This window comes from Manihot esculenta, chromosome 8, assembly GCF_001659605.2.
Source record: "Manihot esculenta cultivar AM560-2 chromosome 8, M.esculenta_v8, whole genome shotgun sequence".
In the NCBI taxonomy this organism is placed as follows: Eukaryota; Viridiplantae; Streptophyta; class Magnoliopsida; order Malpighiales; family Euphorbiaceae; genus Manihot; species Manihot esculenta.
Genome location: NC_035168.2, coordinates 41,461,632 through 41,533,720, shown reverse-complemented (window position 1 = coordinate 41,533,720; position 72,089 = coordinate 41,461,632). Strand labels below are relative to the sequence as shown.

Genomic DNA, 72,089 nt, shown 5'->3' with positions numbered 1-72,089 from the left:
GAAATCGGGCACCAGGATCTAACATGGGCGATTAGACTTGGCAGTTTTTGGATGGAAGCTGATAGTTCGAAATCGGGCACCGGATGTAAATGGTGATAGACTTGGTCGTTTTTGGATGAAGCTGATAGTCTGAAATCGGGCGCCGGATGTAACAAGGTGATTAGTCTTGGCAGTTTTTGGGATGGAAGCTGATATCAGAAATCGGGCACCGAATGTCAACGGTGATAGACTGGCAGTTTTTAGGATGGACTGTTAGTCGAAATCGGGCATCGGATGGTCATGGTGATAGGACTTGCAATTTTGGATAGGAAGCTGTTTTGCAGAAATGGGCACCGGATGTAACTGGTGATTAGGACTTAGTCGTTTAGGATGGAAGCTGATATCCGAAATCAGGCACCGGATGTAACATGGGTGATAGACTTGGAAGTTTTTGGAATGGAAGCTTTTAATCCAAAATCGGTACACCGAGATGTAACATGGGTTGATAGACTTGCGTTTTAGGATGGAAGCTTTAGTCAGAAATCGGGCCACGGATTTAACATGGGTGATACACTTGGCAGTTTTTGGGAATGAAGTTGATAGTCCGAAATCGGGCACCGGATGTAACATAGGTGATAAGACTTGGTCTTTTTGCGATGAGAAGTCTGTATCCTGAAATCGGGCACCGATGCAAAATCGGTGATAGACTTGAGTTTTAGGATGGAAGCTTTTTCTGAAATCGGGCATCGGATGTAACATGGGTGATAGACTCTGCATTTTGCGATAGAAGCTGTTTTGCGAAATCGGGCACGGATGTAATTAGGTGATATAGACTTAAGTCTTTTCGGATGGAACTGTGTCCTGAAATCCGGCACCGGATGTAACCATGGGTGATAGACTTGGTCAGTTTTTGGGATGGAAGCTGTAGTCCGAAATCGGGGGCACGGATGTAACATAGGTGATAGACTTAGGCAGTTTTGGATAGAAGCTGTTTTGCCGAATATCAGGCACCGGATGTAAATAGGTGATAGACTAGGCAGTTTTTGGGATGAAGCTGATAGTCCGAAATCGGGCACGGATATAAGCATGGGTGATAGACTTGCAGTTTAGGATGGAAGCTGTTAGTCCGAAATGGGCACAGGATGTAACATCGGTGATAACTTGGCATTTTTCGGATGAAGCTGTTATCTCGAATCGGGCACCGGATGTAACAATGGATGATAACTTTGGCAGTTTTTTGCGATAGAAGTGTTTTGCCGAAATCGGGCACCGGAGTATAACATGGGTGATAGACTTGGCAGTTTTTGGGATGGAAGCTGATAGTCTGAAATCGGGCACCGATTGTAACATGGGGATAGACTTGGCAGTTGGGGATGCGAAGCTGTAGTTCGAAAATCGGAGCACCGATGTAACATAGGTGATAGACTGGTCGTTTTGGGATGAAGCTGATAGTCTGAAATCGGCGCCGGATGTAACATAGGTGATAAGACTTGCAGTTTTTGGGATGGAAGCTGATAGTCCGAATCGGCACCGATGCATCATGGTGATTAGACTTGGCAGTTTTTAGGATGGGAAGCTGTTAGTCTGAGAAATCGGGCCATCGGATGATAACATGGGTGATAGACTTTTGCAATTTTCCGGATAGAAGCTGTTTTGCATGAAAATGGGCACCGATGTAACTTGGGTGATAGACTTGGCAAGTTTTTGGAATGGAAGCTGTAGTCCGAGAATCGGCACGGATGTAACCATGGGTGATAGACTTGGTCGTTGGATGGAAGCTGTATGTTGCCGAAATCGGGACGATGTAAACTACGGGTGATAGACTTGGCAGTTTTGGAAGAAGCTGTTCCTGAAATCGGGCACCAGATCTAACAATGGGTGATAGACTTGTCAGTTTTTGGGATGGAAGCTGATAGTCGCGAAATGCAGCACGGGATGTAATATGGGTGATAGACTTGCATTTTGCGATGGAAGCTGATATTCGAAATCGGCACCGTATGTAACATCGGTGATTAGACTTGGCAGTTTTTCGGATGGAAGCTGTTAGTCCGAAATGGGCACCGATGTAACATGGGTGATAGACTTGGCAGCTTTTGCGATAGAAAGCTGTTTTTGCCCGAAATCGGCACCGGGATGTAATAGGTGATGAATAGGCAGCTTTTTGCGATGAAGCTGTAGTGCCGAAATCGGGCACCGAATAGATGGGTATAGACTTTGCAGTTTTTGGATGGAGCTGTTGTCCGAAATGGGCACAGATGATAAATCGTAGTAGAACTTGCAGTTTTTCGAATGGAAGCTGCTAGTCCGAAATGGGCACCGGATGTAACATGGGTGATAGACTTGGCCAGCTTTTGCGATAAGAAGCTGTTTTCCGAAATCGGACACCGGATGTAAAAATGGTGATAGACTTGGGCATATTTTATGCGATAGAAGCTGGTTTTGCTTGAAAATCGGGCACCGGAATCATAAGATGGGTGATAGACTTGGCAGTTTTGAGGATGGAGACTGATAGTCGAAAATCGGCACCGATGTAACATAGGGTGATAGACTTGGTCGTTTTTGGCGATGGAAAGCTGTTAGTTGCGAAATCGTGGCACCCGAATATAAGATGGGTGATAGACTTGGTAGTTTTAGGATGGAAGCTGTTAGTCTTGAAATCGGGCATCGGATGTAACATGGTGTGATGGACTGGCAGTTATTGCTGATAGAAGACTGTTTTGCCGAAATCGGCACCGGATGTAATATGGGTGATAGGCTTGGCAATTTTTGCCGATAGAAAGCTGGTTATTTGCTGAAATCGGGCGCACCGGGATATTAAGATGGGTGATAGACTTTAGGCAAGTTTTCGGATGGAAGCTATTAGTCTGAAATTCGGGCACTGGATGTAACATGGGTGATAGACTTGGCAGTTTTTGGGATGGAAGCTGATAGTCCGAAAATCAGGCCAACCGAATGCATACATCGGGTGATAGACTTGGCAGTTTTAGGATGGAAAGCTGTTAGTCGTCTGAAAATCGGGCATCGGATGGAACATGAGGTGATAGACTTGGCAGTTTTGCCGATAGAAGCTGTTTTTGCAGAAATTGGGCAACCGGATGTAACATGGGTGATAGACTTGGAAGTTTTTTGGAATGGAAGCTTTTTAATCCAAAATCGGTACCGGAATGTAACATGGGTGATAGACTTGGCAGTTTTTGGATGGAAGCTATTAGTCAGGAAATCGACTCTCTTCCCGAAATCGGGCACCGGATGTAACATGGGTGATAGACTTGGCAATTTTTGCGATGGAAGCTGTTTGTCCGAAATCGGGCACCGGATATAAGATGGGTGATAGACTTGGCAGTTTTTAGGATGGAAGCTGTTAGTCTGAAATCGGGCATCGGATGTAACATGGGTGATGGACTTGGCAGTTTTTGCGATAGAAGCTGTTTTGCCGAAATCGGGCACCGGATGTAATATGGGTGATAGACTTGGCAATTTTTGCGATAGAAGCTATTTTGCTGAAATCGGGCACCGGATATAAGATGGGTGATAGACTTGGCAGTTTTTAGGATGGAAGCTGTTCGTCTGAAATCCGGCATCGGATGTAACATGGGTGATAGACTTGGCAGTTTTTGCGATAGAAGCTGTTTTGCCGAAATCGGGCACCGGATGTAACATGGGTGATAGACTTGGCAGTTTTTGGGATGGAAGCTGATAGTCCGAAATCGGGCACCGGATATAAGATGGGTGATAGACTTGGCAGTTTTTAGGATGGAAGCTGTTAGTCTGAAATCGGCATCGGATGTAACATGGGTGATGGACTTGGCAGTTTTTGCGATAGAAGCTGTTTTGCCGAAATCGGGCACCGGATGTAATATGGGTGATAGACTTGGCAATTTTTGCGATAGAAGCTATTTTGCTGAAATCGGGCACCGGATATAAGATGGGTGATAGACTTGGCAGTTTTTAGGATGGAAGCTGTTCGTCTGAAATCCGGCATCGGATGTAACATGGGTGATGGACTTGGCAGTTTTTGCGATAGAAGCTGTTTTGCCGAAATCGGGCACCGGATGTAACATGGGTGATAGACTTGGCAATTTTTGCGATAGAAGCTGTTTTGCTGAAATCGGGCACCAGATATAAGATGGGTGATAAACTTGGCAGTTTTTAGGATGGAAGCTGTTCGTCTGAAATCCGGCATCGGATGTAACATGGGTGATAGACTTGGCAGTTTTTGCGGTAGAAGCTGTTTTACCGAAATCGGGCACCGGATGTAACACGGGTGATAGACTTGGCAGTTTTTGGGATGGAAGCTGATAGTCCGAAATCGGGCACCGGATATAACATGGGTGATAGACTTGGCAGTTTTTAGGATGGAAGCTGTTAGTCTGAAATCGGACATCGGATGTAACATGGGTGATGGACTTGGCAGTTTTTGCGATAGAAGCTGTTTTGCCGAAATCGGGCACCGGATGTAACATGGGTGATACACTTGGCAATTTTTGCGATAGAAAGCTGTTTTGCTGAAATCGGACACCAAATATAAGATGGGTGATAGACTTGGCAGTTTTTAGGATGGAAGCTGTTCGTCTGAAATCCGGCATCGGATGTAACATGGGAGATAGACTTGGCAGTTTTTGCGATAAAAGCTGTTTTGCCGAAATCGGGCACCGGATGTAACATGGGTGATAGACTTGGCAGTTTTTAGGAGGGAAGCTGATAGTCCGAAATCGGGCACCGGATATAAGATGGGTGATAGACTTGGCAGTTTTTAGGATGGAAGCTGTTAGTCTGAAATCGGGCATCGGATGTAACATGGGTGATGGACTTGGCAGTTTTTGCGATAGAAGCTGTTTTGCCGAAATCGGGCACCGGATGTAATATGGGTGATAGGCTTGGCAATTTTTGCGATAGAAGCTGTTTTGCTGAAATCGGCACCGGATATAAGATGGGTTATAGACTTGGCAGTTTTAGGATGGAACTGTTCGTCTGAAATCCCGCATCGGATGTAACATGGGTGATAGACTTGACAGTTTTTGCAATAGAAGCTGTTTTGCCGAAATCGGGCACCGGATGTAACATGGGTTATAGACTTGGCAGTTTTTGGGATGGAAGCTGATAGTCCGAAATCGGGCACCGGATATAAGATTGGTGATAGACTTGGCAGTTTTTAGGTTGGAAGCTGTTAGTCTGAAATCCGGCATCGGATTAACATGGGTGATAGGACTTGGCAGTTTTTGCGATAGAAGCTGTTTTTGCCGAAATCGGGCACCGGATGTAATATGGGTGATAGTCTTGGCAGTTTTTAGGATGGAAGTTGATTAGTCCGAAATCGGGCACCGGATATAAGATGGGTGATAGACTTGGCAGTTTTTAGGATGGAAGCTGTTCGTCTGAAATCCGGCATCGGATGTAACATGGGTGATGGACTTGGCAGTTTTTGCGATAGAAGCTGTTTTGCCGAAATCGGGCACCGGATGTAACATGGGTGATAGACTTGGCAATTTTTGCGATAGAAGCTGTTTTGCTGAAATCGGGCACCAGATATAAGATGGGTGATAAACTTGGCAGTTTTTAGGATGGAAGCTGTTCGTCTGAAATCCGGCATCGGATGTAACATGGGTGATAGACTTGGCAGTTTTTGCGATAGAAGCTGTTTTGCCGAAATCGGGCACCGGATGTAACATGGGTGATAGACTTGGCAGTTTTTGGGATGGAAGCTGATAGTCCGAAATCGGGCACCGGATATAAGATGGGTGATAGACTTGGCAGTTTTTAGGATGGAAGCTGTTAGTCTGAAATCGGCATCGGATGTAACATGGGTGATGGACTTGGCAGTTTTTGCGATAGAAGCTGTTTTGCCGAAATCGGGCACCGGATGTAACATGGGTGATAGACTTGGCAATTTTTGGATAGAAGCTGTTTTGCTGAAATCGGGCACCGGATATAAGATGGGTGATAGACTTGGCAGTTTTTAGGATGGAAGCTGTTCGTCTGAAATCCGGCATCGGATGTAACATGGGTGATAGACTTGACAGTTTTTGCGATAGAAGCTGTTTTGCCGAAATCGGGCACCGGATGTAACATGGGTGATAGACTTGGCAATTTTTGCGATAGAAGCTGTTTTGCTGAAATCGGGCACCGAATATAAGATGGGTGATAGACTTGGCAGTTTTTAGGATGGAAGCTGTTCGTCTGAAATCGGCATCGGATGTAACATGGGTGATGGACTTGGCAGTTTTTGCGATAGAAGCTGTTTTGCCGAAATCGGGCACCGGATGTAATATGGGTGATAGACTTGGCAATTTTTGCGATAGAAGCTGTTTTGCTGAAATCGGGCACCGGATATAAGATGGCTGATAGACTTGGCAGTTTTTAGGATGGAAGCTGTTCGTCTGAAATCCCGCATCGGATGTAACATGGGTGATAGACTTGACAGTTTTTGCAATAGAAGCTGTTTTGCCGAAATCGGGCACCGGATGTAACATGGGTTATAGACTTGGCAGTTTTTGGGATGGAAGCTGATAGTTCGAAATCGGGCACCGGATATAAGATTGGTGATAGACTTGGCAGTTTTAGGTTGGAAGCTGTTAGTCAAAAATCCGGCATCGGATAAACATGGGTGATAGACTTGGCAGTTTTTGCGATAGAAGCTGTTTTGCCGAAATCGGGCACCGGATGTAATATGGGTGATAGTCTTGGCAGTTTTTAGGATGGAAGCTGATAGTCCGAAATCGGGCACCGGATATAAGATGGGTGATAGACTTGGCAGTTTTTAGGATGGAAGCTGTTAGTCTGAAATCGGGCATCGGATGTAACATGGGTGATAGAGTTGGCAATTTTTGCGATAGAAGCTGTTTTGCTGAAATAGGGCACCGGATGTAGCATGGGTGATAGATTGGCAGTTTTTTGGATGGAAGCTGTTAGTTCAAATCCAGCACCAGGATGTAACATGGGTGATAGACTTGGCAGTTTTTGGGATGGAAGCTGATAGTCCGAAATCGGGCACCGGATGTAACATGGGTGATAGACTTGGCAGTTTTTGGCATGGAAGCTGTTAGTCCGAAATCGGGCCGAAGGATGTAACATGCGTGATAAACTTTACAGTTTTTTGGATTTAAGCTGATAGTCTGAAATCGGGTACCGGATCTAACATGGGTGATAGACTTGAGAATTTTTGGGGTGGAAGCTGATAGTTCAAAATCAGCACCGGATGTAACATGGGTGATTGACTTGGCAGTTTTTAGGATGGAAGCTGTTAGTCCGAAATCGGGCATCGGATGTAACATGGGTGATAGACTGGCAATTTTTGGAATAGAAGCTGTTTTGCCGAAATCGGGCACCGGATGTAACATGGGTGATAGACTTGGCAATTTTTGCGATAGAAGCTGTTCGTCTGAAATCCGGCATCGGATGTAACATGGGTGATAGACTTGAAAGTTTTTGCAATAGAAGCTCTTTTGCCGAAATCGGGCACCGGATGTAACATGGGTGATAGACTTGGCAATTTTTGCGATAGAAGCTGTTTTTCTGAATCGGGCACCGAATTTAAGATGGGTGATAGACTTGGCAATTTTTAGGATGGAAGCTGTTCGTCTGAAATCTGGCATCGGATGTAACATGGGTGATGGACTTGGCAGTTATTGCGATAGAAGCTGTTTTGCCGAAATCGGGCACCGGATGTAATATGGGTGATAGGCTTGGCAATTTTTGCGATAGAAGCTGTTTTGCTGAAATCGGGCACCGGATATAAGATGGCTTATAGACTTGGCAGTTTTTAGGATGGAAACTGTTCGTCTGAGATCCGGCATCGGATGTAACATGGGTGATACACTTGACAGTTTTTGCAATAGAAGCTGTTTTGCCGAAATCGGGCACCGGATGTAACATGGGTTATAGACTTGGCAGTTTTTGGGATGGAAGCTGATAGTTCGAAATCGGGCACCGGATATAAGATTGGTGATAGACTTGGCAGTTTTAGGTTGGAAGCTGTTAGTCTAAAATCCGGCATCGGATAAACATGGGTGATAGACTTGGCAGTTTTTGCGATAGAAGCTGTTTTGCCGAAATCGGGCACCGGATGTAATATGGGTGATAGTCTTGGCAGTTTTTAGGATGGAAGCTGATAGTCCGAAATCGGGCACCGGATATAAGATGGGTGATAGACTTGGCAGTTTTTAGGATGGAAGCTGTTAGTCTGAAATCGGGCATCGGATGTAACATGGGTGATAGAGTTGGCAATTTTTGCGATAGAAGCTGTTTTGCTGAAATAGGGCACCGGATGTAGCATGGGTGATAGATTTGGCAGTTTTTTGGATGGAAGCTGTTAGTTCAAATCCAGCACCAGATGTAACATGGGTGATAGACTTGGCAGTTTTTGGGATGGAAGCTGATAGTCCGAAATCGGGCACCGGATGTAACATGGGTGATAGACTTGGCAGTTTTTGGCATGGAAGCTGTTAGTCCGAAATCGGGCGAAGGATGTAACATGCGTGATAAACTTTACAGTTTTTTGGATGTAAGCTGATAGTCTGAAATCGGGTACCGGATCTAACATGGGTGATAGACTTGAGAATTTTTGGGGTGGAAGCTGATAGTTCAAAATCAGGCACCGGATGTAACATGGGTGATTGACTTGGCAGTTTTTAGGATGGAAGCTGTTAGTCCGAAATCGGGCATCGGATGTAACATGGGTGATAGACTTGGCAATTTTTGGAATAGAAGCTGTTTTGCCGAAATCGGGCACCGGATGTAACATGGGTGATAGACTTGGCAATTTTTGCGATAGAAGCTGTTCGTCTGAAATCCGGCATCGGATGTAACATGGGTGATAGACTTGACAGTTTTTGCAATAGAAGCTCTTTTGCCGAAATCGGGCACCGGATGTAACATGGGTGATAGACTTGGCAATTTTTGCGATAGAAGCTGTTTTGCTGAAATCGGGCACCGAATATAAGATGGGTGATAGACTTGGCAATTTTTAGGATGGAAGCTGTTCGTCTGAAATCTGGCATCGGATGTAACATGGGTGATGGACTTGGCAGTTATTGCGATAGAAGCTGTTTTGCCGAAATCGGGCACCGGATGTAATATGGGTGATAGGCTTGGCAATTTTTGCGATAGAAGCTGTTTTGCTGAAATCAGGCACCGGATATAAGATGGCTTATAGACTTGGCAGTTTTTAGGATGGAAACTGTTCGTCTGAGATCCGGCATCGGATGTAACATGGGTGATACACTTGACAGTTTTTGCAATAGAAGCTGTTTTGCCGAAATCGGGCACCGGATGTAACATGGGTTATAGACTTGGCAGTTTTTGGGATGGAAGCTGATAGTTCGAAATCGGGCACCGGATATAAGATTGGTGATAGACTTGGCAGTTTTAGGTTGGAAGCTGTTAGTCTAAAATCCGGCATCGGATAAACATGGGTGATAGACTTGGCAGTTTTTGCGATAGAAGCTGTTTTGCCGAAATCGGGCACCGGATGTAATATGGGTGATAGTCTTGGCAGTTTTTAGGATGGAAGCTGATAGTCCGAAATCGGGCACCGGATATAAGATGGGTGATAGACTTGGCAGTTTTTAGGATGGAAGCTGTTAGTCTGAAATCGGGCATCGGATGTAACATGGGTGATAGAGTTGGCAATTTTTGCGATAGAAGCTGTTTTGCTGAAATAGGACACCGGATGTAGCATGGGTGATAGATTTGGCAGTTTTTTGGATGGAAGCTGTTAGTTCAAATCCAGCACCAGATGTAACATGGGTGATAGACTTGGCAGTTTTTGGGATGGAAGCTGATAGTCCGAAATCGGGCACCGGATGTAACATGGGTGATAGACTTGGCAGTTTTTGGCATGGAAGCTGTTAGTCCGAAATCGGGCGAAGGATGTAACATGCGTGATAAACTTTACAGTTTTTTGGATGTAAGCTGATAGTCTGAAATCGGGTACCGGATCTAACATGGGTGATAGACTTGACAGTTTTTGGGGTGGAAGCTGATAGTTCAAAATCAGGCACCGGATGTAACATGGGTGATTGACTTGGCAGTTTTTAGGATGGAAGCTGTTATTCCGAAATCGTGCATCGGATGTAACATGGGTGATAGACTTGGCAATTTTTGCAATAGAAGCTGTTTTACCGAAATCGGGCACCGGATGTAACATGGGTGATAGACTTCGCAATTTTTGCGATAGAAGCTGTTTTGCTGAAATCGGGCACCGAATATAAGATGGGTGATAGACTTGGCAGTTTTTAGGATGGAAGCTGTTCGTCTGAAATCTGGCATCGGACGTAACATGGGTGATAGTCTTGGCAGTTTTTGGGATGGAAGCTGATAGTCCGAAATCAGGCACCGGATGTAACATGGGTGATAGACTTAGCAGTTTTTGAGATGGAAGCTGTTAGTCCAAAATCGGGCACCAGATGTAACATGGGTGATAGACTTGGCAGTTTTTGGATGGAAGCTGATAGTCCGAAATCGGGCACCAGATCTAACATGGGTGATAGACTTTGTAGTTTTTGGGATGGAAGCTGATAGTCTGAAATCGGGCACCGGATATAAGATGGGTGATAGACTTGGCAGTTTTTCGGATGGAAGCTATTAGGTTGAAATCGGGCACCGGATGTAACATGGGTGATAGACTTGGCAGTTTTTGGGATGGAAGCTGATTGTCCGAAATCGGGCACCGGATGTAACATGGATGATAGACTTGGCAGTTTTTGCGATAGAAGCTGTTTTGCCGAAATCGGGCACCGGATGTAACATGGGTGATAGACTTGGCAGTTTTTGGGATGGAAGCTGATAGTCTGAAATCGGGCACCAGATCTAACATGGGCGATAGACTTGGCAGTTTTTGGGATGCAAGCTGATAGTTCGAAATCGGGCACCGGATGTAACATAGGTGATAGACTTGGTCGTTTTTGGGATGGAAGCTGATAGTCTGAAATCGGGCGCCGGATGTAACATAGGTGATAGTCTTGGCAGTTTTTGGGATGGAAGCTGATAGTCCGAAATCGGGCACCGAATGCATCATCGGTGATAGACTTGGCAGTTTTTAGGATGGAAGCTGTTAGTCTGAAATCGGGCATCGGATGGATCATGGGTGATAGACTTTGCAATTTTGCCGATAGAAGCTGTTTTGCAGAAATTGGGCACCGGATGTAACTTGGGTGATAGACTTAGTCGTTTTTAGGATGGAAGCTGATAGTCCGAAATCAGGCACCGGATGTAACATGGGTGATAGACTTGGAAGTTTTTGGAATGGAAGCTTTTAATCCAAAATCGGGTACCGAATGTAACATGGGTGATAGACTTGGCAGTTTTTAGGATGGAAGCTATTAGTCAGAAATCGGGCACCGGATGTAACATGGGTGATACACTTGGCAGTTTTTGGGATGGAAGTTGATAGTCCGAAATCGGGCACCGGATGTAACATAGGTGATAGACTTGGTCGTTTTTGGGATGGAAGTTGATAGTCCGAAATCGGGCACCGGATGCAACATCGGTGATAGACTTGGCAGTTTTTAGGATGGAAGCTGTTATTCTGAAATCGGGCATCGGATGTAACATGGGTGATAGACTTTGCAATTTTGCCGATAGAAGCTGTTTTGCAGAAATCGGGCACCGGATGTAACTTAGGTGATAGACTTAGTCGTTTTCGGGATGGAAGCTGATAGTCCGAAATCAGGCACCGGATGTAACATGGGTGATAGACTTGGTCGTTTTTGGGATGGAAGCTGATAGTCCGAAATCGGGGGACGGATGTAACATAGGTGATAGACTTGGCAGTTTTTGGGATAGAAGCTGTTTTGCCGAAATCAGGCACCGGATGTAATATAGGTGATAGACTAGGCAGTTTTTGGGATGGAAGCTGATAGTCCGAAATCGGGCACCGGATATAAGATGGGTGATAGACTTTGCAGTTTTTCGGATGGAAGCTGTTAGTCCGAAATCGGGCACAGGATGTAACATCGGTGATAGACTTGGCAGTTTTTCGGATGGAAGCTGCTAGTCCGAAATCGGGCACCGGATGTAACATGGATGATAGACTTGGCAGTTTTTGCGATAGAAGCTGTTTTGCCGAAATCGGGCACCGGATGTAACATGGGTGATAGACTTGGCAGTTTTTGGGATGGAAGCTGATAGTCTGAAATCGGGCACCAGATTTAACATGGGCGATAGACTTGGCAGTTTTTGGGATGCAAGCTGATAGTTCGAAATCGGGCACCGGATGTAACATAGGTGATAGACTTGGTCGTTTTTGGGATGGAAGCTGATAGTCTGAAATCGGGCGCCGGATGTAACATAGGTGATAGACTTGGCAGTTTTTGGGATGGAAGCTGATAGTCCGAAATCGGGCACCGAATGCATCATCGGTGATAGACTTGGCAGTTTTTAGGATGGAAGCTGTTAGTCTGAAATCGGGCATCGGATGGAACATGGGTGATAGACTTTGCAATTTTGCCGATAGAAGCTGTTTTGCAGAAATTGGGCACCGGATGTAACTTGGGTGATAGACTTGGAAGTTTTTGGAATGGAAGCTGATAGTCCGAAATCAGGCACCGGATGTAACATGGGTGATAGACTTGGTCGTTTTTGGGATGGAAGCTGATAGTCCGAAATCGGGGGACGGATGTAACATAGGTGATAGACTTGGCAGTTTTTGGGAAGGAAGCTGATAGTCCGAAATCGGGCACCAGATCTAACATGGGTGATAGACTTTGTAGTTTTTGGGATGGAAGCTGATAGTCGGAAATCGAGCACCGGATGTAATATGGGTGATAGACTTGGCAGTTTTTAGGATGGAAGCTGATAGTCCGAAATCGGGCACCGTATGTAACATCGGTGATAGACTTGGCAGTTTTTCGGATGGAAGCTGCTAGTCCGAAATTGGGCACCAGATGTAACATGGGTGATAGACTTGGCAGCTTTTGCGATAGAAGCTGTTTTGCCGAAATCAGGCACCGGATGTAATATAGGTGATAGACTAGGCAGTTTTTGGGATGGAAGCTGATAGTCCGAAATCGGGCACCGGATATAAGATGGGTGATAGACTTTGCAGTTTTTCGGATGGAAGCTGTTTGTCCGAAATCGGGCACAGGATGTAACATCGGTGATAGACTTGGCAGTTTTTCGAATGGAAGCTGCTAGTCCGAAATTGGGCACCGGATGTAACATGGGTGATAGACTTGGCAGCTTTTGCGATAGAAGCTGTTTTGCCGAAATCGGACACCGGATGTAACATGGGTGATAGACTTGGCTATTTTTGCGATAGAAGCTGTTTTGCTGAAATCGGGCACCGAATATAAGATGGGTGATAGACTTGGCAGTTTTTGGGATGGAAGCTGATAGTCCGAAATCGGGCACCGGATGTAACATAGGTGATAGACTTGGTCGTTTTTGGGATGGAAGCTGATAGTACGAAATCGGGCACCGAATATAAGATGGGTGATAGACTTGGTAGTTTTTAGGATGGAAGCTGTTAGTCTGAAATCGGGCATCGGATGTAACATGGGTGATGGACTTGGCAGTTATTGCGATAGAAGCTGTTTTGCCGAAATCGGGCACCGGATGTAATATGGGTGATAGGCTTGGCAATTTTTGCGATAGAAGCTGTTTTGCTGAAATCGGGCACCGGATATAAGATGGGTGATAGACTTGGCAATTTTTCGGATGGAAGCTATTAGTCTGAAATCGGGCACTGGATGTAACATGGGTGATAGACTTGGCAGTTTTTGGGATGGAAGCTGATAGTCCGAAATCGGGCACCGAATGCATCATCGGTGATAGACTTGGCAGTTTTTAGGATGGAAGCTGTTAGTCTGAAATCGGGCATCGGATGGAACATGGGTGATAGACTTGGCAGTTTTGCCGATAGAAGCTGTTTTGCAGAAATTGGGCACCGGATGTAACATGGGTGATAGACTTGGAAGTTTTTGGAATGGAAGCTTTTAATCCAAAATCGGGTACCGAATGTAACATGGGTGATAGACTTGGCAGTTTTTAGGATGGAAGCTATTAGTCAGAAATCGGGCACCGGATGTAACATGGGTGATACACTTGGCAGTTTTTGGGATGGAAGTTGATAGTCCGAAATCGGGCACCGGATGTAACATAGGTGATAGACTTGGTCGTTTTTGGGATGGAAGTTGATAGTCCGAAATCGGGTGCCGGATGTAACATAGGTGATAGACTTGACAGTTTTTAGGATGGAAGCTGTGATTCTGAAATCGGGCATCAGATGTAACATGGGTGATAGACTTTGCAATTTTGCCGATAGAAGCTGTTTTGCAGAAATCGGGCACCGGATGTAACTTGGGTGATAGACTTAGTCGTTTTTGGGATGGAAGCTGATAGTCCGAAATCAGGCACCGGATGTAACATGGGTGATAGACTTGGTCGTTTTTGGGATGGAAGCTGATAGTCCGAAATCGGGGGACGGATGTAACATAAGTGATAGACTTGGCAGTTTTTGGCATGGAAGCTGATAGTCCGAAATCGGGCACCAGATCTAACATGGGTGATAGACTTTGTAGTTTTTGGGATGGAAGCTGATAGTCGGAAATCGAGCACCGGATGTAATATGGGTGATAGACTTGGCAGTTTTTAGGATGGAAGCTGATAGTCCGAAATCGGGCACCGTATGTAACATCGGTGATAGACTTGGCAGTTTTTCGGATGGAAGCTGCTAGTCCGAAATTGGGCACCGAATGTAACATGGGTGATAGACTTGGCAGCTTTTGCAATAGAAGCTGTTTTGCCGAAATCAGGCACCGGATGTAATATAGGTGATAGACTTGGCAGTTTTTGGGATGGAAGCTGATAGTCCGAAATCGGGCATCGGATATAAGATGGGTGATAGACTTTGCAGTTTTTCGGATGGAAGCTGTTAGTCCGAAATCGGGCACAGGATGTAACATCGGTGATAGACTTGGCAGTTTTTCGGATGGAAGCTGCTAGTCCGAAATTGGGCACCGGATGTAACATGGGTGATAGACTTGGCAGCTTTTGTGATAGAAGCTGTTTTGCCGAAATCGGGCACCGGATGTAATATAGGTGATAGACTTGGCAGTTTTTGGGATGGAAGCTGATAGTCCGAAATCGGGCACCGGATATAAGATGGGTGATAGACTTTGCAGTTTTTCGGATGGAAGCTGTTAGTCCGAAATCGGGCACAGGATGTAACATGGGTGATGGACTTGGCAGTTTTTGCGATAGAAGCTGTTTTGCCGAAATCGGGCACCGGATGTAATATGGGTGATAGACTTGGCAATTTTTGCGATAGAAGTTGTTTTGCTGAAATCGGACACCGGATATAAGATGGGTGATAGACTTGGCAGTTTTTAGGATGGAAGCTGTTCGTCTGAAATCCGGCATCGGATGTAACATGGGTGATAGACTTGGCAGTTTTTGCGATAGAAGCTGTTTTGCCAAAATCGGGCACCGGATGTAACATGGGTGATAGACTTGGCAGTTTTTGGGATGGAAGCTGATAGTCTGAAATCGGGCACCGGATGTAACATCGGTGATAGACTTGGCAGTTTTTCGGATGGAAGCTGCTAGTCCGAAATTGGGCACCGGATGTAACATGGGTGATAGACTTGGCAGCTTTTGCGATAGAAGCTATTTTGCCGAAATCAGGCACCGGATGTAATATAGGTGATAGACTTGGCTGTTTTTGGGATGGAAGCTGATAGTCCGAAATCGGGCACCGGATATAAGATGGGTGATAGACTTTGCAATTTTTCGGATGGAAGCTGTTAGTCCGAAATCGGGCACAGGATGTAACATGGGTGATGGACTTGGCAGTTTTTGCGATAGAAACTGTTTTGCCGAAATCGGGCACCGGATGTAATATGGGTGAGAGACTTGGCAATTTTTGCGATAGAAGCTGTTTTGCTGAAATCGGACACCGGATATAAGATGGGTGATAGACTTGGCAGTTTTTAGGATGGAAGCTGTTCGTCTGAAATCCGGCATCGGATGTAACATGGGTGATAGACTTGGCAGTTTTTGCGATAGAAGCTGTTTTGCCGAAATCGGGCACCGGATGTAACATGGGTGATAGACTTGGCAGTTTTTGGGATGGAAGCTGATAGTCTGAAATCGGGCACCGGATGTAACATTGGTGATAGACTTGGCAATTTTTCGGATGGAAGCTGCTAGTCCGAAATCGGGCACCGGATGTAACATGGGTGATAGACTTGGCAGTTTTTGCGATAGAAGCTGTTTTGCCGAAATCGGGCACCAGATGTAATATAGGTGATAGACTTGGCAGTTTTTGGGATGGAAGCTGATAGTCCGAAATCGGACACTGGATATAAGATGGGTGATAGACTTGACAGTTTTTCGGATGGAAGCATGTGGAGTTTCAGGAGGGGGATTTGGTATTGCTCAAGGTGTCTCCTATGAAAGGGGTGATTCGGTTTGGGAAGAAGGGTAAGTTAGCTCCACGGTACATCGGACCCTTTGAAATCTTGCAAAAAATTGGGAATGTATCGTACAAGTTGGACTTACCTGCTTCAATGGAAAGAATCCATCCGATTTTCCATGTTTCCATGTTACGAAAATTTGTGTCGGATCCGGGCAAGGTTCTTAGTGAGCCTGATGTGGAGATCCTTTGAGATCTCACTTATGTTGAGCAGCCGGTGCAGATCCTAGACACCCAGATCAGAAAGTTAAGAAACAAGGAAATCCCGATGGTGAAAGTCCTTTGGAATCACCACAACATCGAAGAGTGTACCTGGGAGGCACGGGAGTCCATGCTCCAGCAATATCCTCATCTCTTCTAAGGTGAGTGTTTTGTGTTTTGTATGTATGTTTATGTTTTATGTTATGCATGTTCTAGTTTGAGGAACATTCGGGGACGAATGTTCTTAAGGGGGGAGAATGTAATACCCGGCTAGACTCCGGTATTGGAATTCCTACTGTCCGATGGAATCTCGGATGTCGGAAACCTCTAGAAGGTAAAAACATGTTTTTATAAAAATTTTTCGTGTATTTTATGATTTTAAGTAAGAAAGAAATTGAGTTTTGAATGAAAAAGACCATTGAGGGAAATCCAGGTTCGGCCGCCGAACCTCATGTTCGGCCGCCGAACATGCATGAGTTTTGGAATCACTTTCGGTTTCCGAAGGTGGCCTGGCCAGCCACCTATAAAAGGATCCATGGCCGAAAATGGGTGAGCTTTCTCCCCTATTTTCGGCCAACGGTGAGTCCATGCCCTCCCATGGTTGGTTTTGATGATTTTTCTCAAATCTTTCAAGTTTTAACAAGTTTTAATTTGGTTTTGAAGATCTTTGAAGCTAATATCAAGTTTTGGAGCTTGGAGACCCAAGGAGCTAGATTTCTCCCATCTCAAAGTTAGGATCGTCTCTCCTCTCGACTTCAAGAGGTAAGCTTAGATCCTACCTTTCTTGTATGTTTTAAACAAGTTTTGAGGGGTTATGGGGTAGAAATGCATGTTTAGGTTAATATTGAGTTTATGGATAATGTATGTTGTTTGAGTTGCTTTATGTGTTTGTGTTGGGGTTTAGGATAGTTTGAGACCTCTATATGCTTATTTGCTTGTGTATGCATGTTGTAGAATAGCTAAATGCATGTTTGAATGATTTGGGATGCAAAATGTGCATGAGGAGGCTGAGTTTTGCCCTTTGGAAGAACTCAGGTTCGGCAGCCGAAGGACTTTCGGTCGCCGAACCTGCCTGTGGAGGCAAGCTTTCGGCTGCCGAACCCTGCCCCCAAAAGTTGGACTTTCGGCTCTGGAAGGGAGTTTCGGCCGCCGAAGGTGCCGCCGAACATGCACGAGTTTCGGATCTGGAGAGAACTTTCGGCCGCCGAAGGTGCTGCCGAAAGTGCATGACTTTCGGATCTAGAGGAGGGTTCGGCCGCCGAAGGTGCCCTATTCAGCCTTCTTTTGCATGTTTTCTATGATTGTTTTAAGGTGTTTTAAGGGGTTTTTGGGGAGTAGTCTAGAGTCATGTTCATGTATGTTTGGTCCCTCATTTGAGTCCACCTGTGTAGGTTCGGACCCGAGGAACCTAGGACCCCAGCAGTGAGATAGCTACTTCAGTGTCTTTTCAGAGCTAGCTTGAGGTGAGTAGAATGACTCCTTATGTTTCAAAGCAAATAAATTTCAAGCATGTTCATGCATCACGAATGCCATGATATATAATAGGTTGTTTGCATTAGAATTCACGAATATGTTGCATTACATATTATGTTGTTGATGTGGATGAACATTGGATGATCCTTTAGCCCTTGTATGAAATGATATGGTATGATATGATGATGATACGGTACGGAAGTCCAGGAAGACCCATTCTACGTCCCTGGCACTATGTAAGAGAAAGTCCAGGAAGACCCATTCTACGTCCCTGGCACTTTGGAATGTTATGATATGTTATGTAAGAGAAAGACCAGGACCCATTCCACGTTCTGGCACTAATGGAAATATAGAGGGCTATTGGTGACAAGTTCATCTTTAATGTGAATTGTCTGTGATGTGATGCATTTCATGAAAGTATGAATTTTAAATATAATATTTTACTATTCTGCTCACTGGGCTCTAGTAGCTCACCCCATTCCCTTAATCCCCCAGGTTTGTAGGTATGGGATAGATCAAGAAGTCAACAAGAGTAAAGTCATGTTTTATGTAATAGCTTATTGTGGACATGAGAAAGACATTGTAATGTAAAGTATAGTAATGTAATGTAATGTAAAGAATGGTATTGAGGATTAGAGTTGTGCTTGACCCTAGTATGTTAGTTAATCCCTTTTTGGTACATGATCCTTTAATGAAATGTTTTATTGATGTTTATGTAAGCCAAGCTTAATGTATGATATGTTGCCCCATTGGAGCATTTGATGAGGGCTCCAGTGTGGGGTTTTATGTTTATGAGTTTGTGCATCCACAGGTTAAGCTTGGTAAATGAAAGAAAAAGTTTAATGTTTTATGTATATGTTTGATCATGTATGGGATTTAACAGATATACAGGATGTATGTTAGGCTTGCTACGGGTCCCGGCGGCCTTATGCCGATCTGGATCCTAGCGCCGGTAGCGGTCCGATTTTCGAGTCGTTACAATAACCGTAGAGGTTCTTTTTGACCGGCTTCGACAACCGCGAGTCAACCATCGAAAGCGGTTGAAAAGACACCATATGAGTTATGGACTGGCAAAATGCCCAGCTTGTCTTTTCTTAAGATTTGGGGTTGTGAGGCTTATGTGAAACGCCCAATTTCAGATAAGCTAGCTCCAAAATCTATCAAGTGTAATTTTGTGGGGTATCCTAAGGAAACCAAATGATACTATTTCTATATTTCCTTAGAGAACAAAGTGTTTGTTGCTCGAAATGGTACCTTTTTGGAAAAGGAATTTATCTCTCAGAGATTCAGTGGGAGTACAGTGCAACTTGAGAAAACTCAAGCACCACAAGAGAGCATTGAACCGCCGATAGAACCACTTTCAGAACCACAAACAGTTGTGGAAACTGAAAGGGTGACACAAGTCCCATGCAGATCTGATAGGACACGTCATCAGCCTGAGAGATACAGATTTCTCATGACTGATAGTCGTGAACATTTGCTCATTGATGAAGATGAGCCTACTACCTATCAAGAGGCTGTGTCAGGTCCAGATTCTAAGAAATGACTTTGTGCCATGAAATCTGAAATGCAATCCATGTATGACAACCGAGTTTGGTCATTAATTGATCCCCCTGAGGGTGTTAAGACCATTGGTTGCAAATGGGTTTTTAAGAAGAAAACTGACATGGATGAAAATGTGCATACCTACAAAGCAAGACTTGTTGCAAAAGGTTTCAAGCAAACTCATGGTATAGACTATGATGAGACCTTTTCGCCAGTTGCAATGCTTAATTCGGTTAGAATTCTCGTTGCCATTGCTACGTACTATGATTACGAGATATGGCAAATGGATGTCAAAACAACTTTCCTTAATGGAAACTTGCTCGAGGATGTGTACATGACACAATCTGAGGGTTTTGTAATCTCTGAGAATTCTGGAAAGATTTGCAAGCTTCAGAGATGCATTTATGGATTGAAGCAAGCTTCTCAAAGCTGGAATCTTCGTTTTGATGAGACAGTCAGGGACTTTGGATTCATCAAAAATGAAGATGAACCTTGTATTTACAAGATGGTTAGTGGGAGTATAGTTGTGTTTCTAGTCCTATATGTGGATGACATATTACTCATTGGAAATGATATCCCTACCTTGCAAAAGGTTAAGACTTGGTTAGGGAATTCTTTTTCAATGAAGGACTTAGGTGAGGCTGCTTATATCCTTGGTGTTAAGATCTATAGGGATAGATCTAAGAGGATAATCGGTCTGAGTCAAAGTACTTATATTGACAAGGTGCTGAAAAGATTCAGCATGCAAGATTCCAAAAGAGGATTCTTGCCCATGTCTCATGGTATTTATCTCAACAAGAATCAATGTCCTATGACATCTGATGAGCGAGAACGGATGAATAAGATTCCTTATGCTTCTGATATTGGATCTATCATGTATGCCATGTTATGTATTAGAACAGACGTCTCATATGCCTTGAGCACAACAAGCAGATATCAGGCAGATCCCGGTGAAAGTCACTGGACAGCTATTAAGAATATCCTAAAGTACCTTAGAAGGACTAAGGATGCATTCCTAGTTTATGGAGGATTGGAAGACGAGCTTGTTGTAAATGGTTACACAGATGCTAGTTTCCAAACCGATATAGATGACTTCAGATCGCAGTCAGGATTCGTATTCACTTTAAATGGTGGAGCTGTTAGCTGGAAAAGTTCCGAGCAGAGCACTGTAGCAGATTCTACAACAGAAGCTGAGTATATAGCAGTATCAGATGCAGCTAAAGAGGCAGTCTGGTTGAAGAAATTCATCTCAGAGTTGGGAGTAGTTCCCAGCATTGCAAATCCTATGGACCTTTATTGTGATAACAATGATGCCATAGCACAGGCAAAGGAGCCCAGATCTCATCGGAGATCTAAATACATACTCAGACGATATCACCTTATTCGAGAGATTATTGATAGAGGAGATATCAAAATATACAAAGTAGACACAAATGACAACATTGTAGATCCATTGACCAAGCCTCTTTTACAGGTCAAGTATGATCATCACACTAGGTCTATGGGTATTAGATACTTGTATGATTAGGCCTAGTGCAAGTGGGAGATTATTAGTGTATTTGCCCTAGGTCATTATCTTGGACCTTTTTGTATGTCGTTTGGTTATTAATAAAAGAGGTTTTTATCATTATTATTTGTTTACATGTTACATAATAATGATTGTCATTCCTAGTTACTTATTATTATGTTGATAATAATAAAATATAACTAGTATGATTATTGATTGATAATCATGAGATGATTATGTATATATTGATATAATTCAATAATCATAGATACTTGTTAGAGAACAAAGTATTAGATGGACCCGCATTGAGATCACTACATGGGTTATTATCATAAGTGAATCTCAAAGTAGTTATGTCTTAATCCTTTGACTTGAGATTGTCATAGTTTCCAACATAAGGACTATTATATTTTGACATAATGATAGAGTATAAATTAGTCCATTTTATCTTGATATTATTGATGATTATTTACATGATTTCTGCTTAATTTAGTGCTCTTGACATTATTTTACAGAAAATAGTGAAAAAGGACATTTTGGAGAAAATACCCTTAAAACTGCCTTAAATGGAGCAAAGAAGAGCAAGCCTGCCAAGTTGAAATCAAGTGAAGCTAAATAAAGAAAGTGGCAAAGAAGGAAAGAATATTCAGCCAAAGCAATTTGAAATTCAAATTTCAAATCTCCAAGTAGCCTTTTCCTTATTCAAGAAGCCAAGTCTCAAGTTGCCATATATGAACAGCCAAATAAGGAAAGTATTTTGAAATTCAAATCTTCAATATTCATATTCAAATTTTGAATTTCAAAATCCAGCTTACTAAGGAAGCCAAATCCAAAGATCACATGCTTGCCACCTCATGCCTTGCACATTCAAAATTCAAATTGCAAAGGAGGCTCCACCTTCCTTATTAGTGCATGGGCAGCAAGGAGAGTATGAAGGCAAGTCTTGGACACCTTGGGCAGCATCTTGAAGACACTAGGGCAGCAAGCAAAGATCAAAAGACCCACTCTTGCACAAGCCACCCATGCCCCACGATTTTCCCTTCTCACATGTGTATGGATGGCACATCTTGGACCAAGGGCATTTTGGGCAACCTCTTAAAGACTCATGGACAGCCAAGAAACCCTAGGCCAGCATCTTAAAACATATTTAAAGACTCCAAAGAGGCCAGCCGACCAGCACTCTTCATCACACCATTCGGCCAAGGCAAAGGAGGCGTACCAAGCTCCATCTCCTCCATTCGATTCCCCTTTTCATCTTCTCTTCTTGTTTTTTATTTTTGTTTCAGCCATGAGTGGCTGAAACCTTTTATTCTAGTTGAAGATTGGTTGAAACTAAGTTTGTTTTATGGATTGTGAGATCTGAACATAAACTATTTGTCTTTGATTTGTTCAATATTCATACAATTTGGTGCTTGAATCTATGATTACTTTGTTGTTTTGATCAAATTGGCCACTTGATTCTTGATTGCAAAGTAATTGATTGTTAGTTTGGATAGTTTTTAGCCCGTAATTGCTGGAATTATTCACACATAAGAACACTTGGTGTAACAACTAAGGGATTATATGATCTAGCAACATCTCCATGCGTTTGGGTAGCTAGGATTGGATCTCTCTATTTCTTCATGCAATTGACAATTGTTTTGATACCTAAGACCCAAGGACGTTCCTTGGCAATTTGTTAATTAGTAATTGATTAGAGGACGTTCCCTAATTGATTGAATCATAAGGAGAGACATGGTGGTGAGAAGCGTTTTCCATCTCCATAACTAATCTATTAAATCAATCAAGAGAACATAAGTTTCAATGATCAATCTGAACAACCAAAGTGGATCCATCTCTTCAACTAGACCTTTCTCATATTGAATTTCCCTTTTATTTAATTACTTGCTCATTTAATTGCTTTCAGTAGTTTGCTAATCAAATCAATCTCAAAACCCTCCTTTTTAGTTTTATTGCACTTTATTTTTGTTCCGCTTTCAGTTACTTGCTTTCAGCTTCTTATTCAGTTAATTCTCTTGATCTTGTTGAGAAAAATAGATAAGTTTTCAATTCTCTATGGATTCGATCCTTTACCACTATCTGCAGCTGTAAAATTATTGATAACCGAAAAGATTATTTTTGACCGGCTTGGACAACCGCGAGTCAAAAATTGGCGCCGTTACCGGGGAATTGTTCTAACTTGTTTATTTTTCTTTCATGACCAGATCTGAACGTAGGGACACTCTGCCTTACGATCCGGAGATTGAACGCACTCTCAAAAGATTAGGAAAGCAAGTAGTTCCACTTGAAGGAGCTCCTAACGCAGCTGAAGGGCCACCTTGCGCAGAACCTTCTGCAACACATTCAGCCGCTGAACTTCATCAACATTCGGCCGCCGAACTTCATCAACATTCGGCCGCCGAACCTTCCCTTCTCCAGCCGTTGAACTTCGCACCAATGGCTGAACCTAATACACAACATGCTGCCCAAAATGGACAGGCTGTCCATGACTAAATAATTCAAGAAAATCCAGCAAATAGAGCTCCAATGCCAAGAGAAAGAACCATGAGAGAATTGGCAGCACCTGTTGTAATACCCGGCTAGACTCCGGTATCGGAATTCCTACCGTCCGGTGGAATCTCGATTGTCGGAAACCTCTAGAAGGGTAAAATCATGTTTTCATAAAATGTTTTAATGTATTTTATGGTTTTAAGTAAGAAAAAAATTGGGTTTTAAATGAAAAAGACTATAGAGGCATTTCCAGGTTCGGCCGCCGAACGTGGGATAGTTAGGGGGCACGTTAGGCTTCCGAATGTGGCTCATGTTCGGCCGCCGAACCTCATGTTTGGCCGCCGAACATGCATGTATTTTGGAGTCGCCTTCGGCTTCCGAAAGTGGCCTGGCTAGCCACCTATAAAAGGACCCATGGTCGAAAATGGGCGAGCTTTCTCCCCTATTTTCGGCCAACGGTGAGTCCATGCCCTCCCATGGTTGATTTTAGTGATTTTCCTCAAATCTTTCAAGTTTTAACAAATGATTGCTTGGTTTTTGAAGTTTTTGAAGCTAAGATCAAGTTTTTGGAGCTTGGAGACCTAAGGAGCTAAATCTCTCCCACCTCCGAGTTGGATCGCCTCTCCTCTCGATCTTCAAGAGATAAGAGTAGATCCTCACCTCTTTTCATGTTTTGACTAAGTTTCTTGAAGGTTCATGGGGTAGAAATGCATGTTTAAGTTAGTTGTTTGTTGTTAAGGTAAATGTTGAGTTTATGAGTAATGTATGTTGTTTGAGTTGCTTTTTATGTTTGTGTTGGGGTTTAGGATAGTTTGAGGCCCCTATATGCTTATTTGCTTGTGAATGCATGTTGTAGAATAGCTAAATGCATGTTGGATTGGTTTGGGAGGCAAATGTGCATAGAATGGCTGAGTTCTGCCACTTTGGAAGAACTCAAGTTCGGCAGCCGAAGGGACTTTCGGCCGCTGAACCTGCCTGTGGAGGCAACCTTTCGGCCGCCGAACCCTGCCCCCGAAAGTGGACTTTCGGCTCTGGAGGGGAGATTTGGCCGCCGAAGGTGCCGCCGAACATGCATGAGTTTCGGCTCTGTAACCACTTTCGGCCGTCGAAGGTGCCGCCGAAAGTGGTTGAGTTTTGGCTCTGGAGGGACTTTCGGCCGCCGAACCTGCCGCCGAAAGTGCCCTGTTCAGCCTTCCTTTGCATGTTTTCTATGATTGTTTTAAGGTGTTTTAGGGGGTTTTTTTGGAGTAGTTTAGAGTCATGTTCGTGTATGTTTGGTCCCTCATTTGAGTCCACCTGTGTAGGTTCAGACCCGAGGAACCGAGGACTCCAGCAGTGAGATAGCTGCTTCAGTGTCTTGTCAGAGCTAGCCTGAGGTGAGTAGAATGACTCTTTACGTTTCAAAGCAAATAATTAAAGTTTTAGCATGATTCACGCATCATGAATGCCATGAGATATATTAGGTTGTTTGCATTAGAATTCACGAATATGTTGCATTGCATATTATGTTGTTGATGTGGATGAACATTGGATGACCCTTTAGCCCTTGTATGAAATGATATGGTATGATATGATGATGATACGGTACGGAAGTCCAGGAAGACCCATTCTACGTCCCTGGCACTATGTAAGAGAAAGTCCAGGAAGACCCATTCTACGTCCCTGGCACTTTGGAATGTTATGATATGTTATGTAAGAGAAAGACCAGGACCCATTCCACGTTCTGGCACTAATGGAAATATAGAGGGCTATTGGTGACAAGTTCATCCTTAATGTGATTTGTCTGTGATGTGATGCATTTCATGAAAGCATGAATTTTAAATATAATGTTTTGCTATTCTGCTCACTGGGCTCTAGTAGCTCACCCCATTCCCTTAATCCCCCAGGTTTGCAGGTACGGGATAGATCAGAAAGTCAACAAGAGTAAAGTAATGTTTTATGTAATAGCTAGTTGTGGACATGAAAAAGACATTGTAATGTAAAGTATAGTAATGTATTGTAATGTAATGATGTATATTGAGGTTTAGAGTTGTGCTTGACCCTAGTATGTAAAGTTAATCCCTTTTTCACATGATCTTTTTAATGAAAAGTTTTAATAATGTTTATGTAAACCAAGCTTAATGTATGAGATGTTGCCCCATTGGAGCATTTGATGAGGGCTCCAGTGTGGGGTTTTATGTTTATGAGTTGTGCATGCACAGGTTGAGCTTGGTAAATGAAAGAATAAGTTTAAAGTTTTATGTATATGTTTGATCATGTATGGGATTTAACAGGTATACAGGATGTATGTTAGGCTTGCTACGGGTCCCGGCGGCCTTATGCCGATCTGGATCCTAGCGCTGGTAGCGGTCCGGTTTCTGGGTCGTTACACCTATAGGCGATCAAGCACCACTTTGCATCACCTATCCACCTTTGACAGTTCCCTTTGAACTGAAAACAGGTTTGATCCATCTTCTCCCTAAATTTAGAGGTTTGCAAAATGAAAATCCACACAAGCACTTGAAAGAGTTCAATATTGTCTGTTCATCTATGAGACCTCAAGGTATTTCTGAAGATCATGTTAAGTTAAGAGCTTTTCCTTTTTCATTAGATGACTATGCTAAGGATTAGTTTTTTTATTTGCCACCTGGATCTATCACTTCTTGGGATGATATGGTTATAACTTTTCTGAACAAATATTTTTCAATATCTAAAGCCATTAGCATAATAAGAGAAATCACTAGCATAAGACAGAAACCAACTGAGGATTTATATGATTATTGGAAAAGGTTTGAAACACTGTGTACAGGTTGTCCACAACATGATATGTCAGATAAGTCCCTCATAGAGTTCTTCTATGGAGGATTGCTCTCATCAGAAAGAAAGTTCATTGATGTAGCTTGTGGAGGATCCATTGCAGACAAGACACCTAGAGAGATGAGAGAGTTTATCTCTACACTTACAGCCTCATCTAGGCAATATGGAGAATAAAAGCAACTGCAGAGAGGAGTAAATGAGGTAAGTTCACATACTACTTCTTCTCAGATTTCTGAACTGATATTTGTTATGAAAGATTTTGCCATAGGACTGGTTCAACAGATTCAAGCATCCCAGCCACCTAGGCCATGTGGGATCTGTTCTTATATAGGCTACCCAACTGATCAGTGTCCTACACTCCAAGAAGACAACCAGCAAGCAAATGCCATTGGAGGATACAATAGCCAGGTGAGGCATGATCCGTACTCTAACACTTACAATCCAGGTTGGAGAGATCACCCCAATTTCAACTATGGAAGGGCCAACAACAATCAGAACCATCAAATTTATCAAAGGAACCAAGCCCAACTAGCACCTCCAAATCCCATCCAACACCTTGAAAAGATGATGGAATCCATGACAAGTGCTATACAAAGCCTCAATCAGCGTGTAGATCTACTGGCCACATCTAGGAGCAATTCTAAAACCCAAGGTAAGCTCCCTTCTCAAACAGAAACTAATCCCATACAGAATGTGAGTGCCATTACTTTGAGAAGTGGAAAAGAGCTCCAAAATACTAGTTATGAGCAAGAAAAGCAAGTTGCGCAAGAACCAATTGATTCAGAAGCCTCTCCAGCTGTAACAGCCCGGAAACCGGTACCCCTCTGTAACGGCTCCAAACTGCTCGGCGCTAGGATCCAGATCGGCTTAAGGCCGCCGGGACCCGTAGCAAGCCTAAACTGAACTCTGTGTACCTGATCAATCCCAGACATGATCCAAGTAGAACACTAGCTTTTAAAACATTTTCTGTAAAACCACCAGGCTTAACCTTAAAACCACAGCCGTCAAGGCCTACACCAGTGATCTACTACTAAGCTGAAAACATAGAACCCTCCCTCTTAGGGTCAGCATAATACAGGCTAGCCTTACTTTCCATTATGGGTCAAGGGGTTTTATACCCTTTCTTCCCTCTCAGATGGGTCAAGGGGTTTTGTACCCTTTCTTCCCTAATCACTGGAGTTTTATAAACACATCATATGTTAAGCCTAGCTTGACACATTGCTCAGCCAGAAACGTAAAACAGGAGACATGCATACACTAGGGATTCAGCATACACTGGGCAAAGCACAACTCTAGACATTAGCTCATTATATACTCGATCTCTTTACCACCTGCTCTTTCCATGCATAACCTGTATCTACAGCATGCTAACACATCATGTCCATACATCATGTCCACTACTATACTATACAAACAAACATAACATAACATATCATCCTTTAATCTTTACATCGTCTTGCATAAACATATACATCAAGCTTCTTTTATACAGATACATGCCACATGCCACTCTATCACAACCTATCACAACCTAGCTATGCTATTACAGCCAAACACGGCAACCCATGCGTAAACTCTGCTCTCCCATAGCTCACTCTGCTGAACTCTGGCCCTGCAAAACTGGGGTTAAGGGAATGGGGTGAGCTACTAGAGCCCAGTGAGTAGAAACCATAAAACAGTTCATTCATTACATGCTTTAAGGGTTTGCACAGGGGTTTAAGAGGTTATATGCATGTTAAGAGGGTTAGGAAGGTTTAGGGAGGCTTGTTGGTGCATGGATCTGGGTTCTGGAGGAACTCAGGTTCGGCCGCCGAAAGGAGTTTCGGCCGCCGAACCCTTGAGGAGGTGGGATAGGCCGCCTAAACTCGCCCCCGAAGGTTTGGACTTTCGGCTCTGGAGTGGAGTTTCGGCCGCCGAACCTACCGCCGAACATGCCTGACTTTCGTCTCTGGAGAGGACTTTCGGCCGCCGAAAGTGCCGCCGAAGGTGCCCTGTTTTTCCTTCCTTTGCATGTTTTTCCATGCATGTCTATGGTATTTTAGGGGGATTTTTGGGGAGATGTTTTAGAGTTATGTTAGAGTTGTTTGGCACCTCATGTGAGTCCACCTGTGTAGGATCGGATCTGAGGCGAGGTGTTTAGCTCCAGTGTGAGAGTTGGCCCAGAGTTAGCCACAGCTTGGTTTCAGATGAGTAGAACTAACTATGCATGTGTTAAAGCTAATGGTTAAAAGATAGTGACAGTATGAGCATGAGACACGCATCATGGATGCCATATGATACTAGGTTGTACTGCATTAGAGATCACGAATATGCTGCATTGCATGATTATTGGTGATGGGATGGACCAAGGCGATCTCAGTAGCCCGCAACCTGTTATGTCTAGATAAGACCTTTGGGAGCTCCGTAGTTAGGGGCCGGGCTCTAGTACATGTAGTGACCTGGGAGTCCGTAGGGGCCGGGCACCGACAGAGGGAGTTCTGGGATCATGTCTAATCCGAGATGTGAGATGTTTGTGCTGTGACACATTCCATGAAAGCATGTAATGAATGAATACTTATTCCTGGTAGTGACCTTGTACAACCACTTACAGTTGGTACAAAGGTTCAAAGATTCATCCTTCGTTTTCCACACCCAGACTAGCACATTCCAGGGTGAGGTACTCGGTCGGATAAAACAAGCTCCTCACTACTCTTCACTATGCCTACAACTCCTCCTACAACTCTTCTAACTCTTACCACTCTTCCTATAACTCTCACAACTCCGCAGGTGCCATCTTGAGAGGAACGATAGAAATGGTTATAGTACTGCGTACCACTTCTCTACCAACTCTACCTCCCTGTCTGATGGTAAACCTGACACTAGCCTACGAACACGTCTAACCACTCTCACACTACGATATTAAGGCTGGTTCCCAGACCTGCCTGCTAACCTCCCAAACCTGAACAAGAACTCTCCAATACACCCTACGAGCCTGACAGCTGGCATCAAACTTCTCGGCATTCTACCTTGTCCTCTCTGAAGCCTACCTCAGATCCATCCTGAACTCTGATCCTGACTACCTTGCGCTGCAGACGCAAGTAACACCAGCATCATAAGGAGAAAACCAATCCATTCCCCGACTGACATCCAGGCACTCAAGTCTAGGACCTCAAGGTCTAGTGGAAGGCATCTACTCTCAATGACACTGGACTGAACCTTTGCCAGAGATGAATCCTACCCGGGTCTACTAACCCAAAGAGGACACGCTAAGCCTAGAAGCTATCAACTCAACCGCTCAAAGCTCCTAGAGCAACCAAAGAAAAGGAAACACTAGAGCTCACAAAACAACAGAACATGAACAAGTGAGCATACCTGGCATCACTGTGTCCGATGTGTCTGCTCCTCTCCTTCCTTGGTGACTGGCCTGAACTCCATTCCTTGGAGCGAACCTCTGGGATTGTACCATCCTAGGCGCAGTAGGACACTCACGAGCAAAGTGCCCTTCCTGTCCGCACCGAAAGCATGCCATTGTCCCAATCTGACAAGGTCCTTTATGCAACCTTCCGCACCTCAAACATCTTATAGGGCCTGAGCCAGACACCTGGAGACCAACCCTTAACCTTTTCCACAACCTACCCTTTCTAGTTCTGCCCCACTGCTTTGTGGTTTTTCCTCTTGTTTTACCTCCCTTGGCAGTTGTACTCAGAATGGAGGGATCAACTTCTCCTGAACTTGAGATCGCGGCAGCTTCCGACTTCCCCATACTTTCTTCATCCATCTTCACTTGCACACCTATATCCCTCCTCTGCACCATTCCTTCTCTGCTGACTGCAACAGACCTTCCAGGGTCTCTTGCTATTTCCTCACTGCCAACTCCACCTGACTGCACTCCTGGCAGAACAGGGAAAAAAGTGTCCATACCTTCCCACTCAGATGGATCTGACTCCACAGATCGACTAGCACCCTGCATCTTCACTCTTCTGAAAACACAATAGGCACACCTGCTCTCATCCGCTCAATGGCCCTGCTCTCATCCGCTCCCAACTCACTTGTGATCATTCTGACCGCACTGAGATACTCAAAGGGATCATTTCCCGTGTTGAATTTAGGAGCATCCAACTTTAAGTACTCAGTCATCTTCACTTTGTTTCCCCCTGAAGAACTGGGTTGCTGTGCTTCCACAACAGGGGCTACTGGTTCAGGTGGTGGTGGTGGAGGTACTGTTTCTCTAGATTCAGGCGATGCTGAACTTGGATGAAAAGGTGGGGGTGGATACATGTGATATGGTGGATAAAAGGAAGGATAGGGCATATATGGCATGTAGGGTGGATATGGGGCAAAGCTGGAGTACTCCGACGTGCCTCCCATTGGATACCCTGGGCCCTGTGGAAAGGGTGGATAGCCAAACCCCGAGGCCTGTGCGCCTCCCTGAGACTCCCCCATACCTTCTTCCGACCTTCCTATACTCATACTTGCATCTCTACTCTGAGCCTCCTCCATAGCAACTCTAGCTTCTTCTGATCTTCCCCCTCTGCCTATTCCTCTTCTGCTCTCGTCAGAAGACCTTCGAGGGTCTCGTGACGTTCCTTCCCTGCTTGACCTCTGAGATCTTGCCCTTGGCAATGCAGGAAGATGAGCAGCTGTACCCTCACCTTCAGGTGGGACTCCAGTCAATCTCGCGGATCAACGAGTTCCTCGCATCTTAACTCTCTGGAAACAAACACATAACAGAGCACATAAGCAACACATATAAAAGACTGCCCATGCATAAATCATGGCATTGCACATCATCATAGAGATAGGACTAACATCCTATCCTCGTGGACATGTTTTCCTATTGTGCTTGACCAACTAAACCACTATGAGCCCAATTCTATCTCTATAGGTCCGATCATGTGAGCCTAGGGCTCTGATACCAATCTGTAACAGCCCGAAAATCGAACTGCTACCGGCACTAGGATCCAGATCGACTTAAGGTCGCCGGGACCCATAGTAAGCCTGCTATACTGTCTGTGTACCTGTAAAATCCCATACATAATCATACATTTTCTGTCAAATCATTAAAACTTTTCTTTCCTCCAGGGCTTAACCTGTGCATGCACTCTTTCTGATCTATTAACTCATAATGTTAAGCCTGGTCATAACAATAAACGAAAACATACATAAACTGATCATGTGTATACACAAAGGGATTACACCTCTTATAAGTCAAGCACAAATCTATACACTGTACACTATCTCTTTACATACATGTCCACACTAGCTATTACAGTACTCTTCTTCTTCCATACCCTGCTGGACTTCCTCTGGACTCTGAACCTGCACAACTGGGGTTAGGGGAGAGGGATGAGCTATACAAGCCCAATGAGTAGAACTAGAAAACCTGGTATGAAAACATGATCTCATGAAATGCATCACAGCACAGACATTTCATCTCAAGGATAGACATGACCACCAAAATTCCCACTGGGAGGATGCCTGGCCTAGCCAGGTCTTACAACCTCAATTTGCCTGGCCCGGCCAGGTCTTACAAACTCTGCTCGCCTGGCCCGGCCAGGTCTTACGATAATCTGCTGTCTGGCCTAGCCAGGTCTTACCTACAGAAGGTTGCCTGGCCCGGCCAGGTCTTACACAGAGCTAGGGCTATTGGGGTCGCCTTGGTCCATCCATCTCATCATATACATCGTATTATGCAATGCAATGCGCCATATTCATGAAACTAGTGCAGTCAACCTACTAGAATCATCATGATGCATGAAGTATGCTATAAGCCTTTTAAAATGTAGAAGTTCCACTCACCTTTGGTAGACTCTGAACTAACTCTGCAGGTTACTGCTGACTTCCCTGATTCCTCTGGCCTGTACCTACATAGGTGGACTCAAATGAGGGACCAAACCTAGTCAAGAACATTCCTAAGCAACTCCCCAAAAGCCCTCTAAAAGATCCTAAAACAATCACAGAAAATATGCAAAAGAAGGCTGGACAGGGCACTTTCGGCGGCAGGTTCGCCGGCCGAAACCCCTCTCCAGAGACGAAACTCATGCATGTTCGGCGGCACCTTCGGCGGCCGAAGGTCTCGTCCAGAGACGAAACTCACACACTTTCGGCGGCCGAACTTCATCTTTCGGCAGCCGAAAACCCCTTTCCAACCCGAAAGCCTAGCCTTCGGGGGCAAACTTTGGCAGCCGAAACTGCCTCCACAAGGGGTTCGGCGGCCGAACCTCCCTTCGGCGGCCGAACCTGGTTTTGCCCAGTGGACAGAACCCTGCTCTGTTTCATGCTGAAACAAAACTCCCCCAAAATTTACCCAACATGCATAACAACTACTCCCAACTAGCACATACCATATAACATGCATAAAGAGGTCCAAAACACTCCTAAAACCTCAAACAAACACATCAAACAACACTTAACATGCTTAAACATCAAAATCTCCCAAAAACCTCACCTAAACCTAATCATGCATACTACCCATCAAACTTCCATAAAACCTTCAAAAATCATCAAAGAAGTTCAGGATCCACCCTTACCTCCTTACGAACTTGAGGATGAGTGATCCTAACGTGGAGATATGGAGAAAACCTCTTCCAAAGCTCCAAACTTCCAAACTTGCTAGTTTTTGCTCAAAACCTTCAAAACACACCAAAACTCTTAAACCCTTGAAAGATGTGGTGAAAAACATGAAAAACATGAAAGTCAACGTGGGAGGGGCTGGAACTCACCTCTGGCTGCAAGTGGAGGAGAAATATCCTCCTTCCACCGACCTTTGGCCCTTTTATAGGTGGCTGGCCAGACCACCTTCGGCAGCCGAATGTGAATCCGAAACCATGCAATGTTCGGCGACCGAAAGTGACCTTCGGCGGCCGAACCTTTGCAATTCTCCCTTGTTGCTTTTCTATCAAACCTCATTTCCTTTAACACTTTAAAACATTCAAAACTCTTAAAAACACATGAAAACATATGTCTTACCCTTCTCGAGGGTTCCGACACTCGAGATTCCACCGGTCTACAGGAATTCCGATGCCGGACTCAAGCCGGGTATTACATTTGGTGTGATCCTAACTTCAAAACATGGAGAAACCAAGCTTCAAGAGCTTCAAACTCCAAAACCTTGCTCAAAGCTCACAACTCTTCAAAACAAGGAGAAAACTCATTAAAAACCATGTAAGAACTTGCCAAAACCATGAAATCATCTCAAGGAGGACATGAGCTCACCTTGGGTGGGAAGAGGAAGACAACTTACCTCTTGAAGCGACCTAAGGGGCTTTTATAGGTGGCTTGGTCAACCATCTTCGGCAGCCAAACTTGCACCCGCAACTCAGCCAACTTCGGTGGCCGAACCTAGCTTTCGGGGGCACAAACTCTACCACCTTCGGCGGCCGAACATACCTTCGGCGGCCGAACCTCTGCTTTTCCCTCCTTGACCCTTTTTTTTCTTCAAAACTCATTTTCTTTTCTTTTAAACCCATAAAACACATAAAAACCTTTTAGAAAACCTTTACTTAACCCTTGCTATAACCCGCAGACAGAATCCGACATCCGAGATTCCACCGGACGGTAGGAATTCCGATGCCTGAACGAGCCGGGTATTACACCAGCGCATTCTGAAGAGCCAGTTGCACAAAGGCAAGCCTTTGCAGAGACTCCAGCACAATCTGAAGCCATTCCTACGCACAAAGCTGATCAAAAGGTACGTTTTCACATTCCACCTCCTTTTCCAAAGAGATTTGAAAGAACACAAAAAGAAAAGGAAGAAAAGGAGATCCTTGAGACTTTCAGAAAGGTGGAAATCAACATACCTCTGCTAGATATTGTCAAGCAGATTCCCAGGTACGCAAAATTTCTTAAAGAGTTGTGTACCAACAGAAGAAAGCTTGCTGAGAAAGAGAAATTAAGTGTAGGAGAAGTTGTTACTGCTGTTATTAAAAGAGAACTCCCTACTAAATGCAAAGATAAAGGTATGTTTGCTATTTCTTGCAAGATTGGGAATGTTGGAATTAAGAAAGCTATGTGTGATCTTGGTGCATCCATAAATGTTATGCCTCTTTCCATCTATAAATCTTTGAATGCATGTGCACTGAAAGACACAAGAGTTGTGATACAATTAGCTGATAGATCTGTGGTATATCCTATAGGTGTTCTAGAAGATGTGTTAGTTCAAGTAGATGAACTTGTCTTTCCTGCAGATTTTTATGTGATTGATACTAAGGAAGATAGTTGCAATACTAGTTCTGACATCCTTCTTGGACGTCCCTTCTTGAGTACTGCTAGGACTAAGATTGATGTGCATGATGGTACTTTGACTATGGAATTTGAAGGGGAAGTCATTAAATTTAATGTCTATAATGCTATGAAATATCCACATGATATGTCCCATGTTTATGGTCTTGATATTATTGACTGCTTGAGCCAGGAAATGTTTGATGAGAATCAAGATTGTATTCTGAATGATGATCTTTGCAGGAACGAGAGCCAGAAAGAGCCAAAACTGAAAGAGACAGTCTGTAGCGTCCAACAGGTAGTTTGCAGTGAAGCACAGAATGAAGAAAGATCAGTTGCACCACTTCAGAAGCACCTTGCGCAGACTGAAGCCACTGCCTTTTGGTCGCCAAACACCACCATCTTTCGGCCGTCGAACACCACCATCCTTCGGCTGCCGAACCCTTCACCTCAGCTCCCATCGCAGACTGAAACCATCTTCAGCGCAACTCTTCATCCTCCAGCCCAGGCGAGCTCTTCCAATCAGCCTTTGCAATCAGATCTTACGCAAGGTACGACTAAAAAGAGTCAAACGCAGAACACCAGCCAGAAAGCACCAGAATCAGATCTGAAACCTCTTCCAGACCATCTGAAGTACTTATACTTAGGAGCCGAAAAGACACATCCGGTGATAGTGTCCAGCCAGTTGAGCCAGACCGAGGATGAAAGCCTCCTGAGAGTCCTGAAAAAGCACAAAGGAGCCATAGGATGGACCATAGATGACATAAAAGGTATTTCTCCTTCCACATGCATGTATAGAATTCACATGGAAGATGAATGCAAGCCAGTCAGAGATGCTCAAAGAAGACTGAATCCACCTATGATGGAGGTAGTAAAAAAGGAAATAGTTAAGCTCCTTGATGCAGGTATCATCTACCCAATCTCTGACAGCAAATGGGTGAGTCCTGTGCATGTAGTTCCAAAGAAAATTGGAATTACCATTGTTCCAAATGCTGAAGGGGAACTTGTCCCCACTAGAGTTCAAAATGGATGGAGAGTATGCATGGATTATAGGAAGCTCAATGCTGCAACAAGGAAAGACCACTTCCCTCTACCATTCATTGATCAAATGCTAGAAAGGCTTGCAGGTAAGTCCCATTACTGTTGTCTTGATGGATACTCAGGTTTTTATCAGATTCCAGTTGCCCCAGAAGACCAAGAGAAGACCACTTTCACTTGTCCTTTTGGCACTTTTGCCTTCAGAAGAATGCCATTTGAACTATGCAATGCACCTGCCACCTTTCAGCGATGCATGATGAGAATATTCTCTGACTATGTAGGTAAGACAATCGAAGTATTCATGGATGACTTCACAGTGCATGGCAACTCTTTTGAAGAATGCCTTGCCAACTTGGAAAAGATCCTACAGAGATGCCTTGAGACTAATCTTGTACTTAATTATGAAAAATGTCATTTTATGGTTAATCAAGGGATGGTTTTAGGTCATGTTGTTTCAGCTAAGGGAGTTGAAGTGGACAAAGCTCAGGTGGATACCATTAAAAATCTGCCTTATCCCACAAATGTTAGGGAAATTTGTGTTAGTGTATATGCCCTAGGCCATTATCTTGGACCTTTTTGTATGTCATTTTGGTTATTAATAAAAGAGGTTTTTATCATTATTATTTGTTTGCATGTTACATAATAATGATTATCATCCCTGGTTACTTATTATTATGTTGATAATAATAAAATAAAACTGGTATGGTTATTGATTGATAATCATGAGATGATTATGTATATGTTGATATAATTCAATAATCATAAATACTTGTTGGAGAACAAAGTATTGGATGGACCCGCATTGAGATCACTACATGGGTCATTGTCATAAGTGAATCTCAAAGTAGTTATGTCTTAATCCTTTGACTTGAGATTGTCATAGTTTCCAACATAAGGACTATTATGTTTTGACATAACCAAACGTTGTCTTTAATCAGACAATCATAAAGGTTATGATTGAGCATAATAGAAATTATGTAGAGGATAATGAACAATCAAGATAGGATTTGTCCCTCTCTATGAGAGAGATATCTTCTGGGCCCCTCGATAAGTGAGACTGAAAAATGCATGGCCATGCTCAAATGAATTGATAGTGTGATCAATATCATTTGAATTTATCAGTCTACTTAGAGATCGAGAAATCATAAGTTTGAACATTATAAGTTTGACATTGACCATGACTTATGTTCAAACTAGATATCGTGTGACAAAGGGATTAATATATGTTCTATTTAATAGGCTTTATCGGATTATTGATCCTCATATTAGTTGGGTAGTCATAATGTCTTGCTAGAGGCCACTTATGACTTATAGGCCTTGTTGGACTGGGCCTATTGCTAATTAATGTGAGCCTATTGGGTCACACATAAGAACGTTGTTGATGTGCTATATTAATGGGCTAAAAGCCCATTAGTATAATTAATAATAATAAAGTGTTATTATTATTAATTATTTATTATTATAAGATAATAATATTTAAAAGATCTGCAGTCTATCTGTAACTGTTACAGATAAATGACTCTATCACATAAAGATATTTGAGTATATGCAAGATTGTGATAGTGGGTTCTGAACACAACTCTTTTGGGAAAAGAGTAGTACAACTCTTTTAGGAAAAGAGTTGTGGGAAAATAAAAAGACTAAAACATATAAATACTCCTTCTACGAAGAGAGTGTTGATGACAGTTTTAGAAAATTCAGTCTAACCGCTGCAAATTGTGGAGCACATAATCTATCCATCATTGAGAGAGCTAGCACTCTAGAAGGATAAAAGACGTTCGTGTGGATACCACAGAGGGTGTTCGTTTAAAAAGACAGCACCATTAGTCCGCCGTTGTATCTTCTTGACGAAATTAACAGGTTAGTCTTATATCCATCTTTTGAATTAAACGAAGCACTCGGATTCTGGGAAAGGAAATCAACAGAGATTTTTATTTTTCCACTGTGCAACTGGGTTGCAATAATCTCAGGATTTCCCAACAATTCGGTCATTCCTTGGCCATGCAGGGTTCTATAGAAGATTCATCAAAGATTTCTCTAAAATTACATTACCATTATGCAAATTGCTCCAACAGGATGTAACCTTTAATTTTGATGCAGATTGCAAAAAGGCATTTGATCTAATTAAAGAATTGCTTGTGACTGCCCCAATTATTCAAGCACCTGATTGGAACTTGCCCTTTCAAATCATGTGTGATGCTAGCAACTATGCAGTGGGAGCAGTCTTGGGGCAACGTGTGGGACACTCATCTCACGTCATTCACTATGCCTCTCGCACCTTGGATGCTGCCCAAAGCAACTACTCAACAACAGAAAAGGTGCTCTTGGCTGTTGTATTTGCTTTGGAGAAATTCAGACCATACCTCTTTGGGACTAAAGTCATTGTTTATTCCGACCACGCAGCCTTGCGATACTTGATCAAGAAAAAGGAGGCAAAACTAAGGCTCATTAGGTGGATTCTTCTACTACAAGAGTTTGATCTAGAGATAAGAGACAAGAAAGGCAAGAAAAACCTTGTGGCCAACCATCTTAGCCGACTTCCCTCTAGCTCTGTGCCATGTCCAGTCAAAGAAGAGTTCCAAGAAGAACATCTGTTCGTCGCTCATTCAACCTAAGTGGATCGCACCATGCACCTTATACCCCAGGGGAGTACTCAGTTTCCTTTGTTCTTTTATGTTTCTTATACATTAAGGAGAATGCATGATTTAGGTGTGGGGGTGCATATCTCCTCTTCTTCTTCTCTTCTTCTCTTCTTTTCTTCTTCTTCTTCTTTTCCTTTCAGTTCTGCGAATTTACATGGCCTTCAGTCTGCTAAACTTTTTCATTTTCCTTTCAGATTTGCGATTTTTGCTTGTTTCAGTTCATGCGATTTTTGCTTTCAGTTTTCCCTTTAGTTTGTTTTCATTTATGCTTTCAATAACACACACACAACTACAACCTTCTTCATCTTTTTGATTTGCTCTACTCAAACTGATGAACTATGTTGGATGAGCTTTTCTTTCCATGACCCCAGTGATGTGATGACTGTTTAAACTTATGTTGAATCAATTGTAGTGAGTTATATTCATGTTTGAGAATTGCCTTTTGAATTGAATCTTTGAGCTTGCCATGGTGAAAAATGTATTGATGACACTCATTAGAGAGAATAAATTGAAAATTGTGTGAATGAACTTAACATGACTTATTTTAGTAATTGGTGTTGATTTGCCCGAATCATTGAGAGAAAGAAAATTCAGCAAAGGCAAAGACCTCATGAGCATAAATTCAAAACTGTTTCAATGGTTGAAAAACTATGAACAGAGCTAGTAGCCACTTGGACAGGTGACCAACTGAGTAACTGGGGGTGGGTATCACCAATATGTACCTTGACGTCAAAAGGTTGGTGACTTTTTCAAGCAAGATCTAAGTGCAAAAGACTGAATAAAGTACTTCAAGGTAAGGGCAAGTCAATTCAAAAGCTAAAAAGAGTCTTAACTGAACAAACAATATGTGCATGTATGATCTCTCTCTTGAGTAAAATAAATCCTAGCCATGGTAAGTAAAGGGAAATAAGGAAAGAAGGTGAGTAATCTTCATGCATATATTCTTCACTGCAATGCTTCAAAATAGGTGTCTTGAGTAAGAGCTTAGGTGCACATAAAGAATCTAGAGCAAAGAGAGCTTGTTTGACTATATTTATTTGCTTGAGGACAAGCAAAAGGCTAGGTGTGGGGGTATTTGATAGAGCATAAATTAGTCCATTTTATCTTGATATTATTGATTATTATTTACATGATTTCTGCTTAATTTAGTGCTGTTGACATTATTTTGCAGAAAATGGTGAAAAAAGATATTTTGGAGAAAATACCCTTAAAACTGCCTTAAATGGAGCAAAGGAGAGCAAGCCTGCCAAGTTGAAATCAAGTGAAGCTAAATAAGGAAAGTAGCAAAGAAGGAAAGAACATTCAGCCAAAGCAATTTGAAATTCAAATTTCAAATCTCCAAGTAGCCTTTTCCTTATTCAAGAAGCCAAGTCTCAAGTTACCATATATGAAGAGCCAAATAAGGAAAGTATTTTGAAATTCAAATATTCAATATTCATATTCAAATTTTGAATTTCAAAATCCAGCTTACTAAGGAAGCCAAATCCAAAGATCACATGCTTGCCACTTCATGCCTTGCACATTCAAAATTCAAATTGCAAAGGAGGCTCAACCTTCCTTATTAGTGCATGGGCAGAAAGGAGAGTGTGAAGGCAAGTCTTGGACACCTTGGGCAGCATCTTGAAGACACTAGGGCAGCAAGCAAAGACCAAAAGACCCACTCTTGCACAAGCTACCCATGCCCCACGTTTTTCCCTTCTCACATGTGCATGGATGGCACATCTTGGACCAAGGGCATTTTGGACAACCTCTTAAAGACTCATGGACAGCTAAGAAACCCTAGGCCAGCATCTTAAAACATATTTAAAGACTCCAAAGAGGCCAGCCGACCAGCACTCTTCATCACACCATTCGACCAAGGCAAGGGAGGCGCACCAAGCTCCATCTCCTCCATTCGGTTCCCCTTTTCATCTTCTCTTCTTGTTTTTTATTTTTGTTTCAGTCATGAGTGGCTGGAACCTTTTATTCTAGTTGAAGATTGATTGAAACTAAGGTTGTTTTATGGATTGTGAGATCTGAACATAAACTATTTGTCTTTGATTTGTTCAATATTCATACAATTTGGTGCTTGAATCTATGATTACTTTGTTGTTTTGATCAAATTGGCCACTTGATTCTTGATTGCAAAGTAATTGATTGTTAGTTTGGATAATTTTTAGTCCGTAATTGCTGGAATTATTCAAATATAAGAACACTTGGTGTAACAACTAAGGGATTGTATGATCTAGCAACATCTCCATGCGTTTGGGTAGCTAGGATTGGATCTCTCTATTTCTTCATGCAATTGACAATTGTTTTAATGCCTAAGGCCCAAGGACGTTCCTTGGCAATTTGTTAATTAGTAATTGATTAGAGGACGTTCCCTAATTGATTTAATCATAAGGAGAGACATGGTGGTGAGAAGCGTTTTCCATCTCCATAACTAATCTATTGAACCAATCAAGAGAACATAAGTTTCAATGATCAATCCGAACAACCAAAGTGGATCCATCTCTTCAACTAGACCTTTCTCATATTGAATTTCCCTTTTATTTAATTACTTGCTCATTTAATTGCTTTCAGTAGTTTGCTAATCAAATCAATCTCAAAACCCCCCTTTTTACTTTTATTGCACTTTATTTTTGTTTCACTTTCAGTTACTTGCTTTCAGCTTCTTATTCAGTTAATTCTCTTAATATTGTTGAGAAAAATAGATAAATTTTCAATTCTCTATGGATTCGATCCTTTACCACTATCTGCAGTTGTAAAATTATTGATAACCGGAAAGGTTATTTTTGACCGGCTTCGACAACTGCGAGTCACATAACCAAACATTGTCTTTAATCGGACAATCATAAAGGTTATGATTGAGCATAATAGAAATTATGTAGAGGATAATGAACAATCAAGATAGTATTTGTCCCTCTCTCTGATAGAGATATCTTCTGGGCCCCTCGATAAGTGAGACTGAGAAATGCATGGCTGTGTTCAAATGAATTGATAGTGTAATCAATATCATTTGAATTTATCAGTCTACTTAGAGATCGAGAAATCATAAGTTTGAACATTATAAGTTTGACATTGACTATGACTTATGTTCAAACTAGATATCGTGTGACAAATGGATTAATACATGTTCTATTTATTAGGCTTTATTGGACTATTGATCCTCATATTAGTTGGGTAGTCATAATGTCTTGCTAGAGGCAACTTATGACTTATGGGTCTTGTGGGACTGGGCCTATTGCCAATTAATGTGAGTCTATTGGGTCACACATAAAAGAACATTGTTGATGTGCTATGACATATTAATGGGCTAAAAGTTCAAAGCACATTAATATAAATAATAATAATAAAGTGTTATTATTATTAATATTAATTAATAATAATAAAGTGTTATTGTTATTAATTATTTATTATTATGAGATAATAATATTTAAAAGATCTGCAGTCTATCTGTAACTGTTACAGATAAAAGACTCTATCACATAAGATATTTGAGTATCTTTGAGATTGTGATAGTGGATTATGAACACAACTCCTTTTTAGGAAAGGAAGTTGTGGGAAAAACAAAAAACTGAAACATATAAATACTTCTTCTATGAATTGTGGAAAAGGGGATGTTAATTTTTGAGAAAAAATTCAGTCTAACTATTGCAGATTGTGGAGCACATAATCTATCCATCTTTGAGAGAACTAGCACTCTAGAAGGATAGAAGACGTTCGTGTGGATACCATAGAGGGTGTTCGTTTGAAAAAGCAGCACCATCAGTCCGGCATTGTATCTTCTTGACGAGATTAACAGGTTAGTCTAATATCCTTCTTATGAAATAAACGAAGCACTCGGATTCTGGGAAAAGGAAATCAGAGAAATTTTATTTTTCCACTGCGCCTTTGGGTTGCCCTAGTTTATGTTTTGTAAATCCCAATGAACATGTTGTTATGTAAAAGTTTTTTTATAATGAGTTATGTTGATCCAAGCTTGATGTATATGATGTTAACCATACTAGAGCATTTGATGAGGGCTCTAGTGTGGGTTTTATGTTTACAGTTTATGAAGAATGTACAGGTCGAGCTTGGAATATGAAAAGTTTGAAATTTTTATGAAAATGTATGTTCATGTATAGGATTTTATCAGGTACACAGAATGCATAGTAGGCTTGCTACGGGTTCCGGCGACCTTAAGTCGATCTGAATCCTAGCGCCGGTAGTGGTTCGATTTCCGGATCATTACAAGTGCCCGATTTCGACATAATTACTTTCATCGCAAAACTTGCCAAGTCTGCCACCCATGATACCCTCAGTACCCGATTTCGGCATAAGTACTTACATCACAAAATTGCCAGGTCTACCACTCCTGCTACCTTTGATGGCCGATTTTTCCAGAATTGCTTTCATCGCAAAAATTGCCAAGTCTACCACAAGTGCCCAATTTCGGCATAACTGCTTTTATCGCAAAATTTGCTAAGTCAATCACCAATGCTAACACAGGTGCTGAATTTTGACAGAACTGCTTTCATCACAATAATTGCCAAGTCTACCACCCATGCTATCACCGGTACTGATATCGACAGAACTACTTCCATCGTAAAAATTGCCAAGTCCACCACCCATGCTACCATCATGTCCAATTTTGGTATAACTGCTTCCATCGCAAAACTTGCCAAGTCTACCACCCATGCTGCCACCGGTGCCCGATTTTCCCACAAGTGCTTCCATTGCAACAATTTCTAAGTCTTCCACCCATGCTACCAGCGGTGCGTGATTTCGACATAACTTTTTGCATTGCAAAGTTGCCAAGTATACAACCCATGCTATCACCGATATCCAATTTCGCCATAACTGCTTCCATCACAAAAATTGCTAAGTCTACCACCCATACTACCAGCGGAGTCTGATTTCGGCATAATTGCTTCCATCGCCCAAATTGCCAAGTCCACCACCGTGCCCAATTTCGGCATAACTGCTTCCATTGTAAAAATTTCTAAGTCTACGACCCGTGCTACCACTAGTGCCTAATTTCGGCCGAAGTGCTTTAGTATCGTGGGTGGCATACTTGGCAATTGATGTGATGGAAGCAGTTATACCGAAATCAGGTACTGGTGGTAGCATGGGTGGTGGACTTAGCAATTGTTGGGAGTCCGATTTCGGCATAATTGCTTCTATCGCCCAAGTTGCCAAGTCCACCACCGTGCCCAATTTCGGCATAACTGCTTCCATTGTAAAAATTTCCAAGTCTATGACTCGTGCTGCCACTAGTGCCCGATTTCGGCCGAAGTGCTTTAGTATCGTGGGTGGTATACTTGGCAATTGTTGCGATGGAAGCATTTATACCGAAATCAGGTACTGATGGTAGCATGGGTGGTGGACTTAGCAATTGTTGCAATGGAAGCAACTCTGTCGAAATCGTGCGCCGGTGGTTGCATGGGTGGTAAACTGGGCAGTTTTTGCATTGGAACTAGTTCTGCCAAAATCGGGCACTGGTGGTAGCAGGAGTAGTAAACTTGAAAATTTTTGCGATAGAAGCAACTCTGTCAAAATCGGGCGCCGATGGTAGCATGAGTGATAGACTTGGCAATTTATTTGACGAAAGCAACTCTGTCGAAATCATACACCAATAGTAACATGGTGATAGATTTGGCAATTTTTGCGATGGAAGCAACTCTGCCGAAATTGGACACCATGGTAGCATGTGTGGTGGACTTGAAAATTTTTGCTATGGAAACAACTCTGTTGAAATTGCACTCCAAATTCGAACCTTGAACCCCAAACCCTGAACTTTGAACCCTAAACCCGGAACCTTAAACTCTAAATCCAAAACCCTGAACCCTAAAACTGAATCCTAAATCTTGTACCGTAAACCCTAAACCTTTGTCATAAGTTTATTATTCCATTGATTGCTTCTTCTTTTTTCTTTTACGGAGCATATTTTTGGACTTTTATAGTTATGCTGCTAAAATTATGCTTTTTTTTTTCTTTTCTTTGAGTCTACTTCGTGGATTTTGTGTTACTTCACTCAAGGTTTTTATTCTTAGCTGCTTTACTTAGAAAGAGTTGCTTAGTCATTCTATAATCGCCTTAAAAGTAAGTATGATAGACAGTGAGAAAAAGTATTTTAAATGGACTCATTTTAATAAATTAGAATTTGGTATCCAGTGATAAAAAAAAAAAAAAAACTAATTAATTTTTTAATACAATGAAATTTTACAGAATCTATTAATTAGTCTCTTAATTAAATTTTCATACTGCATCAACTAAATAAAATTTCAAATTACTTAAAATTAATATTGCATATGAATTTTATCGTCCGTGTGAATGTTTATTAACACTGTTCATACAAAATCCTTCTTTTTTTAATCCCTCTATTTATACACTCACTCAATGAGAACAATACAAAATCCTTCTTTTTGTAACAGCTTGTTAATTTGAGGTATCACACTTTATCACCAAGTAAAGCTTAGCTTTTGAAGTGAAATTTGTTAAGCAATGAATACTAGGTCTGTTTTTCAAATTCTCTGACAGTGAAAACACCATTTGAATTCTGTAATTTGAAAGACAAATTATATATTGTCATATTATACAAATAAAAATGGTAAAATTTCAATTTCCAGATCCACGAAAAGATTGAGATTGAAACAAAGAATCACATTTTTGAACGCTCGCATAATCATATCTTATCTCTGTAGTAAAGAAATCACCACCTGTTTTGAGTGACAATTAAAGAGTATCCATAGTTTGCAATAGAAAATTGAAGTCATCTTCTTTGACGAAGTAGCTGTGGCGGGTCCACATCAGATAGGCTTATTCCATCGAATGATCGGAATATCTCTTCCATTGAAAAAGGTATGCTGAAAATTTTGAAATGCTTCAACTACGAATTTTTACAATTGGAAGATATTTTTTTATTAAGTTTTGTTGACTGTAATTGTTACCTTGAATCAACATCGAGCAAGAAAGAATAGTTATTGGGCATGTTTATAGAATCTTCTGCCATTAGCGTTCTCATCTTGCCAATCACCTGTTGTTCCAGGCATGATATAAGAAATTTAATATTAAAAACTGTTTATCTTCCCATCGAACTGACATGTAATTTGGAAAACTCTATCCTTTTCCACCTACTATCAAATTATAAATTATTTTTCAGTGCAGAAGAAAAGGGTAAGTACGAGTATGATTTTTGTGCACACATTAGTATGTTTCAACTTAGAAGTGAAAAGATAGAGATGATATTTTAGGTGCTCTTTTTCAGTTTGCCCTTTTCTTCACTTCTAATTATTCCTCCGTTTTTAGAGGTTGTGGGACTGGGACTAGTGTAGAACTATTGAAATAGGGAAAACTGTGCACTATGCCACTATCACTTACATCTGGAGATAATCCCTGTGTTCCGTATTTATCATCCCAGAACATTGTCCCAATGCGATATATTTGCGGAATGCTCAACATCTAAGCAACAAATAAAACAGAGATGTTAGTCAGTGCCAGGAGTTTATCAACCCGTCCTCTAGATTTTAAGAGATCAGATAGCTGACTCAACTAAGCTAAGTTCATGTATTTTCCGGTTTGTCCGCCTTTCTTTATTCAATAACTATTTTCTTGTTTGTCCTCTTTTCTTTATTCAATAATCATTGTTTTAATTTTTAACTTCCCTTATGTCAATTTTATTTTTATTTTGCAACCTTTACATCGAACAGTGAGTTAAGGTGCTCTTTTCCAAACCATATACTGGATCATTTACCGGGCATAATTCATTTGTGATCTCGTCAGCAGATTTTTGAGCTTTTTGATGCAACACCTGTGCAGATTAACCATATAATCTGTTACTAACATCATGAATCCTAAACTCAAAACAATCATTTGGTTTGCTAATCTAGGTTTAAGAAAATGTACCAGAAACCCCACAGCTTGCCTTATGTGTTGGAGTTCATCCAATGATGATCCTGCAAACTGTGAAATATTGAATAAATAACTTTTTTGCTTGCCATTGCTTTGTCCTTTGCATATGTTAGTCGCATTTTTTAGCTTACCTGATTTGATACTTTCTGGCACCACTGTTCCAATTCCTGCAAACCTGCCTTCAGATATTCTCCATTGCTAAACGAGCAGAACTCACGCCGAAGCAATAAGCTGCTAGGACAATAATTTGGATATGGAGACTCCTATGAGAAAGTTGATTTAGTTATTATGCTTAATGATGAATTGGAATTGATGCTCTTCTTACCTGTTAAAGAGCTGTACGTTTATGAATGAGAAAACCTGACTGAAAATTTTCCTTGTGAACACAGGAGAGACCTGAAATTGCCAAAAGTTAGTTGAAAGGCATTGCGAAATATTATCGTTGACACAAAAAAATGAAAAGCTGATATTTTTATGCTTACATTATTCTCTGACATTATACTCAAGGTATTGTCTAGCTTATTAACAATGCTTTGCCAATGTATGTTTGATGCTTGCTGTCTTGCAACAATATTTGAATGAATGTTTTTAGATGACCCTCTTATTGATCTAGCTCTCATTGATCTCGGTGCCTGTCATGGTGATCAAGAAAAAATAAAGTGACTGCAAAATCCCTTTTTTTATTTTTTCATAACATTTTTGTCATATGAATTTGTGCTTATTCTACCTGGATGCACAAATTCAATAACAAACTTATCTCCTTCTTGACACTATCACGGATCAGCCCATATATTTTCTCAACACATGCAGTTAGATGTTGCTTAAATAGCAGTGCTGGATACTTGGCTTCCACTTTTAACTGCTCACTGGATTTTCCCACCATTCCACTGTACCCACTTGACACTCCTATACCCATTGAAGGTGGTTGGAATCCCTATAACACAAATTTTCAGATTGTAATTTTGTACATGGAACTAGATGCAACAACAATTTCATAGATAGAACTTACTTGTACCATTCTTCCAAATAAGGTTGTTGGGGAGGTTCGATTCCGCTGTGATGATGCATTCTGCATGTTGCTTGCCTTAAGTGTACTTTGGAGAAGAAACAAAAGAGTAGAAGTTGTTGAGAGCCAATATGTTAGGTTACTGGTGTTATCTTCACTCTTCAAAAACATATTCAGGAGATCAGTATCACAACTTTGAGGCTATCATATAACAATATATAAAATGCATTCAACTCTAGTTAGGAGTGTAATGGACTGAGCCAAGCCCAGCCAAGACTTCCACACGTTTAGGCTTAGTCCTACATATCTTTTAATTGGCTCAAGCTCAAAGTGAGCCTCAAGTCAATATTATAATCCCAAGCTTAAATTCAACTTGCTTTATTAACTGAGCATATGGAGCTTATTGAGGAGCTATTTTATGATTGAACTAGTTGCACTAATAGACTTAACCCAAGGTTAATATTGTTATGTTGAAGGAGCACCTCTACACAGGATTTGATTGTCTGAATGATTCTATCAAATATATTTGTCTTCTCTGCTTCAAAGGATCTCCATTGAAGAAGTGATTTGTATACAACACAGGCAGCAACAGGTCTGCTCTTATCAAACTGTTTGTCTTCCACAAGACATTTGATGAGTACATCATGGTTTTCCTGTGACAGGGCAGACAATGATAGATTGTACTTTGAGTGACTGCACAAATGATTCACTAAATACTGTTTTAATTTATTTAATTGGCATGTGTGAGAGTTCATCTTTCAGATGATGTTTACCTGTTGCCTATCTGTTAGGGATCTTTGTTTAGTTAAAAGGGAGACAAGAGGTTCTGGCTCCTGGAAATAAAATTCCCATTGTTAGATCTTGGAATAATACATGACTAGTGTCTACTTATTGCTGTAAGTTTATGAAAATGTGTACTGAAGGAGGGTGGCTCTACTTTTGTCATTTGAGGCCCTTCCTCTATTTTGTGCCCGTTGACAACATTCTGCATTCACATGGAGGGTTAATACTAAATTATGACATAACTACTCAAGGAATACAGCTGTGCATAGTAGCATACATTGACTTGAGATGAAACCCTTTCAGGTGTTGCTTTCTGCACCAGAACAGCTGGTCGTTTGCAGAGTAGTTCATTCTCTGACTCCAGATCTTTTATCTTATGCTTGAGGCTGGAAACAAGTCAAGGATACAAGAATGTATGATTGCATGTTTTCCAAATGTGTTCTTATGCATTTGCATTAGATATGCCAGGTCAGTTGTGGCGTGTGACTAATACTTTGTTCTTTAACATTTCAACGCTAGTATCTCAAAATTAAAGAACACAACAGACTTTACTACACGTTTGGTATGAGAGAACACAACAAACTTTTTAAGTTCTTTGTTCAATCTTTCATTGTGTACAAATGAAGAACAATTGGTAAAAATTGGGAACTCGTCCAGATGAGCTTGACAAAGCTTTTTCAATATTATAAAGCAACCAAAAATAGTATCTCGATGGAACAAGTGCAAACAATGGTTATAACTTTGGAGAAGATTAAGCTAAGATGCCTTTCAAGGTTTGGTCAATGATTCTTGAGTGACAATAATGACTTCTTTCATCTACAGAGGCCTACCTAAGGCTTTATCTTTTGATAAGTATGTCGTGTTATAAGTACATTGAGTATCATCTTCACATGCTCTTACAATATGCAAGGGCTCGGGAAGTTTGGGATGGTCTATTTTTTTTGTTTTTTTGGAGAATTGGGCATGGGGATACTTTGAACTCTGCTGTTATTGATATAAAGGACGTCAATATTTTTTGGTCTAAGATAAAGCATGTTAGGTGATATTAAGGATGTCAAATTATTTTGAAGTTGTGCTTTTTTTATTATTGTGTCAAATATTTGGATGGATAGAATTGCCCCTGTACCTGTAGTTTTAGTGCTAGGTTCTTTAATCTATGGGTCAAGGTGGGGACTTTAAGTTGAGTGTCTTAAACTCTTATTCAGAATAATTAGGGGTGATGCTTTTCTTAATATTCTTTTCTCTGTTGTTTGCATGGAGAGACTCGACTACCATCTTAGCTTAATCTCCTCCTAAGTAATAACCATTTTCTGCCCCTATTTCTTTTCCAAACCACCGTATATTTTGTATTCCAATTTTTTCATTATAGTTTTGTGCAATAATCGAGCTTATTTTCTGATGTTTCTAGAGCACTCCATGTGTACATAATGTGTAAGTGTGTCTGTTGAAATATTTTTCTGGCTCTAGAAGCAGGAAATTGTTCGTCAGATATCATTATGAGCTTTTCCTTGTTCCTCATTCTCGAAAATTAATCTAAAGAGGGACGAAACATCATTTCCATATGCCTATAAGAATGAAAAGTGAAGAAAAAAAAAAGAATTACGATAAAAATTTCCATCATGGACCCAATTCTTACATATCTAGTTCTTCAGAGAGACCATTATTTGCTGATGCAACCAGAGCTTGCTGCCGTAGTACCTGATTCTCAGATTCAAGATTGGACAAATTCAATTCTAATCTGAAAACAATAAAATACAGTTATTTGACCACCTTGGACAATAATTGAAGTGTTTCATAACAAATTCTATAAATAATTACCTTTCGATGGTCTCTTGGAGTTTCATCGTTTTCAGCTGTGCTTCTTCTGCGTCTCTTAGTCTTGCGTTGCTCTCATTTTTTAGTTTACTACACTTGTCCTCAAACTCCTCCATTTTCATCTTCATCTCTCTTAGCTTATCCTAATATTTTCAACACATCAAACCATTTGTCAAATAAAACAATTCTCTTCTGCGAATGTGCCCATGTGTTTGTATGTCTTATTCTGCTTGGGTGCCTTCCCTTTGAATGGATTTATGTTCTTTAATATTTGAATGCTGTGAATCATTCCCCTTTTCAGAATTTGCATTTGCTGATTTTGAGCTAAGTTTTGAATCAATTGTTTTTGCTTTGTATTGTGATAGAGCATTGCCTTTGAATAACAATAAACTGCATTGGGTTCATTTTAATAGCAATGATGGTTTTGAATGGTCAGCTGGGTTGAAATAGTGATAGTTGGTTGTGTTGTTGATCTTATGGAAATGCTTATAAATGGTGCTGGTTCTATGTGAAGTAATGAATTCTACTTCTTAGATGGCACGGAGGCCACATTAAACTTGGCATCTATAATAGCTGATCAGTGAGGCATTTTAGAAAACAACCAACAGCCAAATGACAAAAACGTACCAAAATATGTACTACAAATTTACTATACTTGAAAAATTGTTGTCCAGCATAGAAGGTTCCTAATCAGGAAGATTCAAATCTTTGGGATTCTAATTAGACTTGATTTAAGGGATTTTATTCTTATTGTAAATATTTCTAATTTAGATTGATTATTTATGTATAAATACTCAAACCTTATAAAGTTCAATTCAATTGGAATAGAATAAAAAGTTACTCCTAAAATTCTTTATAGTATCAGAGCTTTTTTGCTGATTTTAGGGTTTAAATTCATTTTTTCTCTAAGCTTTTTTTTTATCTCATCGTCGCCACCAGCAGGGTCGCAAGACCATCGCCGGCTAGCCGTCCAGTTCCGACACCAGAAAGCCAAGCGCATGAGGCTCACGCATCTTTTTTTATTTTAGAGAAACTTTATCCTGATATATTTTTCAAGGCTCAATGTGATTTTTTAGTTTATGATGCTTGTGAGTATGCTAAACATATAAGAACCTCTTATTGCTCCAGTAACAATAGAAGTACGACCTCTTTTGTGACCATCTATTTTGATGTTTGGGGACCTATTCAAACGGTCTCACTATCTGGTAATCGTTGGTTTGTTACTTTTATTGATTGTTGCAATCGCATGACTTAGGTTTATTTGATAAAGGCAAAGAGTGATGTGATTTCTTGCTTTAAATCTTTTCACAAGATGATTTGTACTCAATTTGATACTAAGATAAAAGTTTAAGAACTGATAATAGTACATAGTACATGGATGGCCCTTTTTCTGCTTATTTGGAGTCTAATGGAATATTGCATCAAACTAGTTGTCCTTACACTAGTGCCCAAAACTGTGTTGTTGAAAGAAAAAATAGACACCTGTTGGAAGTAGTCCGATCTCTCATTTTCACCATGAACCTTCCAAAAACCTATTGGGGAGATGCAGTCTTAGCCGCAGCTTATCTCATTAATAGAATGCCTTAAAAAATTCTTGCCTTTAAAAGATTTTTAGAGGTACTACAAGGGAAAATGCTTATATTGTTCCACCAAAAGTATTAGGATGCACGTGTTTTGTTCATACTAGAACAGGTGGGAAGTTCGATCCGAGGGCTATTAAATGTGTGTTTATTGGGTACTCTCCCACACAAAAGGGTTACAAGTGTTACCACCCTCCATCTAGAAAATACTTTGTCAGTATGGATGTTACATTTAGAGAGACTGAACCTTACTTCAGTGCTACCCCATCACCTCTTCAGGGGAGGACAATGAGAGAGAAGAGATGATTCATAATCCTATAACTCTAGAACATTTTACTATGGAGGAGACTACTATACAGGGGGAAACTATTGGTGATCAGGAGACTATTGGTGATCAAATTGGGCATTTGGATAAATCAGATTTAAGGAGATACTCAAGAAGAGACAAAATAGAAGCAGAAAAAGCCATTGTGCAGCCTACTCAGTGTCATGAATCTTCCTCTTCTCCATCTGGTGAGTCTTCCCTAAACCTTGAGCCCTTTGATGATCTAAATAAACCAATTGCTCAAAGAAAAAGAGTTAGATCTTGCACAAAACACTCTATTTCTAACTTTCTCTTTTATGATTCTTTGTCTCCATCCTATAGAGCCTTTGCCTTATCTATTTCCTCTGTGTCTATTCCACAAGATTGGAAGGAGGCTCTTGCAGATCCTAATTGGAAGGGAGCAATGATTAAAGAGATGAAAGCACCGGCAAAAAATGAGACCTGGGAGCTTGTCACTCTCCCGCAACTTGTTGGCTGCAAATGGGTGTTCACTGTGAAACACAAAACAAATGGATCAATTGAAAGATTCAAGACTAAACTAATGGCCAAGGGATACACTCAAACCTATGGAGTGGATTACCAGGAGATATTTGCTCATGTTGCCAAAATGAACTCAATCAGAATATTGCTATCTTGCGCTATCAACCTTGATTGGGATCTACAACAATTTGATGTGAAAAATACATTCCTCCACGAAGTCTTGGAGGAGGAAGTGTATATGGAAATCCCTCCTGAATTTGCTGATGAAAAATACAAGAAAAAGTGTGCAGGCTAAAGAAGGCTTTGTATGAGTTGAAGCAGTCACCCAGAGCTTGGTTTGATCGATTCCGTAGAGCTATAATTTCCTTTGGCTATCAACAAAGCAATGCTGACTATACCCTATTTATCAGAAATCACAAGGGTAAAATTACTCTTCTTATAGTCTATGTTAATGACATAGTAACGACAGGGGATGACACTGAAAAGATGGCTCGACTGAAAATACTTTTGGCTCAGGAGTTTGAAATTAAAAATTTAGGAAAACTACAATATTTCCTGGGAATCGAGATTTCCAGGTCAAAGAAGGAAATCTTTATTTCCTAGAGAAAATACATTCTGGATCTTTTAGAAGAAACTGGTATGTTAGGTTGCAAACCAGCAAAAACTCCCATTGAGAGCAATCACAAGCTATGAGCACGGATTGGTGGATCAGTGGATATGGACAGATATTAGAGTTTGGTAGGCAGATTGATTTATCTTTCGCATACTCAACCAGACATAGCATATGTAGTCAACTTAGTCAATCATTTTATGCATGATCCTCGTGAGTCTCACATGCAAGCTGTAAAGTCTGCTCCTGGAAAATGTCTCATATTCTCTAAACACGGTCATCTTCGCATACATTCATTCACAAATACAGATTGGGCTGGATCACTTGATGATAAAAGGTCGACTAGTGGGTACTGTACACTTGTGGGAGGAAACCTTGTCATTTGGAGAAGCAAAAAGCAAAGTGTTGTTGCTCGACCAAGTGCTAAGGTGGAATATAGAGCAATGGCGCAAGGTGTTTGTGAACTCCTACAGTTACGGAGATTGTTGGAGGAATTCAAACTATTAGATAGGGATAAACTCCTCTTATACTGTGACAACAAAACTGCCATCAGTATAGCTCACAATCCGGTTCAACATGACCGAACAAAGCATATAGAGATTGATCGACAATTCATTAAAGAGAAGTTAATAAATGGTGTCTTGAGATTAGATCATGTGACTTCCAATCAACAGCTAGCTGATATGTTTATCAAAGGGCTCAGCAACAAGACCTATCATATTTTGGTTTGCAAGTTGGGCATGTGTGATATCTATGCGCCAACTTGAGGGGAGTGTTGACCAACATAGAAGGTTCCTAATTAGGAGGATTCAAATCTTTTGGATCCTAATTAGACTTGATTTAAGATATTTTATTCTTATTGTAAATATTCTTGATTTAGGTTGATTTTTTATGTATAAATAATCAAACCTTATAAAGATCAATTCAATTGGAACAAAATAAAAAGTTCCTCCCAAAATTCTTCAAAAACAAATCAGGAATCAAGTCTCTGATCTATTTGGATCCATCAATTATGTTGACTTATTTACTAATCCTAGCTGATTCTAGAGATTTGATTTGATCTGATTAGGATCCTTAATTATCTCTGTAATTATTATTTGATTATTTGCTTTCTGTTTAGATATGATTCTCTGTGTATAAATAGTCATGTAGACCAATTGTAAAGATTAAGAGTGAAATACAAGAATACTCAAAATTTTTCCCCAAAATTCTTCATGGTATCAGAGCCTTTTCCTGATTTTTTTGGGTCCAAATCCAATTCTTTCCTCTTTAGGGTTTCAAAACCCTAGATCTACCTTTTTGGTACTAACCCATTTAGGAGCCTCTCATTCTCTCACCGCCGGCACCAGGAAAACCGCTGGACTGCCGCCGGCCGATCGACCAGCTCCGACGCCGGAAAAGCCTGCTCGTGAGGCTCACGCGCCACCCCTTCCCTGCGCGTGACCCGTCGCTTCCCGGCGCGTGACCCATCGTCTGTCACTGCTTTGCTGCTCCGATCACTCCAGCGACGATTCCGATCATCTTTCTGGCCTTCCCGTGCTACTAACCGGTCTTTTTGGTGAATCGATTGGGGTCTCTTGTGTGTATAACCTTGGATACCTCCTATTCTGTCACAGTTTATAAACCTTTACCATGGCAGAAGGTAAAACGGTGTCAATGACAGAAGGTAAAAGGGTGTCGATAGCAGAAGGTAAAAGAGTCTCGATTCCTAACTCTGATTACTCATTCTTTAGTGCCACATCTGACTTTGTAAAGTCAGGTAATGCTTCATCTCTTCATAATATTCCATGGATTATCGATTCTGGTGCGAATAGACACATGACAGGTTCTTCTAAAGGTTTTCTCAATTATTTTCCTTCCCTAACCAAAGATAGTGTCAAAATTGCTGATGGCTCTTTTACTCCCATATCTGGAACAGGTTATGTTATTTGCACATCCAATATTAAATTATCATCTGTCCTCTATGTTCCCCACTTTTCTGTCAACCTTTTATCTGTTAGTGCTATCACCAATGCCCTTAATTATAAAATTGAATTCTTTCCTGATCATTGTGTTATTCAGGATCTTCACACAGGAAAGAGGATTGGCAATGGTAGACTGCATGATGGCTTATATATGTTGGAGGGTGATCCAAGTTCTTCGATATCTCAAGCCTGTTTTGGAGAAAATAAGGATGTCAATCAGGAAATAATACAGTGGCACAGACGGTTAGGGCATCCATCATTCTCTGCCTTAGAAAAACTTTATCCTAATTTGTTTGCTAGAACTCAGTTTGATTCTCTATTTTGTGATGCTTGTGAGTATGCTAAACACACTAGAATATTCTATCCTTTGAGTCATAATAAAAGTCAAATTCCTTTTGCGACTATTCATTCTGATGTTTGGGGGCCTACTGAAACTGTCTCCTTGTCTGGTAATCGATGGTTTGTCACCTTTATTGATTGTTGCACTCGAATGACTTGGGTCTATTTGATTAAAGCTAAAAGTGATGTCTTTTCTTGTTTTCAATCCTTTCATAAGATGGTTTGTACTCAATTTGATACTAAGGTGAAAATTTTGAGAACTGACAATGGAAGAGAATACATGGATAGTAGCTTTTTTGCTTATTTGGAGAGTAATGGGATAATACACCAGACTAGTTGTCCTTATACTAGTGCTCAAAATGGTGTTGCTGAGAGGAAAAATAGGCATCTACTGGAGGTAGCTCGATCTCTTATGTTCACCATGAATCTACCCAAAGCATATTGGGGAGATGCAATTCTTGCATCTGCTTATCTTATCAATAGAATGCCTCTCAAGACCCTTGACTTTATAAGTCCTTTGGCGGGTCTACAAGGGAAGAATTTATACGTTGTTCCACCAAAAGTATTTGGGTGTGTTTGCTTTGTCCATACTAGGACGGCAGGAAAACTGGATCCCAGGCCCTTAAATGTGTGTTTGTTGGGTATTCTCCAATACAGAAGGGATACAAGTGTTATCATCCTCCCTCTAGGAAATACTTCGTTAGTATGGATGTTACCTTCCGAGAAACTGAACCCTACTTCAGTACCACCCACTCACCTCTTCAAGGAGAGAATAATGAGCAAAAATAGGTGATCTTGAATTCTGTGATTCTGAATGATATGGTTCAACTAGAAAGTTTGAGTTCTAGTCGACAGGGGGAGATGTCCAATCAGGGAGAGAGAACTGGTCGTTTGGACAAGTCAGATTTGAGAAGGTATTCAAGGAGAGACAAGGCAGAAGAAGCCATTATGTAGTCTACTCAGAGTCAAGAATCTTCTCCTGGTGAGTTACCCAGTCATGAATCTTCTTCTGATGAGTTACCCACAACTCTTTCTTCTGGTGAGTTACCCACAACTCTTGAATGTTTCAATGACTTAGATAAACCTATTGCACAAAGAAAAGGGGTCAGATCTTGCACTAAACACCCTATTTCTAACTTTGTTTCTTATGAATCTTTATCTCCTTCCTATAGAGCCTTTGCCTTGTCTATTTCCTTTGTGTCTATTCCACAGGATTGGAAAAAAGTTCTTGCAGATCCTAAATGGAAGAAAGCAATGATTGAAGAGATGAAAGTATTGGCTAAAAATGAGACTTGGGAGCTTGTCACTCTCCCACCTGAGAAGAAACTCGTTGGTTGTAAATGGGTGTTCACAGTGAAACACAAAGCTGATGGCACAATTGAACGGTTTAAGGCCAGATTGGTTGCTAAAGGATTCACCCAAACCTATGGAGTGGATTACCAAGAGACATTTGCCCCAGTTGCAAAAATGAACTCAATCAGAGTTTTGTTATCTTGCGCAACCAACTTGGAATGGGACTTGCAACAGTTTGATGTGAAGAATGCTTTCCTCCATGGAGATTTAGAGGAAGAAGTGTTCATGGAAATTCCTCCTGGGTTCGCTGATGAGAAGACACAAGGAAAGATGTGCAGGTTAAAAAAGGCTTTATATGGGCTAAAACAATCTCTCAGAGCTTGGTTTGACAGGTTTAGCAGAGCCATGATGTTCTTTGGTTACCAACAAAGCAATACTGTTCACACTCTGTTTATCAAACATAATAAGGGTAAGATCACCCTTCTTATTGTGTATGTTGATGATATAGTGGTGACATGTGATGACAAAGAGGAAATGGCTCAACTAAAGAGGTTATTGGCCCAGGAATTTGAAATCAAAGATCTGGGAAAACTGCAATATTTTCTAGGTATCGAGGTGGCTAGATCAGAAAAAGGAATTTTCATCTCCCAAAGAAAGTACATTCTGGATCTATTGAAAGAAACTGGTATGATGGGGTGTAAGCCAGCAGAATCTCCCATTGAAAGTAATCACAAGCTGAAAGCAGGAACGGGTGAGTCCGTGGATATTGGAAGATATCAGAGATTGGTAGGAAGGTTGATTTATCTCTCACACACTCGACCGGATATAGCCTATGCTGTTAGCTTAGTCAGCCAATTCATGCATGACCCTCGCGAGACTCATATGCAAGTTGTACTTCGCATCTTGAGATACCTAAAGTCTGCGCCAGGGAAAGGGCTTCTTTACTCCAAACATGGTCACCTCCGAATTGAAACTTTTACAGATGCAGATTGGGCAGGATCTCTCGATGACAGGAGATCCACCTCTGGCTACTGCACAATTGTGGGGGGAACCTTGTCACCTGGAGGAGCAAAAAACAAAGTGTTGTTGCTCGGTCAAGTGCGGAAGCAGAATACAGAGCAATGGCCCAAGGAGTATGTGAACTCTTATGGTTGCAGAAGTTATTGGAAGAGTTGAGATTGTCCGAGACAGACAAGATAAACTTGTATTGTGACAATAAAGCTGCTATAAGTATAGCACAAAATCCAGTCCAACATGACCGAACCAAGCACATTGAAATTGATCGGCACTTCATTAAAGAAAAATTAACAGACGGTGTCTTGAGCCTAGTTCATGTGACTTCTATGGGGCAACTTGCGGATGTGTTTACTAAAGGGCTTAACAAGAAGATCTACCATAATCTGATTTGCAAGTTGGGCATGTGTGACATCTTTGCACCAACTTGAGGGGGAGTGTTGACTTATTTACTAATCCTAGCTGATTCTAGAGATTTGATTTGATTTGATCTGATTAGGATCCTTAATTATCTCTGTAATTATTATTTGATTATTTGCTTCCTGTTTAGATATGATTCTCTGTGTATAAATAGTCATGTAGACCAATTGTAAAGATTAAGAGTGAAATACAAGAATACTCAAAATTTTTTCCCAAAATTCTTCAAATTATTTTGGTGCATAGTTTAATTTTTGGTAATCATGCATCAAGTGTTGTGAATACATTTGTGTCAAAATGCAAGGCAATATGGTGCAGAAAATTTGACTAACAGCCAAACAATTAAAACGTACCAAAAACATATATTCCAACACTTAAAAAACAAATCAGGAATCATATTGCTAGACTATTGGGATCCATCAAATGTCACTACATAATTTAATTCTCTGGTAATCATGACAGGCATCAAGTGTTGTGAATACACATCTGTCAAAAAAGCAATATGATTCAACAAAGTGCATTGATATAAAATGGTATTAATGTTATGATGCTAAACGTGTCAGGTGTTACCTCCAGTTCCTCATTTTGATTCCTTAGTGACTCTATTTTGATGTTGTCCACAACTGGAACTTCTTTGATGACTGGTGGGGCTTGTTCTATAGCCAACTTCGCTGCTTCTTTCTCCCGGATAATTGCAGCATAGGCTTCATCCACCTCTCCTTGCTTTTCTTGAAGTGCATTTTGTAACTTTGCAATTTCTTGCCCTTTAGCTTCTTCGAGATCAATCTACAACAAAATTTATTCTGATTGGCTTAAGTGGACATCTTAATTGGGTTTAGGAACTGACATTTTTTCTGTCAGTTTCTTGCTGACTTGGATTCTTTCATCCAATTAATGTAAACTTAGAAAACTTAATTCTTAGACTTCTCTGCAAGCATTCTAGATAAGATAACCATACGGCAGCAGCACATATAAGGATTAGGATGCACAAGGATGGGCACTGAACATGTTTGCATGTCCAGCTGAATTGTTCTGAGCATAACTGATAATTGTTTTCAAGTCTAAGTCAAACAACATTCAGATTGACTAAATGCTTATTGTGTTTCTGCACATTTGACTTTTAAATTCTTTGAAAGACACGATGTGCAGTATACCCTCAAATGCCTTTCAAATTCCAGTCGCCATGTTAACTCTTCAACGCGCTTCTCTAGTTTGTCCTTAGCTTCTTTAAGTGCCCCTGTTTCTCTTGCAGCCTGCACCATTAAATTTGTGAATTTTAATGTACACATAGTAAAATATAATTCTAGCTCAAGTGAATAGTTCAATAACTAGATTTCCAAGGAACAGGAAGTGCAAGAAAATTGCTTTTTGTGAAGTGATACTCACCATCCTTAGCTTTCTGAGCTCCTTTCTTGCTACCCTTGCTCTCCAGAGACATTGAAGTGTGAGAGTTGCTTTCTTTTGCTGTTTATAAGCAGAAAGAGCTTGGAACCTTCTCCATTGTGTCTGTTATATTCGACAGATATAAGTAAAATTTTTCATCTGTTAGGTTCAGCAGGGCTCAGCCGGAGAGTTCTATTACCTGAATAATAATTGCAGCCTTTGTTCTTCTTCTGTATCTATATTCATTTCGAGCTGCCATTGCACGTAATCCAGTTTGAATAAACATTGCTGATGTCTGTAAATTTATGTAAAGTCTTCTTGCTGTATGAGCACGAACATTTTTTTGTATACGGATAGAGGCTGCTTCTTCTCTCATGTGTTCATATAGCTTACGGGCAAGTTGTGCTGTTTAAGGGACAAGACAAATGTAACGGTCAGTCCTTTTGTTGCTAGGTTTCACAAATATGACCATGGAAATGGGCATTGTCTGTAGAAGTGAAAATGGCACAAACCAACTTCATCCCAGCCCAAAGAATACTAATAATAGTTTGAAAAGCAATTATTTTGTACAGAATCCTGAAACAAAGGAAAGCATTTTTTAGAGTTGATGGGTTCTGTAAATACATGGGCACACCATCATTATGATTTTATTCTATTCTCTTGCATACTCATCTGTAGTAGGTTCTTGTCGCCTGAAAATGATATGCAAAAGCTTAACTGCCCAACCTTCTGTTTATTTTGTATGGGTTAGGTAGTCTCTGTGAATTTTTGTCATGGAGCAACAGAATTTATTTCAGGAAAGATTGGGTAACCTCTCCAGAGTTTTTGCATGTGGATTGAGGCCCTCCGCATAGCAATAAACACTTTTCTGGTTAGATATGTCCGAATTTGTCTCTGGATTCGTCTGGCAGAACTAGCCAACACCTCACTTCTTTGTGCATCTAACTCGGCCATCTGTCCAGCTCTGAGGAACACCTTTGTTTTCCCCATCTGAATCAAGCATTTAAGGAGTTACCAAAATATATAAGTAATTTTCAGATGTTATACCTTTTAATTTTCCCATGATAAAAGTACCTGGTAACCCTTTAAACCCATTCTTTCCAAGATGGCAATGCATGCTGATTTTTCATCAGACCTGCTCAAGGGATAGTGAACATTATTGTTGCAAAATATGCTGTCAAAATTGTGCTTTTGCTATTGGAAAGTGATGTAGGAGCTGTACAATTACATTTATCAGAAGTTACAAAAAAGATACATTTATATCAAAATGGTGCATGTAGCTAAATAAGTAATGCTCGTAGTCTGGCCCTTGATTTCAAGGCATCTATTTTCATGCCATCCAATGAAATGATAGTATATGATGAAGAGAAAGGGTCAAGAAAAATCAGGTGTTAGTAAAATATACCCTTCTAGAACATCAGGAGTAAGCATTCCAAAACGATCAAGGAACTCATCAAACGTTCTTTTTGTCGGATACCCAGCACAACTTATCCTAATAGCCTCTAGCACTCCCTGTCATATATATAATCATCATCTACATTAGTAGTCTGAAAATCGTTGTTTCACCTATAACAGAAATTGAAAAGCTATATCCTAAACAAGGTACAAGAAAATTTGATCTTACCCCACATCTTAATTGGTTTAATACGTTGAAGTTCTCAAAGATTCCAGGCCTCAAAAGTGTATTTGGCTTTACACATCTGATATAATGTGGCTCTGTTGTGTTCAATGTCTCCATTAAAGCTTGTAATTGTTGCTAGATGTTAGATTTGAGCCAGGGGTGAGCCAATGTCTCAGTAATATATTATGTAAACTGGTGCAGAAACACGGATAAAGCTTACCTTGATTCGGGTACCGATGGAAGAGAATTTGGATTGCTTGGATGTCTCTTCCGGTAATGGAGGGAAAAGATTAGCAACAAAAGGGCACTTAGATGCATTTAACAAGGCTTGATGCTCTGCTACGATATAATCTTTATTTTTATCAAGAAATTGATCAGCTTGGTATGTAACCTGTTTACAAATGGCACAGCAGAAAGAAACCAGCAATTTGTAGATTGTCTAGCTGGATGGTCAAGGATAAAATTAAAACTATAGCTTACATCTCCTGCATAGTGATTGATTGTGAAGTCAGTTCGAGCAAGTTTTGGCTTGCTGAAGCGTCTGTGTCCTTTGTATGTCTGGTACATCTTCTGTGCAAATGTCTCATGAGTTGACTTTGGAAACATGCTGCATCAAAAATAACCTTGTGCTTATATCCAGATGATTGCAGGAATGAAGCATTATTACTTTTCATTTCTGTTTTTATGTTCTACTGTTTTTAATCTCTACTGGAGATGGTGCAAGATTCAGGCCCTTTTTCTTCTCCAATGAAAACTTTGGCGACTAGAGATTTTATTGGATGTGTTATTAGAAACCCTGATATGCCAAGGTGAACAATTTTTTAGAAGGTTAACCATTTCATAGCTAGATTATTGTCGCTCTCTCTCACAAAATTAGGTGATGTATGATGTTGCAAGTAGGAAATTCATACCAGGCCTCATCAAGAAGGGCTATTATACCCCCAGGTTTCTGCAGGCAAGGACATAAAATTAAGATGTCACGAGCATGATGTATTAGCTTAATATAAAAACTATCTTCTAATAACCAGTACCTTCTCAATAAGATCCAAAACATCCTGGTTATCTACAAATTCAACGTAGCTCCAATTTATTTCCTCTCTTGTATACTCTTCTTGCTCCATCTTAAATACGTGCTGTGGATAAAGATCCATGAGTGCAGAATAACAAAGGTATGCATGTATTGAAATTATTCTTAGGAATTCTATCTCCACCTGGTTAAAATGTTGTTGCAACTTCTCATTTGTTAGGTTGATGCATAGCTGCTCAAAACTACCAAATACAGTATATTAGATTTTCCTGTTAAAACTTTAAGATTTCTTTTTATTATAAAAGCTTATTTTCCACCAGCACCTGTTAATCTTGAAGCTTTCAAAGCCATAAATATCAAGGACCCCAATTATACTTGTTGCATTGGGATCTTGACCTATTGAATTATTGATCTTATCCACAATCCTGCAATAGTAAATTTTAATGAGATCAAATTGTTTTCAAAAATATAACTCAAACTGAATCTTGTGATTGCTGTTTGACAGAAATCATGTTGCCAACGTCTGCTCTGCTCAAAAGTTAACTGAGCTGTACTCTTATGTTGCAGAGAACTTCACATTCTTTACTTATATTACTGGCTTACCATCGACATATAGTTGATAGTTATGGAGTGATATTGACTTTCTTACCAATCAAACAGCCTAGAGTACACAGTCTTAGCTAAGGCATCACGACTCAAGACAGCTAAATCTGGGTCCAGAGGTTTTGTAATGTTTCCGTCAGGAGTCACTATGACACGCTTGCAAAGTGAGTCTTCCAGTGCATTCTCATTGCACCTAAAATCATGTTTTTAAAACACAAGCAGACATCTGTAGCAATTACTAATTAGCAAATAATTTCTTATTTTGATGAAATAGATCAAATTCTAACCTTAGTAGCTCTGCTGCAGTTAGAAGATGGTAGCGTGCTTTATCATCTTTGAGTTTGGAAGAATCTGTTTCTTTTCCTTTGATGAAGTCAATATTTCCAAGATGGAGGATCGCAGCAACTACACGGAATATCGCATCCTACAGAAGAGAAATGAACTTCAGGTATCTGCATTATGCCTACAGGAAACTTCAAATCAATAATTTGTTCCTCTAGGGTTGTAAATTATCAAAACCTGTTCATCCTGGCTGATCCCTACAATATCCATTGCATTTCTGGTCTCCAAATACTCTCTGGCATCATCTACATTTGCTACTTGATAACAATTGGATTGGTTCAAATAGTGGAATTCTCTTGGATCCCCTAACTTGAATTTTTTTACATCCTGATAGGAAACATCAGTCAGGTAGCTTTCCCATGACTTATTTAACTTGGTTGGAGTAGAAGAAAAAATATATAGAATCACCTCTGGGGGTGCTGCACAAAGCATGTAAAAACAATGGTAATTTCTCTCAGGGTCAGAAACTTGGCAAACACGTGACCTTTCAAGAAGATAAGTGCGAACTGCAGCTCCAGATATCTTCCCTTGCTTATCAAACTGTATCTCAACAAACTTTCCAAAACGACTGGTTGAATCATCCAATTTTTAGTTGTAAGTTCAACTAATATAGGAACAGGAAATTCTATATTTTGGGGAAAAAAAGGAGTATAGAGTTAAAAAGGCCATCAAAATTTCACCTGGAATTGTTATTTTTCACAGTTTTAGCATTCCCAAATGCTTCCAGGACTGGATTTGACTGGGGAAGTGGAAATATAGTTATGCATGCCATTAGTGGAATCTTCTAATAGTCAATATTGTGTCATTCTTCTAACTTACCTCCAAAACTTGTTGTTCTACAGTTCTTCCTTCTGTGCCTGATCTGCCCCCCATGAATGCAAGGTATCTCATAAGCATCTTTGTTGTCTCTGTTTTACCAGCTCCACTCTCCCCACTTACCAAAATGGACTGGCTTTCCTGTTCGTTCATCATTGCTCTGATACATAAATTTATTATGTTAGATGTATATTATAACATGATTTTGTGTAGTGTGTTTTGTGCTTCTATATTATACCTGTAACAAGTGTCTGCCACAGCAAAAAGGTGTGGACTCAGCTCCCCAAAAGCTGCTCCTTTGTACTGCTCCATCATGTGAATGTCGTACAAATGCGGCAGTCTTTGGAAAGGATTAACGGCAATTAGAATGTTCCCAGTGTAAGTCTGCTTATTCAGGACTGGTTATCAGTATTGTGGTTTATTGATACACATTTAGTTTGCAATGCTAACCAATTTCACAGTGATGTCAGTTAGGTTAATTTTGACTCACATATATCTCATTGAGAGAAAACCGACAAGCAAGGTTATGTAAGACCCCTGGTTCATGGAGGTAAGCCAATTTGGTCATGTCATCAACTCCTGCTGGTGGTGCCTCTGTGTCTTTCGGATATATGCTGAAAATTTCAGCAGCTATCTGGAGTTGAGGTAAAAGGAGCAAAAGTTTAGTTTATAAGTTTTTTAAATTGCTACAGTGACTTTTAGTTTAACACAACTTCCATATCTAAGAATATAACTTGATCACAAGAAAATATAAATATGACCATTAATAAGTTTGGCTTTTTATTGGCATGAAAGCAGGAAAAGAGTAAATAATAAAAATGGCCGAGGTATGATATGCAGCTCCTTTATGAATGCAGTTTGAATGCTGGCTTATTACCTATGCATACATTCTTGGACGATTACATACATTATTGTATCATAAAAAATTCTGAGTCATATTTTTACCTTATTGTAGTTAATAACCTGTATGGTAACTTTATAATATTGCTTCCTTTTTCTTATTTTACATAGCGCACTTCAAGTATTACATGGTTAAATGTGTTATTCAAACCGTCACTAAGAAGTGTATTTATATTGTTGGAATATTCAGGCAAAAGAAAGAAAGAAAAATCATTCTTTAGACTCTGAATGGTAAAGCTTGTTTGGTTCGGCACTACATTATTGGAAAGGACCTGATGAGAAGCTTCATACTGTAGATAGTTTCAAATCAATATCATATCAACATTTTAAGTCCAAAAGAACTGAAAATTACTGAGGATTAGAAATAATTAATAGGAATTGAACAATTTACAGTTTTCCCGTTTGTGGCAACTATGGTGGCATCTCTGCCTTTGATTGCTATTACTTCACCATCAATCCATGCATCCTCAGGATCCTCTACCCAAACATGTGATCCAACTATGATATTGACTGGAGTTCCCTGAATCATCAAATATAAAGAAAAGCATTTAAATGTTGTGCTAGGAAATATAAGATGGCAAAAGAATAAGAAAATGAAAAAACAGAAACTGATGATTGAGGACCTTACCATATTGAAACCTATATGATCATAAAAATTCAGATTAAGAATGATCTGAAAAAACCTGGATGTGTTGTTGGAGAGAGAGAGAGAGAGAGAGAGAGAGAGAGATGTCTTAAGGGAATGGTAGCATGTTCTGAGGATTGTAGAGTGTTGGATTGCTGTATATGAAAGTAGAAAAAGGATGATGTAAAGGAATTCAAAAGAAGAGGAATGCACAGGCGGTGGTAATGCTAGAGCAAAAAAGCATCAGCCACCCCTCACCTCCCTCCCCCACTTCATTTCAACTTTTTGCTCGTTCCACCTAGGATGCTGACTTGGCACAATGAGAAGCCCCAACATAAGAACTATTTTGATCATCATGAGGCCAGTTTTGTGGGTCCATTGCTTAAGCCATACGTAGAGACCGCATCCACCATATACATTGATCTATGCTTATTGCACCCATGTTGTTCGTGGACCCAATGCATTACCATGTTATGGTCTCAACTGTTTCATTTGGTTTTGATCTGTAATAGCATTATTACTGGTACTTCTTGTAATTTAAAAGCTGATCCGTATATTTTTAGTAGTCACTGCCCTAACTTTTAATTGGACGTGGCCTTGAAGTAGGGTGCTCAACATGGTTGCGAGGGATCAATCGCTTGAAGCATTCCTCAATTAAGGACACGGCTGCCCCTTGTTTTGAGCAACTTAGAATTTTGGAGTTTTTCCAGAAACATTATTTTGCCTTTGCAACGAGATGACTGAATTATGGAAGAAGAATAGTGATAGAATTAGAGACTACCAGTAATGCCTGGTTTTTAAAGTAATATGATGTTGTCAGTCAATAACATAATGAATGACATTTGGTGATTTGTGGAGATTAAAAGAAGGCAGATGACAACTAGAATGGAGATGATCGATGTAGACCATGCATCTTATTTTTTAAGCAAGTCTCCTCTCTTTACTCACCTTTAATATGAATACTAAGCATTGCTTCCACCCTCCACCAAACTTGAGGTGGCCGTGTGGGCCTTTCTGTGGCTTTTTTATTCGTATTCTCAAGTCTTCCTTTCTCAAATGCCGGTGCCAGTAAAAAAAGAGCTTCTTTCTTGTGGGACCCTGAAGACCGGAAATTATGCTCTGCATAGCTTTCCAACCGATCTTTCCTTGCATTCCTTTTCCTTTTTCTCTTCTTTATTGATCTGTTCTCTCTCATTACAACTGATTGAATCATTATTCTTGATTGCTAAGGCTGTTCTGTAAGATAGCTCGGAATAACCTGCTTGTTGCCCTTGTAAATAACCCACGCTGCTGCGCTTGCTTTGTATGCTGTGTTATTCATGAGGTGCCTTCTGTTGTCAGAGCTTTTTTACAAATAAAATTGGGCCAAGTAATGGATACAGAATTGGCCCAAGAAAATAAATTCATGCAATGTCTCCCCAGTAAGAATATAAGCTGGGATTAGACTTCAAACTCTGGAGATAAAGCGGGAATTCAACACCCTTTACCTTTTGTTTGAGAGGAGATTTTTCAAGGTAATGAAAAGTTTCTCTAAGATTTAAAAATCTTGAAACTGTGTTTAGGAAGAAATGTAAGTTTTTAAAGTAAGGTCTTTCGAAAACTCTCAATTTTAACCCACCGGATTGGTGGATTGAGAATGTTTCTTTTTAAATCCTTCAAATATCTTAAAAAACAATCATTACTTTTCAAACATAAGAAAATTATCAGAGTTTAAAAATTATAAAAAATCATGCCTTATAAAATTTTATTTTACTCTATTTCGTTTTAGACAGAGTATTAATTTATTCTTAAATAAATTATTTAAGTCTTTTTTTTATACAACAGCGCTATATTTTTCATTCTTCTCAAATTTTTTAGTATCTTTTAATATATTTTTATTTTCGCCAATTGTGTTTTTCTTCAATTTCATGAGATCTGCTTGCATGAATTTATCTTTTCATAAGATCTGCTTGCATGAATTTATCTTTTCATGAGATCTGCTTGCATGAATTTATCTTTGTCCTTTTTTATTATTAAAACATAACTAATTTCTATCCTGTATCCTTTTTAATTTTTGGAATAAAAAAGCTAACGAAATCAGAAAATCACTTTTTAATTTTTATGATTTTCATTTGTTACAATGCATTTTCACTATTTTAAACATAAAAAACAAATCCTAAATATATTATTTATGTAGTTCTTTTTAACATCTATAAAAGCAAACCTAAGAATAAACATGAAGAATGAAAATCAAAGAAGCCCAAAAATTATTTTAAATCCTCTTGTACCCTAAGGGAGGGTTTGTATTCTTCATTTCCAGCTTGAATAACACCACATAAGGAGCGACTCCAAGAGGCCTAGTACATGTATTTGCTACTTCGGCGGAAGAAGTGGGAGGAGTGTTTTGTTAATCAAACCGACATGTGCCCAATCTCGATTTTCAGCTTATTAAGGAAGAAACAAGAAAAACTAAAATTACATTCTAAATAAATCACATAAGTCTTGCAACTGCACTTCAGTATTTGTAGAAAAAAGAAAATAAGGAGATCCTTTCAAATATTTGGGAATTTTGTGTGCTACTTGCATTATTTGCCTGCACTTTGTGTGAGTCTTTAAATTTTTGAAATTATGATTATATAAATATCACATTTTTTTGTTATTTTTTAGTATTTATATTTATAGACGATACACTATATATATATATATATATATTTTTATAAAATAATAATTATTTTAAATATATATTGATGCTAAATAAACAACCGCAAAAAGTGAGTCACGACCTGTCGTTACGAGATAGGTTCATGGGATAAGTATCAAGTGAGTAGGAGATGATTGAACATCCGAGTTATCACTGAAAGACTCACTATTTTTCGATAAGGCGAATCTCGGCACGAAGTTATTATTATCAAATACAACTTGGAACATCTCCATTACCTATGATCACAGAATTTTTTCCTACCAGTTGGTAGGGGTGAGCATTCGGTCGGTTTGGTTCAAAACCGAATCGAACCGAATAAACCGAAAACCGAAATTTTAGTGTTTATAAAAACTGAACCGAACCGATTTTGGTCAGAAACCGAATCGAACCGAACCGGTCTGATTCGGTTTGATTCAGTTCGGCTTGATCGGTTTCGAATTTTAATAATTTTTTTATTTTTTACACTTTATTTTTAGTATTTTAAAATTTAATTAAAATATTTTAATTTTAATATGATTTAATTTCTCTATATTATTGAAAAAACATATTATTATTACTAATCGGTTCGGTTCGGTTTTTTCGGTTTTTTTTTATCAAAACCGAACCGAACCGAAATATATAAAAAACCGAACCAAAATTTTAAATCAGTTCGATTCGGTCGGTTTTTTCGGTTTGAACCGAATACTGCTCACCCCTACCAGTTGGTGATCTTTCTTATCAAGAAGACGGCCACAGTACTACTGAATTATCAAAAAAAAAATACTAAATCCATTCTTGTCTCTTACAGTATAAAAGGAGAAGAACGACAGAGACCAAGTACGTCATTCTCAAATACTAAAACTCTAAACATTTCATTACACTTTCTCTACTCGTTGAGATACTGACTTGAGTGTCGGAGTGGCTGCCATGGGCACCCACCACCTCACATTGTCTCCCTTGCAGGTTCTAGCCAATCGTAGTACAATTCCATTCCGGCCATGTTATCAATCTAATCTCCACAACATCAATTGGTTCTGTTGCCAAAAAATCCATTGAACTTTATCTGTTCATTGGATTGAAATCGATTTCTTGTTCCTTTATATTTTAAAGAAGAAAAAGAGGATCTCTCTCTTCTCTGATCTCTTGAGATGGCCGGAGTGGTACATGTCATTACGGGAGGACCTGATAAGAGCAATGAAAAAAATAAGCGTAAGGCAGGGGATGTCTTATTTGTCCATTAAGAACCATGGGTCAAACAAAAGGTAAGATTTGGTCCTGCCGATAAGGCGGTAGGGTCCTTTCAAAATGATCCCTTGGTTGTTAAAATCTTGTTGAATCGGTATAACGTAAGGTGGGTGCTTGTGGATACAAGTAGTTCTATTAATCTTCTCATCTTAAATATTTTCAACAAGTTAGGCTTAGATAAAAATAGTCTTGCTATTTCTATCTGTAACGACCCGGAAACCGGACCGCTACCAACGCTAGGATCCAGATCGGTATAAGGCCGCCGGGACCCGTAGCAAGCCTAACATACATCCTGTATACCTGTTAAATCCCATACATGATCAAACATATACATAAAACTTTAAACTTTTTCTTTCATTTACCAAGCTTAACCTGTGCATGCACAACTCAAAAACATAAAACCCCACACTGGAACCCTCATCAAATGCTCCAATGGGGCAACATAACATATATCAAGCTTGGCTTAACATAACTCATCATAAAACATTACATATAGGTCATGTATAAAAAGGGATTTACTATAAACGTTAGGGCCAAGTATAATACTAAACCTCATTACATTATCTTACATTACATCACTTTACATTATCCATGTCCACTACTATACTATTATATAACATAACTATAACATACCCTTAACCATTACTCTTTTGACTCCCTATGCTACCTCTGGTCCTGCAAAACTGGGGTTAGGGGAAAGGGGTGAGCTAAAAAGCCCAGTGAGCAGAACAATAAAACAATTCATTAAAACATATGCTATCATGGAATGCATCACATCACAAACAAATCGCATCAAGGATGGAATTGTCACCAATAGCCCTCTGCATAACGTACCAGGTCTAGCCGTGCCAGGGGCGATACGGCCACACCTGGTTTTCTCTTACATATATATATCATAGCAAGTCCAACTGTGCCAAGGGTTTTACGGCCTCACCTGGTCTTCTCTTACAGTCCAACTATGCCAGGGGCGATACGGCCTCACCTGGTCTTCTCTTACATATAACATAGTGCTAGGAGCGATACGGCCTCACCTGGTCTTTCCATCTCATATCATATCATACCATCTCATGTCATATCATATCATCTCATATCATATCATACCATCTCATGTCATATCATATCATCTCATGTCATATCATATCGTCTCATGTCATATCATATCATATTAAGGGCTAGAGGATCATCCAATATCCATCCACAACAACATCATCATATAATGCAATGCAACATATTCGTGGATTCTAATGCAACAACCTATAAACATGGCAATCGTGATGCATGGACATGCTTAAAAGTTAATTTGCTTTAAATAAAAGAGTTGTGTTCTACTCACCTCTGGCTACCTCTGGACTAACTCTGAAGCAGCTAACACTGCTGAACACTTCGGTTCCTCAAGTCCGATCCTCTTGAAGATCGAGGGTTGGTGCGATCCCTAACTTGGAGATAGGAGAAATCTAGCTCCTTGGGTCTCCAAGCTCCAAAACTTGGTCTTAAGCTCAAAACCCTTAGCTCGAGAATGGGGAGAAAACTCGCCCATTTTCGGTCTGAGGGCCTTTTATAGGTGGCCGGTCAACCACTTTCGGCGGCCTAAGCTGCTTTCACAACTTCACCACCTTCGACAGCCTAACGTGCCCCCTAAACTATCACATGTTCGGCGGCCGAACTTGAGGTTCGGCGGCCGAAAGAAAGCCACTTTCGAAAGCCTAACGTGCCTCCTAAACAGCCCCATGTTTGGCTGCCGAACTTGAGGTTCGGCTGCCGAACTTGAGGTTCGGCTGCCGAACTTGAGGTTCGGCTGCCGAACTTGAGGTTCGGCTGCCGAACTTGAGGTTCGGCTGCCGAACCTGGGTTCTTCCCTCCTTGGTCTTTTCTTTCAAAACTCAAATCCTTTCTAATCAAAACCATAAAAACATGTAAAAACATTCTAGAAAACCTTTACTTTACCCTTTTAGAGAGTTCCGACATCCGAGATTCCACCGGACGGTAGGAATTCCGATGCCTGAGTCTAGCCGGGTATTATATTCTCCTCCCCTTAAGAACATTCGTCCCCGAATGTTCCTCAACTAGCACATGCAAAGCAAAACATATCACATAAAACATAAAAACATTATCCTTAAAAGAGATAAAGACATTGCTGGAGTATGAACTCCCGGGTCTCCCAAACACCTTCGTCCTTTTTTATGGTGATTCTAAAAGATTTTCACCATCAGGATTCCCTTGTGCCTCAACTTTCTGATCTGCGTGTCTAGGATCCAACATAGGTGAGATCTCCTAGGATCTCTATATCTGATTCACTACGAACCTTGCTAGGATCTGACACGAACTTCCATAGCATTAGAACATGAGAACCCAGGTGGATTCTTTCCATGGGAACAGGTAAATCTAACTTGTACGATACATCCCCAACCTTTTGCAAAGCCTCAAAGGGTCCGATGTATCGTGAAGCTAGCTTACCTTTCTTCCCAAAACGAACCACCCCTCTTTTAGGAGACACCTTGAGCAATACCATATCTCCCTCCAGCAACACTATAAGCTTCCTACGAGCATCTGCTTAACACTTCTGCCGGCACACAGCCGTCCTGATTCTTTCTCTGACAACTGACCTTCCCTCTGCTGTATTGTGGGATAAACCACCAAGTGATTTCCGGCTGGGGCATTTGTCATAACATTTGCCTCACCCGGATGCTACCGAAACTTATAACCATAGTCACTAAGCAGTTATACCCATTTTCTCTGCCTTAGGTTTAACTCTTTTTGACTCAAGATGCACTGCAAGCTTTCATGATCTATAAAGATCTCTAATTTTTTTCCCATAAAGGTAACACATCTACATCTTGAGTGCAAAGATCACAACTACCTTTTCTAGATCATGTGTAGGGTAATTCAACTCATGCTCCTTTAACTGCCTAGAAGCATAAGCAACTACCCTTTCATACTGCATCAACACACAATCTAGTCCCACACGGGACGTATCACAGGACACTGTGAAGACTTCATCACTGGTAGGCAGAGTTAACACCGGTACTGACATCAACCTTCTCTTTGGCTATTCAAAACTTTCTTCATACTATTTTGACCAACTAACCTTT

The 72,089-nt window shown here is 40.5% G+C and overlaps 1 protein-coding gene and 1 long non-coding RNA gene across 8 annotated transcripts; one reads left to right on the top strand and one right to left on the bottom strand.

Moving 5' to 3' along the window:
- Positions 1 to 44,777: 44,777 nt before the first annotated feature.
- On the bottom strand, positions 44,778 to 65,692 carry LOC110621218 (myosin-12-like). The gene is given in 41 exon segments (XM_043958886.1): positions 44,778 to 45,019; positions 45,021 to 45,108; positions 45,193 to 45,278; positions 45,623 to 45,703; positions 45,996 to 46,052; positions 46,148 to 46,204; positions 46,285 to 46,384; positions 46,479 to 46,549; positions 46,636 to 46,785; positions 46,881 to 47,087; positions 47,163 to 47,318; positions 47,642 to 47,812; positions 47,933 to 47,992; positions 48,097 to 48,144; positions 48,220 to 48,328; positions 49,579 to 49,680; positions 49,761 to 49,900; positions 58,350 to 58,565; positions 58,934 to 59,032; positions 59,166 to 59,285; positions 59,362 to 59,567; positions 59,975 to 60,152; positions 60,237 to 60,297; positions 60,568 to 60,674; positions 60,787 to 60,918; positions 61,004 to 61,174; positions 61,264 to 61,390; positions 61,695 to 61,732; positions 61,815 to 61,916; positions 61,995 to 62,052; positions 62,134 to 62,235; positions 62,460 to 62,606; positions 62,701 to 62,837; positions 62,933 to 63,082; positions 63,164 to 63,323; positions 63,436 to 63,494; positions 63,575 to 63,731; positions 63,810 to 63,955; positions 64,062 to 64,205; positions 64,863 to 64,991; positions 65,100 to 65,692. Coding segments are annotated over 41 exon segments (4,674 nt in total). The 5' UTR covers positions 65,103 to 65,692; the 3' UTR covers positions 44,778 to 44,977.
- LOC110621219 lies at positions 44,965 to 66,830 on the top strand. Of its 7 annotated transcripts, XR_006351642.1 has the most exons (6): positions 44,970 to 45,103; positions 62,378 to 62,577; positions 62,720 to 62,861; positions 63,090 to 63,103; positions 63,214 to 63,949; positions 64,033 to 64,598. It is a non-coding gene; the product is annotated as an uncharacterized LOC110621219 (long non-coding RNA). The 7 variants fall into 7 exon arrangements; XR_006351640.1 differs by adding an exon at positions 65,703 to 66,830 and having other exon boundaries at positions 62,720 to 63,949; positions 64,033 to 64,216; XR_006351641.1 differs by having other exon boundaries at positions 63,090 to 63,949.
- Positions 66,831 to 72,089: the final 5,259 nt, after the last annotated feature.